This window comes from Eucalyptus grandis, chromosome 9 (genome assembly GCF_016545825.1).
Source record: "Eucalyptus grandis isolate ANBG69807.140 chromosome 9, ASM1654582v1, whole genome shotgun sequence".
In the NCBI taxonomy this organism is placed as follows: Eukaryota; Viridiplantae; Streptophyta; class Magnoliopsida; order Myrtales; family Myrtaceae; genus Eucalyptus; species Eucalyptus grandis.
The window spans coordinates 23,474,961-23,535,908 of record NC_052620.1 but is presented as its reverse complement, the minus strand read 5'-3'; the positions used below and the strand labels follow the sequence as shown (position 1 = coordinate 23,535,908).

Below are 60,948 nucleotides of genomic sequence, written 5' to 3'. Positions count from 1 at the left end.
GAGTGCAGGATCCACATTTGTTGAGAATATAATGTTAAATTTAGAAGAACTAATGGACTGGTGACCAGAGCAATCAAAAGAATGGGACAACACTCGTGCCATTGGCTCTGCTATTTTCCAAATAACCCCGAACACAAGGAATGAGGTGATCCATGAATAAACGATGCGAGAAGGCGACACTTCGTGGTCCAATTAAAATTCCACTTTCCGTCTCTGTATTCATCTGCAATGCTGAAACTAAGGTACTCGTGACAGAGAAGACATTTGTCCAATGAAAGCGGGTCGCATTGACGGATGCCAAGCGAAGGGTGGAACTCAACGAGTTTCCCTCCATCGTCCAAAACGGACGGGCGACTACGAGAATGGACGCGGCGGGTGTGTTGCTATAGCTTGGACGAAACAGGGGAAGAAGGAGGGTCCTGAACTCTTCTCTAGTGGCGAGATTCTCTGTTTATGCAAGGACGACGGGCTGTCTTGGATTCTTTACGTGGAAGTTTGCAAGCTTTGAAGACATGTTGGATCAGATTCTGATTCTCTGAAACCGTGAACATTATTTATAATTGTCGTCAATTAAATGTAATTATAATTCAACTTTTGACTAAGAGACCTATGACACTTGTTACATGGAAGCTGAATTTGTAATAGGCACAACATGTCTTGGGTGTCTCTTTGTTTGAACTTTAATTACTTAAAAAAACTTAATTTTTTTTATTACCTCGTCAAAATGTAAAATTTTATATAAAATATACATGAACTTTATGTGTCCAAATTTGTGGTTGTGAAAATTTCAAGAAAGTCGATTTTTTTTTTTTAAAGTCGAAATATGTGAATAGTGAGATTTAAAAGCAAGGCATTTAAGTAAAAATTAATCTAGATAGGCCCAAAATCAAAGAATGCTTCGGGCATAAATTGCATAAGGGAGATGAATTCGGACAGCTTGATTTTATATAGTGTAAATAGTACACTTCAACCTTGTATTAATGATAGATTTTGGCAATTCACTTTGTTTGACTTGAGCAGAAATTCAAGAAAGGAAATAGGTATTGGTGATTCCAAGACACGATGCCCTTTTCATGATCTAACCCACAGGGATTTAAACCTGGTGTTTATTGAGGAAATTAAAGAACTGATCGGGATTTACACACGAGCAACGACACAATAGCTCTCCAACGCCTTTCTGGCTACATAGTAGATGCTCGAAATGGACCCGACAACAGGAAAACAAACACAAACCAAACACAACAATCCGAAGAAACCAAACCACAAACGGCCGAACAGAGCCAAAGCCGCCTACTACGCCGTAGCGAACGTTAGGCAGGTGCGTATTTGGCCCCGATCTCCAGCAGACAATCGCAAAGCTCCTGCGGCTTCGAGAGCATAGCCATGTGATCGGCGCCGTCCAATTCCAGGACGTGGTGGGCCCCGCCGTTCGCGATCATCCACTGTTGGAACTCCAGGGGTATCCCCAGGTCTCGTCTGCATACGACGTAGACCCGCATCGTCGACCCGTAGCCTTCTCGGGTGAAGCTGCTTGCCGTGCTCAGGTCTTCTATGAACAATGACCCCGGCCGCGTCAAGATCTTGCCGAGCTCCAGATCCTTCAGTGGTTGGCATTTCCATGAAACGTCATGGGTTAATGGACTTTTGAACCGACATGATGTTGCTTTGGAATTCACGAGTGCTAAACATGTGCTAGAATTGATCATAGGCGTGATGGCCTGTTTGGGCTTTCTCGAGCTAACGAGATCCAAATCACAAACTAAACTTGATCAAGCAATTTCATTTTCTAAGCTCCAGCCCAACCACATAGGCCTAATCTCAGGTCAAACATTGCCCATTTAGGGTCTAACCACATCCTAATGACTATATTTTAGGTTACGTTTGTCATGATCAAGACATGTCTGACATTGTCCCAAACCTTGTCTCATCAACTATATGTTATTTCCCAGACTTGTCCCGAACTTATTACCAATTTTGACATAATATATTAAGCCCACCCCACAAAAGTAGCCACGTTCCCCTAAGGTACTGGCAACCGTCATAGTATTTTGTATTAAACAATATTATCATGTTAAATTTCTAATAAAGAACCTATTATTTGCAAACACAACTGTACATTCGAAACTTATGCATTCTAAATCTCCTATTTGATTTAGGGAGTGTGGGTAAAGATTGAAAGAATGTAAAATTGACAATCTTAAAAATCGAAGGTCTAATAATAATTAGACATGTGAAATGTTGGCTGTTTTTGAAAATCTTATATTATACTCAATTCAAATTTTAACATTCACAAATTTTTATAATTAAGTACCATCGAGAGTTTTAAGAAAGTTAGATCAATTTAAAAAATCCAAGAAAACCGTTACATTTCTTATAGAGTTAGTACTTATGTATATTTATTTAATCACTTAAGAAATATAAAGGAAATAAATGACGTTTTAATTGTTATATATGTTGAGTTCAGGTTTGTATTTCCCAATTATAAAATACCAAACCCATCACAGGCCCTATGGGATTTTTTAGCAATCGACTTATAAATCCGTCCAGCTTCACCAAATCTGCCATCCTCTTATTTCTCATTACATTGGGAGGAGAGGGCGAGTACCCTATACGCACATCCGTCTTTCTAGTTTGCAATCTCAAATGGATAAAAAGCCACAAAACAGCGACGTCAAACCAAAATAATTCTAAATCACCACAACGTATGATATGCCGGCTAAAGTAATACTAGGGTCATCGCTTGATTTACTTTTTAAAAAAAGGACATGAAAAAGCGGACTTTGCATTAGAACCATACGCTTTTTAATGTAATGTAACGACGTGCTTTTGGTGTAAATTGAGTTGAGTCATATCATATAAAGTCAGATGAGATGCGTTTTGTGGTTATGCCAATGGACGGAAGTGAATACGTACCTCGACAGGGGACAACTGGTAGAGCTTGGATGACAAGAAGTTGGGCCCGAAGAACATGGATGTTAAGGGTTTGTCAGGCTTTCCGATGGGTGCGAATTGGGTGTCTAACCATGCTCCCTTCGGAGCCCTTGCAGAATACTGGCATTACAAACAAGGACAAAGGCATTAAAATGAGCTCGTGCATGTAGGGTTTGTCCATGATCCACTATTGTACCGTACGACAACTAAGTTCCAAATCTAGATTATGCAAGGAGAATCTTAGTCATCGAAGATATGGAAAGTCAGGAAAAAAAAACAAAAACATTTCAATAGGTTACAGTAAACTAGGATTTTTTTAGTATGATAGTACGAAGGATAGTTGTACTATAAATCAAAATTCTCATACTATTTGTAAAGTGGTACGAACATACATCATACCCCCATAACATGAAACTTTCGTTGATACTGTACAGTATTCTCTTATATTGTATGTCAAAATTTTCATCTATCATCTTTTAATATCATTTGATGTCTTACCAAAACGTACAATATTTTCTTTCATTAAAGGCTAAATGCCGTTGGTCTTTCTTAGTATTACTAGATCTTTTACCAAATCATTGGATGTGTAAAAGCACTTCAAACTAAAACCATGATAGATTAAGGTTTCGTTCATTTTGTGAAAATGTAGTGTTTTTATAAATTGTTTTCTAGGAAATAATTTTCTAGGATAATAACAATATTTTATAGTGTTTAGCTAAAACTTGAAAATGAACTAGATATTTTCTGTCATTTAGTATATAAAATTTGGTTCGATTTTCTCTTGTGCACTCCCTTTAATAATTATTTTATTTTATTTTTTCTTTTCCTCATTCTTCTTCTTCGGTTGGTTGCTGCTGACAACAGCTAGCAATCAACCAAAGGCTCTCGAGCTCACTAGTTTTGAATAGGCTTGCTGATCTGGTGAGGCCCAAGGCTAGCAAGCATGAACCTCCTTGAGCCTCACGAGATTGACAAGCCAGGGGCTTGTGCTCGCCGATTTGGTGAGTGGCAAAATCAAGCTCACCGATCTCGGGAGTGATGAACTCAACCTCGCTTGACAGCGATTTGCCACTTGCCAAGAAAAAAGGAAAACAAAAAAAAAAAAAGAGAAAAAAGAAAAAAGAAAGAAAAGGAATTTAAAATTCAAAAATTTTTTTTTAGAGAAAGAAGTGGGGGCTAGAGGGAGTGTGAGATAAGAGAGAGAACAAGAAAAATATTTCCCTTAAAAAGCGAAAAGTATTTTTCTTTCTTTTAGAAGATTTTTTTTTTCCATTGATTGAAAATTTCCCGGTCGATTTATTTTCTGTGAAATGAATGTAGAAAAATTTGAAAAATATTTTTCTATAAGTTATTCAAACAGAATCTAATATTTTAAAATCGACAGTGTTTCACCAAAATATATAGTGTTCTATCATGCTTTAGGCCAACGATATTTTACCAACGCATACACACTCAAATGTACCTGAGGCCAAAACCTCGTGCATTATATTCTAGTATTACAGATTCTTGCCAGAATAATGTACTTAATGATTGTATCTGACGTTTTACCAAGGCATACGGCCTTTGATTGTACTTAGGGAATTTTCTCCGGTAAGGCCATATGACATTTTGTGGTATCGCAAGCCAAAGTCATAATAGGCCTTTGTTTTCTAAACGACGTTGTTAGGAAGATGAAGAACATTTTATTGTATAGCCAAAAATTGCAAATTTTTACGATACTTGCAACACAATTTGTCATAGTCAAGCTTAAAAGATTATATATGAGCAATAAAAGCCATACGGAGTTTTGTGATACTTTGGCTAAATGCGATTATTCTCGCGCACAATCATACGACAATATATCGTATTTGAGGTTAAAGTTCATCACATGTCAATATTACTACCATATGATAGCAAAGTGCGTGGCCATACAAAAGGGCAAATACATTGCACAAATTACTTTAGTTGTCTAAACTAATATGAAAAAAGCTGGACGAACAAAGTACGGTTGAAGTCCTAAATTTTTTTTTTTAATCAAAATTATATCAAGTCCTAAACTTTCTTTACATCCCCAAACGATTTTCTCCACCAGCCCTCACATATTCCTCTCCCTTTGCCTCCTAAACAGACTACAGACGGACGATAGTGCAAGTCAAATCAAACATGTGCAGGGAAGGGACTAGACGGAGGGCCGAAGGGGACTGGCCTCCCCCAAATCGGACAAAAGATATATGGCTTGCCGAGCGAATTGACAGATTATGAGTGGATTAATTATTCCAAACATTAATGTTATAAAGTCTCCAGAATAGACAAGAGAAAGGCCCCACTTCTACCAAAAGTAAGATAGACGACTTCGTTTTGAGGATAACGTGCTCAACGAAGATTACCTCTTCCAGCACGTACGACGGTCGATGCGCGGTGTCTGGCATGAAAGCCGCCAAGAATACAGTGACCGATATCTTCTTTGGGAACCTGTCGGCGGCAAGGGCCAAGTTCAAGCCACCCAAGCTGTGTCCGACGAGGATCACCCTCTCTTGCGCCCCAAGCGAGGCCAGGAGCTCCAACAGCGGCTCGGTGTACTCGCAGAACGTGTGGACGTCGTGTATGGACTTTGTGTTGGTGCCGGAGGCGGCGAGGTCTAGGGCTGTGACGTGGTGGCCAGCCGACTCAAGCCGGTGCTTGAGCTTGTACCAGCTCCACGCCCCGTGGCAGGCGCCGTGCACGAGAACGAAGTGGTGGCGTTTCATGCTTTTTGGCTCCCCCTGGCTTTGTTACTAAGTCATGTAGATTGTACTTATAAGCACGCTTGGATTAGATTTGGTTTGGCGATCATGCTTAGGAGGAGGAGGAAGAATTTACGTTGGGGCCCCCATAATTATTTCTTCATAGAAACTAAAGTAAATGCAGAATCTTCCTGTGTGGATCATATGTTGGAAGATTTTTCCTCCCTGCCCATTTTGTCGCTCTTGCAATATCTAATTTAGGCCCCGGTTGCAGTCGGACCATGTTTAGTATTCTAAGAAATATCTATATACGGGGTGAAAGTGTACAAGGTATCACCAAAAAAAAAAAAAAAAAGAAGAAAAAAATAACAACTTGGAAGATAATCTTTTAACGTTTACTTTGCTTGTGATAAATGCTGTGTTCGGATTATGGCGTCAGGCCATGCTTGCCATTTAGCAGGCACATGTGTATTAAGACATTCCAACTTTTCCTTTGGAGACAAGTATAGTAAGAGTGCCATAATTTTTATAAGATGCTCATTTGAGTATTGTAATTTCTTTTCTTCACTTACTTAAATGCCATATTGAAGTAAAATTGATCATTTAAGTGTTATTTCTGATGAATCACCTAAAATGGATTTTTTAATTGATTTTCTATCATACGTGGATTTTTAAAAATGTTTTTTTTTTTTTTAATTTTCTTGAATTCTTTATCTTTTTTCCTTTCCTTTTCTTTTTCCAGCGCCAACAAAGGTTACTGGGGAAAAGAAAAAGAAAAATGAATTGTAAACAGTGAAAAAATAATAAAAAATTAAAAAATTATTTATGTTAGCATTGCATGGTTGGTGAAGCCACGAAGGATGATGGACGATCAATGTCGATGTTGAATAGAGCTAAATCGCCAATGGCACCCTAATTGATCAATTTTTTAATTTTGTGGTGCTTGAATGAGCAAAAAAAGAAAGTTATATTAATTAATGAGCGTGGTACAATTATTATGGCCTTCTTAATGTTAAAGTCCCTTTCCTTGGAAGTCAATAAGTTAGGTCTTTGGATGTCGAGTTGTGCTAAATAAAGCAAAAAGAATCGAAGAAAAAACTATTGAAAAAACAAACGTAAATGCTCGATTCGGCCAAGTGTATAGGCCAAATAGGTCTCTGCTTTATACCCTTTCCGCAATCCTGACAAGATGTCATCATCAGGACATGAAAAACGTGGTTTCATGTCATTGGTCAGTTCCGTGCTGGTGGACGAAGCCGTGGAAGGGACGATTGATCGAATGTTGCTGTGGGGACGCATCGGTTGGCAAAGGCATCCTCTTAAGAGTTCAACCTCGGCCGAGGGGCGCGCGGAAGTTGGCTGTTCCGCATCGCTCTTCCACGAGTTGACTAAGGAATATTCAATTGAGTCCGCCAGCCCAATGGCACCGTCATGCCCAGCTTGCTTTTGGGACCACAGATCTTATATTATGCCGGATTGACTCATTTTGGTAGATTAGAATATAAAGATCCTATAATCAATTGCCAGAAATGGCCCTAACCACAAAAACTAAACCCATAAAAGAATAAGGAAAAAAATTATTGAAAATCTCCAAATATAATCATTGTGACACTAATTTTTTTTTTTTTTGGGTATCAAAAATCATAAATTGATACCTATGTGATATATTTACTCTTCATCAAAAATCTCAAATTACGCCAACTATGACGTTAAAATTTTTCTGTGATATCAGAAATCCTATAGTTGTACTTATGTGACATATTAATTTCCCATCCACATCAAAGTTCCATGTCGTTTATGGATGATCGAAGACAAACGGTTTTGATAAGGTATAATAAAATAAAAATAATATTATTTTGGCTAGAAAATCATCTAACAAAATTTTGACGAAGGATAAATATATCACACAAATATCATTTTGGAGTTTTCTATGTCATAAGAATAATTTCAGGATATATGTGTCGCAGTGGATATAATATGGGGTTTCTATATTACAAAAAAAATTATGATAAATACATCACAATAGATATAGTTTAGAGTTTTTTGTGACTTTTTCCCAAAAAGATAATAAAAAGAGAACCTTATCATTTAGCACAACACTAAAAACTTAAAAGGGTTAACAAAATTCCAAGTTAGGTTGTCTTCCTTGTGCTTCACATAAAACTATCTTCACAATCTCTCTTTAGCATGAAAAAATTGAAATACAAGACAATTTTTTTTTTTTAATTTTCCATCTTTAATTTTCTTTTTTTTTTGGGCCTGACATAATTGGCCCAAATTGAAGTAGAATTTTAAATTAATTTAAATTTACTAAGACGTGCTTACTGGATCAATGAAATAACACGTTCTTCATAAAATGTGCTTATTGGATTTCTTTTTGAGTGGGACTATTTCCACCCCTATTTTAATTAGGGTTGATACCACAAAAAACCTCAAACTAATATATTTGTGATAATTTTTTTTTCATATATTTATCCCAAACTAATTCTTTAACCACTAAAAACCCTAAGCTGATACATTTTTGACAATTTTACTATTTGTTGGTTTTTTTTTTATAAAAAAATTGGGTTAATATAATAAAAAGCCACAATCCGGTACACCTTTCAATTGTCAAGTGTGATCTAACTCAATAATATGACATTAAAATTTAACTAAAATCAATGGAGAGTAGATTTGCCACAGTTATACCAGTTTGAGATTTTTGGTAATAAAAAAATTAATTTTAGGTAAATTTGTCACATATGTTTCAATTTTTGATTTTTTGTGGTACTAATCCTTTTAATTAAGACATTTTTTTTTTCAATTGATTGATTGAAATAGCATTCCCTCTTTCTTCAAATTTTTTTTTAATCAATCTGACTATCAAAATTGATAATATTTTTATCATCTCTCTCAGAGGTTTCAAAAAGTAAATGACCCATTATACCAAACAAAATATTATCTTACCTTGCATCATGTTATCACTTTGTCTAGAGAAGGTTGTTAATTTTAATTTATGATATCATATTCTTAACCACAAAGGCTAAACGGAAGACTAGAAATTTATATTCATGATAAGTTGTAACACAATTAATTGCGTTTTTTTTTTTTATATCAAATAGTTTGAGTGAAAGTTTATTTCAAAGTTGAGAATTAAATTTCATTCTAATTATATAGTCAATCTTGATCAAAAACGGAAAAGAAACATTGATCAAAATATGGAAAAGGTTAATTTTTTGGAAGCATGATCAAAACATCGTTAACATTTAGATCATGTCTAAACAAAAAAATAAGCACAAAAAGGTAAAAAAGAGGAACTTATTACTGTACTACTTCTATCATGAAGAAAGTAATCAATATCGATAATAGATCCAATCTTATAGCAACGGCATCAAAATTTTAGAATACACTTAAAACTTTTCTTTGAAATATTTTAATGTGAGTCAAAAAGTGAAGAAGGTTTAACTAGATTGAAACGAGAGAAACATACATTGAAGAGAGGGATATTTTGGTTAATTAATTAATAAAAGGGAGTGACTTAGCCAAAATGAAGGTGGAAATAATGTATCTTTTCTTGTTTATGGATAAGTAGGGGCACGGGGACTAGCACAAACACCCTATGGTAATAGTCTATTTGAGTGGTAAATATCATCCATTATTGGAGAACATTTCTATGGAATTTCAATGATTTCATACCTATCCTAGGTATAATATCTACTATGATAAGTGTAGACTTTCATGGTGAAATTTATAAGACTATGACGATTACCACAATAGCTAAAGAGCTCAATGAAGACTAGCTAAAATGATGTAGATATCAACAAGAAGTGAACAAGTTAGACATGACAAGATGCTCATGAGAACTTGGAAGGACCATGGTGGATCTTTCATCAACATAGAGTCTTTGGAAGTTGATGTGCTCAAAAGTATCATTGGAAGTAGAATCGCAAGTCCTATGGTTTAACCATGGACAACACCAACTCACGGATGATAATGAGCATGTGTTACTATTGAGAAATAACGAACATTGAATCATGTTGATATTGAGTCATTGAAGATGCTAATTAATGTGTTCATCTAAAGCTAACTATTAGTCACGCCTTGAACTCCGAGACACGTGAACAAACCGTCATGGTCATGTAAATGCAACATTCCCAAGTAGTGTCGCCGACCCCATTTAAATTATTATGCGCATGCGGAACGTGCTAAGAAACCCCTGACAAAAACAAACGGGATAGGACAGCAGGAAAAATCAATTCAAAATCAAACAAGCATATTTTCATACATCATCATCATCAATTCAGGGTTTACATACACCAACAGGATCCAGAGACTATATGAACCAAAAATGGGTCAGAGTTTATGTGCATAAAAAATGGGTCAGTCTACATAACATGGATTGGTCCGCCAAAAAGAGGGACAGTCCTAAGACTACTAGTCGGCCCCGTTCGATGACCCACATCCTCAGGATCCGTCACCCAAGAGGCTGGGGGCGATGCGTTAATCACTCCACCGTCGGGAAGAACCGCCACGCCTTCACCCAAAATGGCGTTCATCACAGCCAACGGAATGTCCATGCTATCCAGTGGGCCAACCCTAACGCCATCGATTCCAAAACGAAACCAAGCCCTACACATATGAGGTACCCTAACATTCTCGGTCACCTGTACCCAAACAATGGACCTAACCAACTGATAGACCCAAGGACTTCCAGGGTCAGGAGCACTCTGCGTCGTCTGGTCAATCTCCGTCGACAGGCCACTCTTCTCAAGGGTACCGCCATATACGGCCCTGTAATATTTTCCCCAAACCGGGATGAGACTTTGTCTTAGCAAGTTCACCCCTCAAGTGGTCTAGTCACATAGCACAGAAGACTTACCTCGCCTTCTTGCCTTCCTGCAGGTTAGTACAATTCATATCACTCCAACATAAGTAATAATAAGAATGTAAACCGTCGGAACACAATCAATTTCACTCAATTTCGCAATCATAGCAAGCGTTCCAATTTATTATTCATCGCCACACAAGGGCATAGCCTACTCGCAATTCGGTGCTAAACCCGACATTTGAGATTTTCTAAATAAATCCATATTTTCCACAATCAAGACTCAATTTGCATTAACCACTCATCAAGACTCTAAATATACAAAGCCCAGCGATCGGCACGAAATTCGAGCAATTAGGATCAAAAATAATTTTTTGAGTTTTTTTAATAATAATATTTTAATAATTTCGGAATATAATATATATTATTAAATAATCCAATAATTTCAAAACATTTATTTAAATCATAAATAAATTCATTTAAGTCACATCAAGGCTTATATTAAAATAAACCTACATAACCTTTAAACTAAACATACTTTACCTTAATTAATCTCCTTAATCTAATCCACATCTAAATAAACTAACCTAACAACCAAATCTCAATCAACCTAAGCTAAACACACTTAAGGCATCATTAACCCGCTAATCAAGGTTTAGTGAGCTAAACTCACCGGAATCGCTTTCCGACGAGTCTCCGGCGAAAAGCACAACGACGCCGACGACAAATCTACATGGATCAACACCAAATGAGAACCAAAAGGCGGCCAAATCGAGCTTGGAAGGGCCGGACCTTGCTGGAATTCCAACCACTGACCGAGCTTGGAGGAGGCAGCACAGCGGCTGAATGGGCGGAGGAAAAGCGGAGGAGGACCGGCAGAAGCAACTAGGGCTTGGGACGGCGACTAGCGGCGACAAACGGCAGTGATGGAGGCTCCGGCGACAATGAGCAGCTGCTGGCGAGGAGGGATGACGACGCTGGAGGCTCGGCGGACGGAGGCGAGGCAGCTCGCATGTGGGACAACGTGCGGTCGAGCGCGGACGAGTAGCGACGGTGAGCTCCAGTGGCGAACGGCGAGCAGCGGCGATCAAGCGGGCGAAGGGGGGGTTCGGACGGCTGGCTGGTCGCACGCACAAGGCCTCTCTCTCTCCTCCAAATTCAAAAGGAAGAAGATGATGGGGACAAGGGGGAAGTAACATCCCACCTTTCCAAGAGCCCATCCCCACCATCCACTTGTCATCATCTTAGCCCATCTTGCCTCTCCCATGACATCACCTGTGATGTCACATCCACTAACTCCAACATTCCACAACTTTAGTCCAATAGGTTCAATTTCATTTTCCGTCGGGGCATAGAATCTTGTGAGGTAATTTCTTCAATTCCATTCAATTCTCTTCCAATTGAGTCCAAATTAAAGTCCATAAATTAATCCAATGATCCTAATAAGATTTGTGACACACCATGACTTTCAATTTCAAGATTCGATCTCAATTTTATGGTTAATTTCACTTTGGTACAATACTAGCGCGACCTGATCTACCGGGTAGCTTTTAGAAATTTCTATGTATTTGACCTGTGGTTGATTAATTCAAGCCACAATGTACATTTTTGACACATTGGCAACTCTCGGTTGTCAGGGTAATCTCAAGGTTTCAAACATGGGCACATAATACCCAATCGATAGAAAAGTCGGTCCAGTGTTGATCGACAAGAATTGTGCGATCCGGTGGAATCACCCACACCTGATCACATGTCTCTGTCAAGCCGACCTATCCCCGATCTCTAATTGATTTTTATTTGTGCCGCAATGACCCTTGCAGATTATCTCGGTCAAAAGGTCGCTTCCTGATCAAATTCTCGAGTCTGATGTATTAGAATTTCTTAATGGCTTCACCTGATAGACTAGTTTTCACATGAGTGGCCGACTCAAGGAAATTAACTATATGCGTGCCAATGAAATGCCAATCTCAATTTAATGAAATTAGAATTGGAAAATCGGGATGTCACAATTAGAGACAAAAATTATAGTCGTTAGTAGTAAGAGAGTCCATAGCAAGATAGTTGAAAACTATCAGAGAACAATTGATAGCTTTTTGTTCAAGCAATCAAAGTGACTAGTGATGTGACTCTCTCAACAGTCTCCATTTTAGGAAACCATGTTGATGACCGAGGAAAAATATTGCACGGGTGATCCTACCCTCAAACAACGGCTTTTAACTACTTGTAGTAGTTACTTGTGTCCTAAGACTTTCTCCAATGGGAAAATTGAAGATACCTATATAGAGGAGGATCAACAAAACTTAAGTATTAGGCCGAATAAAGAAAATTGATATTGTTTGTTGTTATTCTCTGCAAATCAAATTGTGTTATGTCCATATGAAATTTCCATTATAGTGTCCTTGTTGCTTTGTAATCTAGATAAGATCAAGTGTACAAGAGGAATAACAATATTTGAAACCAGATAGTAAGATCTATTGATTAATAGGATCTGTATTTATAGATTGTAACTTATCTTGGTGATTACTAGTGGATTTCAAATCGCACCGAGGTTGTTAGGTTGGAGAATGGATTTAGGCTTGGGGATAAAACCTAATTACTATAATTTGTCGTGTGCTATCTTTGAATAACACCAAGTGCACCTGGTATTATTTGGTTTTGTTAATTTCCAAGTGTTGATTGCTAATTTTTGTAAGATTTTTTCAAGTTTAGGAAAAAAAAAACCTATTCATTAGGGGTGAGCAACGGTCCAATTCCAACTCAAGAACAGCACCAAACTAGCTAGTTCTAGGTGGTTTCGGTTACAAAAATTTGGAATCGGCAATAATCGGACTGGTTCTTGATTCCAGGTGTGGAACCAAACTACACTTATGTTTTTGTAATAATCATTTTTTTCTTCTAAAGAATAAAGAGCAAAGGAATCTCCTTCTCTCAATTTTTTCTCTCAACTCAGTGGACACTCCCTCACAGTTGATTTTTCATTTTTCTCTTTGCATTCTTTCATCATTATTTAGATCTAGAACCAACAAGACCAATTTAAAGCTCATTTCTAAAACTGATGGGCTTGTGATCACTTCATAACTCCAGTCTACAACTGATGGGAATGAAGGGGCCGCTTTGAAGCTCATAGAACTGGACCTTTGGGGTCATAGCCGCTTCGAAGCTTAGATTTAGAACTGACAATGCCTGAGGGACGAGGATTTCCTCTACAAAGATTTTAGGGATGAAATCGAGACCTTAAATCACCAGGTTTCGGTCTCAACGCCCTCCAAATGGTCAAGCATGTTGGGTAGATAATTTGGGATGCACTTTGCCATGAGGGAGCTAAGTTTCAAGTTGGTTGAGTCGAGATTTGTCTTGAATCTATGCTGTGGTCTTCTTCGATGAGCCCCTCGATGGTAAGCACTTATCCATTTTTCTTCGTAGCACTGTGTCTAATCTTGAGTTTTAGGAAATTGAGCTTCTTAGTTTTGTTTTAGCTGCAATTGACGTATTGTGGAAGCTATTCCAATGCCTGAAATGCTTCACAAGGCTAACTTCTACTGCCTCCCACCCTTCGCCCTTCACAGGCCAACTATATAGCCTGGATCTTGGGTGGACCTAGGAATCAGTGATCTAGCACTTAAATTATTTGGCCTAACTCCAGGTTCCAAAATTTTGGAATAAAAAATCACTAGGTTGGTTCCCAATTCTAAGCTAGGAGTAGGACACTCAAGAATTGATCATCATTAACATTTTATTCCCTCTAAGTTGTATTGTTAGTCTTAGTATCCATTATAATGCAAAGTTTTTATTTTTATTCTTTTGATAACCGAGGACTCCACCACGAGCCCCATGTGCCCGGACAACACTGAAGGGCCGGGCCCCTATATCTCAGAGGAGACTAGCATAGGACCCCACCACCATTGCCTCCCACTTAAGACACTAGCACTTGGAGATTCAAACTTGCGACCTCGGCGATGAAGAGCAAGCTTTGAACTATCACAGCTGCCTACCGATAGGTTAGAATGCAAAGTTTCGAAGGTAAAAGGCAAAGTAATCGCAAGCTAAACAAAAGAAGAATGAAAACTCATTAGATTCCTTATAAAAAGTTGAGTTTTTTTCAATTAACAATTTTTTAAAGTTACAATGGATAAAGTGGGTCCCAACTTTGTTCAAACTCAATTGGGAGAGAAAAATAATTATTAAAATCACGTTGATATGTAATCGGTTGTTATTCGTTTATGGTTACTTTCTTTTTCTCTTTCTTCTTTTTGATCTTTGATTTTTTCTTTTTGGTACTAGTATGCGTTTCAGAGGTGATTCACTCCTGGGTGGACCAGTTCTCGACCAGCGACTCTTGATTTCGAAATTTTGGAATTGGGAATCCAATTGAATGGATCTGGAATCAAACTAGAATGGCTGATTCTAGTCTATCTCCTAGTTCTTAACAGTTGCCTTAAGAGGGGTGATGCGTGGGAGGCAGTGAAAGCCAGCCATACAAAACATTTCAAACATTGGAACACCGTTGATGTTTCTCTCACATCAATTGCTAGATAAATCAAATTGAGATGCTCAATTTCCCAATATGCAATATCACACAGTGTTGTCAAGAAAATGCACAAGTATTTACTATCGAAGGGCTCGTCCAAGAAGATTGTTGCAAAGGCTTGAGGGCTTGTCGAATAAGACCATAGGATGGGCCCTAAGATGAATCTTAACTCGGTCAACTTCGAATCTTTACTTGTTGGAGACGAAGTGCATCCCAAACAACTTGGCCCAGACAACCTGCTCAACATGCTCGACGAGTTGAATGGTGTCATAGATTGAGATACGGTGATTCAAGGTCTTGATTTTGTCATCAAAAGCTTCGAGGGGGAAATACTCATCCCTCAAGTGTTTTCAATTCTAGATATGAGCTTCAAAGTGGCCGCAACCCCATCAGTCCAATTCTAGATCTAAGCTTCAAAGCGGCCCTGTCGGTCCCATCTATTGTAGACTTGAGTTTTCAAGCGGACCCAACCCAGTCAATTCTAGATCGGAGCTTCGAACCAATCTAGTCGATTTGAGAATTGAATAATGAAAGAAGGGTGCAAAGAATTAAATTGAAAATATGGGAGTGATAGAGTTAGAATTGAGCTGGGAGCATAAACTAAGAGAGAGACTCTTTTACTTTTTATTCTTCAAGATGGAAAGGATTATAAAAAAACATATAGGCCCGCTCCAGACGGTTTAGTTCTACACCTGGAACTGGGCTGATTTTCATGGGAATTACCTAGAATTGATTGATTTAGTCTGATTCCTTAATTAGGATTGAACCGTTGATCGTCCCATTGCGTTTCATATAATATCATAGGCAAACAGTCACCACTCTCCTTTACAATCGGATAAGCAAGTTTTTTTTAATGAATAATTAAATAGTTAAAATATGTTTGTCACTTTTTTGAGCTTAATGGGTCTGTCCTTTCTCATTTCCCTGTTCTTTTTTAATCCTATCTTCTTCTTCTTTTGTCAAGGGACGGAAGCTGAAATATAATTAAACTAATAGACTATTCGCATGTGAACCTTTTATCAATTAAATGACAAGACCTTTTCTTTTTCTCATTTCTTAATCTTAAAAAAATGCGATGCCAAATAATAAGATGTTTGTTGAATGCTTGTGTATTATGATTTGGTCCACTCAATAGTCTTTTTCAGTGACCTTGCTACTTTCTAAATTAAATACGGACCGTAACATCTGTTTGGAAAGTAGATAAGACTCATATGTCACCCACCATTTTCAACGATTTAGATTCAATTTTGAATAAATATATTAAATTATTTAGCCATTTCTCATAATGGTAAGGATATGGACATCAACAATTTGGAAATTAAAAGTCAGACAATCTCTCTCCCTATTACACCTTGGTCGCAATGAACTCAGATAGAGACCGCACCTTGGTTCTTAAGTGGTTTGGCCTTAAGTGATTTTGTTGAAAGATATGCTTGTCCAATTGATACCTTAAAAAAATTTTGGGATTGTAATTGATTGCTATATCAATTTAGGATTATATTTTATACTTTAAGCAATATTCTTTCCTTTCATTATTCACCCTTTGTATTATATATTGGGTACTGTACATTGAGATTGTCATAAATGAAATACACAAAATACAATCTTCTCCCACATTCTTTTTCTCCATTTTTGTCATGATATCAAAGCTTCCTTTTCCTGGTAAAGCTTCTACACTTTCTTGGTTGCCTTTCGATTTTCCTTTGCTTTCTCGTTGTTGCCAAAAAGTCTAACTTGCAAAACAAGATTAACACTTCAGTGTAGGAATTGTTATTTGAATATTATCCAACCCTCAAATTTTACCAATACCTTTTACCTTCATCCCTTACCAATACCATTACGAAAGATCATTTATTTGCCTTTGAGAAACGAACTCTAGAGGAGTCGTCTCTATGAAGAACTTCACCAGAGTAGAACTGGCCTACTAGAGACGTCGTGAATCAGAAGCAAATTGTCCAGACCTAGCTAATCTAGTGGATTCCTTTTTAGGCCTTGCTGAATCAGGGACAGCCCATCATGGGCTAGCCCACTTTGAGCCAACTTAATCAAGCCAGTCTGTCTAATGGCTACTTGTCTAGGTACCATTCGGTCCATGGACTTATGGGTCGGCCCAAAATTTTCCATGGTCATAGAATCAAATCCACGAAGAGTAGATCTAGCCTAATGGGGGCCCACCAATCATAATTGGGGCAAACTAATCCACTCGGCTAGAAGAAGTCCATACTGGTCAAACATTCAAACTGAGTTAGAAGGGGAATCCCGACTCAATTCCCCAACCTAGCATTTTGCTGTTTTCAATCTCGGCCACTAATGGCCATTCAGAACCAGGCAACCCTCTTTACACTTCTAAAGTCGATGGGCCGAGCTTCGACTTATCACCACCAACTCACCAACTTGAAAAATTATTGGATGTGGTAACAAGAATTTCAATAGGCCCTCGTCATGTAGACAAGGACGGATCCCTCGACAAAACCGTCCCCATTGCAATCAACGAACACTCGGCTCGACTCTAGAAAAAATGTAACCAACTCGTCCGAATCTGGATAGAGAACTATATAGCCCTAGATGTGGCGGCTAGACTACCTCTGATGGAAGACTCGAGGTTATGTGGGAAAACATAAAAGAGATGTGGAAAATTGGATCAAGCAAAGCTATTCTCCATCACCAAGGCTATATCTAAATTAAAGCAAGGAAACATTTCATTATAAGGCGATTATAGAGGGAAAGGCTTTAGTGCTTTGGAATGAGTTGGAAGCTGCTAAAGAAAAGCTTAAGGGCCTGAACTCAACATTATAGCAGTATAAGGCGATTATAGAGGGAAAAGGTCACCCGCTTCCTCCTTATTTTGAAAGACACTTACCTCACTTTTCGGTCTTAGGTGCTGGCCATGGATTTGGTGCCCTCGCTTGGCTAGATCTACCAGCTAGCCATGTAGGAAGAGAGTCAGGGCCTCTCTTCATCGGAATACATCAAGGTGAGGGAGAGTGTTTTACTTGAGGCTTAGACCAACCCACAATAGAGGGCTCTGGCAAACAGGGCACAAAATGAAGGAAAGAGGCGAACTACCCTAAGGCAAACGAAAGAAGAAGGTAGCAACTTTAAGAACCTTAGGATCGATAGCCTAAATTTGGCATTATGATCAAACGGTCCATGTCTATCTTTTTCGGCTGGTGGATCAGACAGTCACCATGAGGCCACATCAGCCCCAATCTTTAAGTCTTCGAATGGGCTGAATTTGCTAGCCCATACATAAAAAGGTGGCTCAAGTTCTAAAGGAAAGGGTAAATTATTTGTGACTATTGCAGGAGTCCGCATCATATTGTTGACACCTGTTAGAAGTTGTAGGAGATGTTTGGTGATAAAGATAAAAAAAAAAAAAAAAAAAAAAGGAATTTGTAGTTGCTTATCAAGTCATTGACCAATGTGCTGTAATAATTCATCAGGCAATTACTCATGACCAATACCAACAGCTCATGAAGGCCTTGAAGAAATTGGATACCTTTGAAAAACTAGAATTTTTTCAAGTACTTCTTATTGTCTGATGAGCTCGATACCAAATGATGCATGGATAATTGATTCAGGAGTTAGTGACCCCATTATCTGCAACAAAGGTTTCTTTTCTCATGTTTATAAGTAATTATCTCATCCTATCACCATTTGCCTTCCAAATGGAAATGTTATGTGTGCTAGGAACAGTAAATCTTAACCCCTTCATTACGCTCCAAAATGTCCTTTATGTTCCAAATTTCCATTTCAATCTTATTTATGTTTCCAGAGTTTGTGAGGACAATCCTTGTTGTGTCATTTTCAACTTTGATAATTGTTTCTTTCAGGCCCTTTCAACTAGCAATCAACCAAAAAAAAAAAAAAACTAGCAAACTAATGGGCTTGGGTAGTACTTTGGAAGGGCTCTATTTTTAGACTAGTTTTCCACATAATTTTGATTTGTCTAGTACTTCCTTGAATAAACGATCATTGCATAATTTTGGGGTAAGTACACTATCAGTGCTAAAAGTTGTATACGACGCTCACTTTGGTGCCAACAAATTTGAAAAATGATCATTTTAGTGTTAACACAGATCAAATTAGCCGGAAATCTGACGTGGCACTTTTTTTATTAATTTTTGAAGCTAATGTGACTCGCCGGAGAGTATAGTCAGCATTTAAACAACAAAATGACGCCGTTTGGTGTCTTTCTCCCAATTCAAAACCCTAAATCCCCAAATTGAGAGAGAGAGAGAGGAGGCATGGCATGGGCTTCCCGTCGTCTTCTTCCCCAAAGAACAACACCAACCAATAGTGACACCAGAAGCGCACCAGCACAACACCAGTAGTTTTCCAGAAAAGAAACCACGCGCTCACCTCCACTCTCCCCCAATAGTTTTCCCCCATTTTCAATCACCTTATCGACCTTTCAAATCCCTAAATCTCAGTCCCACCACCACATTTTCCCAAGGAATATCGCTGGATGCAGAGGAAGCACGAGCTCGAAGAATCTCCAGAAGCACGAGCGATACGGTCAATGGTAGCCGCAAAGATCTAGAACACCATGGAGGTCATCAGCGAAGCCAGCTGCGACGACGGTGGCGGCCGTGGCCCCACCATCCCCTTCTTCACCCTCGCCGTCGACACCTCCCTCTCCTTCCCCGAAATGTCTCCTTGTGTCATGTGCGTCCCTCCCCTTCCCTTGTCGACTCTCGCATTCCTGTTGTCCATCGCGATTTTGTTTTTTGTTTTGTCTTGTTGTGGTGAGCAACTATGACGGAGACCAAGCGACGGTTGTCAAGGGACGGTGGTCTAAGCGACGGTGGCGAGCAACAGTGGCCGAGCGACGACGGCCAAGCAAGCTAGGTTGGTGTTGGGCAAAGATCAGATAAAAAACCATAATTTCAATCCCCAAATGAGTTGTGCGGTGTCGTTTTGTGAGACCATCCACTTAGGACGGCAAAGCGACGTCGTTTTCTTAAGGAGGACAGAAAACGACGTCGTTTAAAAGCCATTTCGATTTTTTTTTTTAAATATAAAAGTCACGTAATCATTTTGGCCAGAATCTCTCACTGGTGGCACCAAAGTGATCATTTTTTTTCCGATTGGCACTTAAGTGATCGGACGGAAACTTTTAGTACCAAAATGAGCGTTATACACAACTTTTGGCACCGATAATGTACTGTTGACACCTATTTAAATTTAATTTTTAGGAATAGAAGATAATCTTTGATTAGATGAATTTTTTTTTTTAAAAAAATTGAATTCAAAAACTCAACCGTGGGATTTTGGAGCCACTTTGTTGTTGAGAGGTTGAGCGAAAATCTCCACCGGCGAGAGGTTGAGCGAAAATCTCCACCGGCGAAACGAATTCGAGTTTTCACTTTATAGATAGTGGGCTTCTCTTCATCTTTCGGGGGTCTTCGTCTTTCGTCGAAAGAGAAAAATAGAAAAGTGAGGAGAGTTTCTCTTGGTAAAAAAGAAAGAAAAAAGTCTTCTGAGAGGAGAAAAGGGAGAGCAAGTGGGAAAGAAAAAAGAGGAAAGTGACGTGAGAGAGAGATGTGAGAGCAGAGAAAAAGAGGAAAGAAAAAGAATAGCAAAAAGAGGGAAAAGAAGAAAAAGTTTAATCGGCAGGGGGGATTGGACGTTTCGTTCATCCTTTTTCCCCCTGCACTCGCCGGAATTTGCTGCCCGCAGACCGACGGCTCCTCCTCACCGGTGCACCACCGGGTCCGCACCTGCGCCATCGCGTTCACCCAACCGCGCCACCGCACCCCTGTGCTGACGCCTCCGCCTGCTGCCTTCGACGACCGAAGCTCTGCACCGCCGGCCTTGCTCCTCCCCAGCCACCGGTTCCGCTTCTATTTCACTACCCCCGCTCAACCCAGCGCCCGACGTGCTACGCCGCCGGAGCCGAAGACCAGCAAACAACGTCCCCGCTCGCCTCACCCGCAACCCACGAGACTAGCGAAGCCGCGGCTGCCCCCGCTCGCTTCGGGCTCCCCGCCCGATCTCTTCGCCGCCCGCATTGCGCCTCTCCGAAGCTCCGAACCTATCCCGAGCCCCCTTGTGCCGAGCGACGCCCACAACAACACTCCACCGGTTTCTTCCGCACCTCAGCAGCTCGCGACCACCGCGCACCCCCTGCCCTAAGTGACGCCACTCCACATCACCGCCGGTCCGAGATCTTCTACTCCGCCGTGTTCACACCAGCCCTCCTCGCCGATCAAGCCGCCGGACTCCACGCCGTCACGAAGACCCGCCTTTGCTCCAACGCCTCTGCAGATCCCACGACGGCCCCTCTTCCGATCAGCACTTGCACCTGGAGTTTTCCGGCCCGCGACGCCCTTCGCCGATGGTTCGCGCCAACACCCGCGACGCCCCCCCATTGCCATCTTTCGCCCAACGCTTGACGTCCGGTTACCGCCGAACCTCGCCGAGCTCCGACGGACAGCCCTTGCTCCGAACCAGGACCCATCACCCTTGGTGAACTACCATTGCAGGCTACCACTTGTGCAGGCGCCATCCCTCGAGAAAGCCGTATCGGGAATAAGTAGAATTCTTGGGCTAAATTTAGTTCGAATATTCGAACTCATAGTTTTTTTTTTTATTTTATATATTCTAACTTGATTTGTTTTGATTTATTTTTATCATTAGGAAGTTTGTTATATTAAGTTATGATAATAAAAAATATTGACCCACGAGACGTCGGGTTAGATTTTTGATTATTTTGACTTTTTATGGCAAAATTCATGAATTACTTTGCATCATTGATTCATATTAAAATGCCATTGATTTACATGGATGGATTTTTATTTTGGCGTGTTATTATTATTTGCTCATCATATATCATGCATCATATTAGGTATTTAGGTCTATACACATTTCACATTTGAAGCAACGCATTTTTGTTTTTAAGATTCATGTAGAATTAGGATGATTTTCCTTTAATAAAACCAAAACACAAAAAGTATAAAAAAACAAAAAAAAAACAAAAAAATGTTATTTAGGTTATATAGATTTCATAATGTGTACACCACATGTTGTGCTTTAGTTAGTGGGTCATAGGTTAATGCTTTAATATTCTCGTCGTGTAATTTTTTTAATAAAAAAAAGCCAAGGATTAGTATTCCATTATTACCTTTTAATAAGAATTATTAAGTCATTTAAAAAAGAAAACACAAGAAGGTCATTTACTTGGTTAGTTAATAAATTAGTTTATAATTAATCCCATTTCATGTCATCATTATTTAGTGTAGGTTGCATATGTGCAATAAAAAAATCATAAAAAACATAAAAAGAGCATGCATATAGAATTATCATGTCATTCATCCCATATCATGAAACACATGCATATTTAAGATTATATAAATTAGATTGCATACATATAGTGATAGTTCAAGTTATGCTACATGAATTGCATCTCATATGTCATTAAAGTAAAACTCATGCATATCAAATTTAAATTAAGATTGCATACAATTAACATTTTTTTAAAAGAAAAAGAAAAATTAGGTGTCATATCATTTAGAAATCATGTTTAGGGCATGCATTTTTATTAGCATTTTTATTGAATGTTATTTTATTGATTATGCACTCGCATGACCACCATTTGCATGTTAGTAGTTTAGGTTAAAATTAATTAACATTGTCTGCTAAATATTTTTGAAATTAAAAATAAAAAGGTACCGAAATGGCGTTAGACTAATCTAGCGTAACCATATCCCCGGACCTACTGAATCTCTGGTTCGCAATAGTAAAGCATTCTCCCATACTTTACTTGGGTTTCTAACCAACCCTAATTGGTTAGCGGCGGCTCCAAATTGAGTATAATTGCATGTTTGAATAGATTAATTTCTTAACATCAAGTCGCGATTGGTAGGACTTGGGAGAGTCCGCGCCAAGTCTTCAGACTTAGTAATCCATTAGCCTCTTCTTTAGGTAATTCACCCTTCGAAAATTTAGGTCGCGACAAACACTCAATCAATTCATGCACAATCCAAAATAGTCTCACATGAATGTCACTCTTAAGGTTGTGAAGTATTTGAAGATATGCCTGGGAATGGGGATACTCATTTCTCGGAAGTGTAACATGGAGATGTTACCCTATTGCGACACGACCACTTGTCCTATGACTCGAAGGTCCATTACGGGTTCTACATTAGACTTGGAGAATCACTACTTTTGTGGAAAACAAAGAAGTAGTCAACTGTGTTGTTATCATAAGCTAAATATGAGTATCGAGCTATGGCCAAGACAGTTTGTGAAGTAATATGGATACGAGGTCTACTTCTGGACCTTGGGGTACAAGTCAAAGGTCCAACCTTACTATTTTGTGACAACAATCTAACATTTTGGTGGCAAATCCTATAGTAAATGAAAGAACAAAGCATATAGAAGTTGATTACCATTTCACCTATGACAAGGTTCAAGAAGGGATAATCGAGACAAGAGGAATTAGAATCACGAAGCAATCGGGGGATATCTTTACTAAGCCTCTATGCCAAAGACAACATGCATATCTTCTAAGCAAGCTAGGCATCTTGGACACATATAAGCTGCCAGCTTGAGGGGGAATGTTGGAAGATATGCTTGTCTGATTAATACCTTGAATCATTTCAAGATTGTAATTGATTACTGTATTAAGTTAGGATTAGATTTGATACTTTAGGCTGCGTTTGGTCGTCTGGATTTCTAAACAAGATATGACTAGATAGGATATGATAAGAAATCCATGGATTTCTTTATATCCTATCAACTATTTGGTGAACTATGGATTTAAAGTCGGATATCCTCATAATCTACCTATCTACTGTTTGGTAAACTACGAAGTTAAAGTCGTATATCCTCATATCCTATCCTATCTACTGTTTGGTGAACTACGAAGTAAATTCGGATATTCTCATATCCTATTTAATCTACCGTTTGGTGAATTACGGATTTAAAGTCGAATATTTTAAAAACCATAACAGTAGGCAAGTACAAATTTGCAGGTTTAATATTCACAAAATCATCCAAAAAAATATATCTTTTTCAAATTAACAGATTATCATTGAATTTCATGATTACGCATTGTAATAATCTTTTCCGTTCCTTTGAAATAATCTTTTGGTTACCCCCTTCAACATCTAACGTTTTTAGAATAACCTCAATTTCAATATGTTCCCTTTGAAACAAGAATTCTTTTTCTCTCTTACAAGTTTTTGTTTCCATTTTGTTACAGGTCTAATACCATATCAAACAAATGTCCAATTAGAACAAAGCATAAAGTCCGAAGTTCATTCTCTCTCTCTCTCTCTCTCTCTCTTCCAGCTGCCACAAGGATGCAATGATAGTTAATCACATTAACGAACGATCTCTGAACAATTCGCATTTATAAAGTACATTACATCTGTTGAGTATCAGCCAGCTACATTTTGACCAAAGTAAACTCATGTTCATGTCCATATAAAGTAGTAGATGCGAACTGTCTTGATTTAAGCCTCCTTTTAAGTTCGTGGCTAGGTTCTCTGCCAAAGAGAAAGAGAAACTATCTAGGAAAATAAAAGACAAAGATAAAGAATATTGTAGATAATGGTTTTCTTGGCAATCCACATAGAGATAAACTTTCAGGCCACATCCACCCTTTTCAGGTCATGGCTACAACTGAAAGCTCCAAAAAAAAGATAACATTAAAGCTTATAGCTAGCCCCAAAAAACCTATAAAAAGAAAAAGAAAAAGTAGGGAGAGAAAACATATCTCCTACAAACTCAGAAACAACTCAATATAACTAAAATCATAAACACCAAATATAAGACTCTAAGACATATGTCCAATTTGGAACAAAGCTTAAAGTGCTAATCCGATATGACTTCATTCACTACAATCCATCACTCCCAATCATCACTCATTCTCTTCTCTCATCTCTTGGAGAAGTAATTCCACAAACGCCTTCATGTCGTCTCCTTGAAATCCCAAAAATAGATAAATATTCTCACGATCCTTCACAATTTTCTACATAATTTTATTCTATCCATAGTACCTAAAGACATTTTAAGAAGCTCCTCATTGATTTTTCGTTTGTCATTATCCAAATCCTTACCATGTCCGATGCGGCTAGCAATCATCTTATTCTCTTGTTAGCTTTTTCCAAGAATGAGCCAAAAGTTCTTGCTATCTCAACTAAGCCAATAGCCCATTGTCACTTGATTTAGCCCTTTTATCTTCTTGAAGAATCAAAAACATTTTTTTTCTGAGAAGATGATAGTGGCGGTAAGTTTTGACTTACACCATTGGTTGCCATATTATCATGATTTTCACCTTTCTCATGATCTACAGTCGCATGAGCTTCTGAAGGGTCTTCACTGAGATTTCCCTTGGCACGGTCTTTTCCAAATATGGTTGCTAGTCGATCATATTGAGGGAACCACTTGCCTCTCAAAGAAGCAACTCTTGGATAGGTCTACAAAGAAAATATATTATTTTGTTAAAATGAAACAATTAATAAAGAAGAAAAATGAGAAGAAGTGACACAAACCTTGCAATATTTTTGCCAACTATCCTCAAAATGAATATCAACACAATGTTTTTCATGGTCCCACCCAAAGCCACTTTGATTCCTCAAGTCATAAATCTGATTATACAAGTTTTTCAAGTTTTTCATTTTCGATTCTATGTGAGGATTACCCTTGATGCAAGAACCAGGGAACTTTTCTTCAAACCACTTCTCTGACATAATCATGTAACCACTCTTGATGCCGTTATTGGCTTTCATTCCTCGTGCAACTAATTCTTCAAAACCATCTAGAAGTGCATTTTCTTTATCTATTGTCCATACATGTCAGTCTCTCTTTGTTCCCCTTCCTTGAGTTTGACTAAAATTGCTACCTTCCATTCCTAAACATCTCATTGCAATTTCAGAAAATTTAATGATGGAAGATAATGTGGTAGAGAAAATTTAATGATAGAAACAACAAAATACTTCAAATTTAAAAAGATAAAGTCATAATTGAAACATTATATAGAAAATATGTCTCAATAATGACAAACTAGCACCATATTACACATGTCTAATAGAAATGGAAAAACAAATAATCTTATAATGCACATCTTGCAACAATGGGAAACAAATAATTTTTTTAAATAATATAAAATCATACAACTCCTCCATGTCCTTGACTTGTATTCCACTCATTAAACATTTGTACTGCCAAATTTTGCATCCATGTTGTCCAATGATCCGACGGCTCAACAACATCAATTGTTTCCACATCTTCAATAGTGGTAGCAACTTCATCTAACTATGCCTCGATTGGATCAATAGCCATTTCTCTTCTTATCAAGTTGTGCAGAAGGCAACAAGCTATGATTATTCGACCTTGTGTTCTAATTGGATAAAAAGATGGACTCCTAAGAATAGCCCACCATAACTTAAGTAGACCGAAGCATCTTTCTATGACATTTCTAGCTTGAGAATGCTTCATGTTGAAGTACTCCTCGGGGGAATTTGGTGTACGATCTTTTGTCCACTCAGATAGATGGTATCGAGTACCTCTATAAGGAGCAAGAAAGCCCTCCCCATTTGTGTATCTAGCATCTACAAGATAATAATTACCTAATAACAAATGATAATTTTATTAATTGTCTTAGAACCTTTAAAACCTACAATATATAGAATGCAATATATTGATAAAGGCTCATCTTACCAACGGGGATCTTCAGATCATTGGGTTTAAATAAAGCATCTCAAAGCACTCTAGAATCCGCTATTGAGCCTTCCCATCCAGGTAAAACATAAACAAATCTCATGTCACATGAGCAAACTCCTAATACAGTGGACACAACCTCACCCTTTCTATTTTAGTACCTTGGTTTATCAACCTCTGGAACACGTACCTTTATATAAGTGCCAGCTAATGCTCCTAAGCAACCCTAGAAACATAAAATTAATAAAATAACATTCTCTTTAAAGTATTAAATTAGTCCATGAAATAGCATGACAAACATACCTTAGACCATTTCCATCTCTTGTTGGCACATTCCTCTGGAACTGGTTCAAGTGAGATAAGAATCACACTATGCATTCTTATCACCGCATTTAAAACTAAGTTAAAATATTTACTTATTGTCTCCCCAGACTTCATAAATCTGAACTTGATGACTCGATTTTTCACGTGATGGGCAAGTATATGTAGAAACATGGCCATTTGTTCTTCAATAGTTACAAGTCCATATTCTTTTAACCCACCAATTGTATGTGCCAACTCGCATAGTAGAGTAAATGTACGTCTATCCATCCTAAGTTGTTCCACGCAATTCAAGTCATTGCTCTTAATGAGGCGGTTAAGGTGATCTAAACGAGCTTGGATTCTAATAAATGTCCGATCCTTCAATATATGCTTGCAGTAGTGCCTTTCAGCAGCAGTGGACACTACTAGCATATACATCATAGACAAAAGTAACATTTCGAGACAAGTACAAATTAATAGGTTAGATAATAGAAAAATATATAAAATAATATCTTTTTTTAAATCAGCAAATTTCAAGGAGGTTCTCCTTCCTCCTTGCAGTAAGGAGAAAATCCTTAATCTTGTGGATTTGGTTCGGCTGTTTGTCAAAAATTTAGAAAGGACATATAAGTTCTAGGGGCATCGAAGATATCGAATATTTTGCACAAAAGCATAAAGGCCTTTATGAATCTACAGATTCAAAACTGCCAAGAAGAGAGCAGTTTTTGGCTATTCATCAAAGAACCATAAGGTATTATTCAACCAAATTTGTGACAACCAAAAGCAAGCAAGCAAACAATCAAGTTTTCTGAGGGAATGAGGAGCCACATCAAATACCGTAACACCCTTTCATCATGAGCACATGCCTATAAAACATTCGATGGTGCTGGACTCACTAAACAGGACCTATATGCAGGTTTAAACTTTAAAAAGCTAGGGGCGAGACACAATCTATAGCTGGGCATGTCTACATCTATATGTCACTACAGTAGACTACATAATAGCTTTGTCTCAATGAATCCCATCATGTGCTAATAGATAAAACAAAATTCGATGCGCCGGACTAACAGAAGTTGCATGCAAATTCAATCTCAAAACACCAAGGAAGAAGCATCAATCTATAACCAGGGCATGTCCGCACCCATACATCACAGCAGTAAATTGGGGCCTATATGCAGCTTTAAACATTATAAAAAAAATCTCTTTTTTACATCGCAGAGTAGGGATATAACAAAAAATCTCTCCACCATAGCACTTTGCCACAAACGTATAATAACAATTTTGGAAAATAAGCCCTTTGGATGGAAATAATGTAAAAACAATTATGCAAGGACAAGTCGTATTGTTGATCAGAGCTCCAACTAAAGACCATCCCTACCCCGCCCTATCGACGTGCCCACCTTGTGCAGCGCCAAATGCTAAAATAGATGAACTATTAAAATTTCACTTCCATGAACACGATCTCCAATCAACCAGCAAAAAAGCCAATAGAACTATGACCTACTTAAGCCGAAACATAGATGAAACAGGAAAACAATCCACAACAAACCTTACAGCTACTTTAGAAGTCAACGTTTGAGAGAGAGAGAGAAAGAGAGAGAGAGAGGCATGATTATTTACCTTCGCAAATTCGTCGCTTCAGAAAAATTTTGATGTGAACCGGAGAAGGCAGAGAGAGGCATGATTATTTACCTTTGCAAATTCGTCGCTTCCAAAAAATTTCGATGTGAACCGGAGAGCTATCAAGGAGAAGACTTCGACGTCGATACTTTGGGAACAAAGGAGTTGGAGTTGTCTGTGGGTGAATGGTGAAGAAAGAAAAAAGCGTAGGATTTTATGTTTTGGATAAAAGAAATCCTATCCAATCTTATCCCACCATTCCACTTGGATTTTTTAATCCGGGTTATATCCCCTCTATATCTGACTTTATCCTATCCTAAACATCTACCAAACACGGGATATGATAAAACATATCCTATCCTGGTTTTTATCTGGTCGACCAAATGTAACCTTTAGAGAATAATCTTTCCTTTCATTATGAAATACACAAAATACAATCTTCTTCCACATTCTTTTTCTCGTTTTCTGTCAAATTCTATTCTCAGCCTAAATTGAGAGCTGCTTGTGGTTCTAAAAGCTAAACCACCCCACCAATTCTAGATCTGAATAATGAAAGAAGTGTACAAAGAATTAAATTATAAATGAGAATGAGGGAGCCATAATTAAGCTGAGAGAAGAAATTGAGAGAGGGAGACTCCTTTACTCTTTATTCTTTAAGATGAAAATATTTATAAAACAATATATTGGTTCAGTTCAAGTGGTTCAAATAATTCTACTGTGCACCCGGAATGTGGTTCAGTTTTAGAGAAATCGATTGAAGCCCTAGAGTTCCATTCTTCAAAAGAGAATACACTGTTATCTCAATAATTCTACTGTGCACCCGGAATGTGGTTCAGTTTTAGAGAAATCGATTGAAGCTCTAGAGTTCCATTCTTCAAAAGAGAATACACTGTTATCTCAAGGGAAGGAAATGAACGTACTGTTTTATTCTATCTCTCGACATTCCTTTCCTCCATTTTCATATTTATCAGTAGTTATTTTCATTTAAAAAATAAATGTTACCTTCCTCTTATGGGCCCTTCCCTTATGGGTCGGGTTTGGCCCAATATGGGCAGATGGGCTTGACTTGGCCCATCAAATAAAAAACCCATCAGAACATTTAGCAAAATGAGCAAGGGCTGCTTGACACGAGAATGGGGAAAGTGATTCCCGTTTTTCAAAAAGGGAAAGTCTTTTTCCTTAATTTTACAAGACCTTTTTCTATGGGTGGAAATTATTTTCTTTGACCCATTTGTTTTTCTTGGGTCACATAGCAGAAAATCCGATGACCGATTTGTTTTTGTTGGGTCATATAGCAGAAAATCCGTCCAATCTTTCCTTGAAAAACATTTTAACATAAACAAATTGAGCCAAGTGTATTTGTTACACTTAGAATGAATTTTAGAAACATTTTCTTAAGAATTGTTGTTTATATCCCTTACAAAAATAAATAAACAAAAATATTTTCATCATCCACTATAATGAAATTATTTTTAGCAATGATCATTTTTATGAAAATATATTCCAAATCATTTATTTTCCACGTAACAAATAGAATCTTAAGGGTGCATTTGTTTCATTGAATACTTCATGATAAAGGAAAATATTTTCACGAAAATCATTTTAAAGGGAAATGGTTATCTTTCATTTATTTGGTGGCTTAGAAAAAGTGGTTTCATTATTGCCAAAAGAGAAGTTCTTCTCTCCTAATTTAATTTTTTTTTCTTTTTTAGTCAATGGAAAATGTTATCTATAAATCAATATTTTTCCATCATCCAAACACCGAAAATTCGGAAATTAAATTTCTGAGAATAGTTTTCTTTCAAACTAATGTACCCAATGATCACTTGTATTATTCTAAATAAATAGTCTATGGAAATTTTTTTAATTATCAGTAATAATTTATGTTTAAATGTTTTTGTAATGATGAAAATCTCCTACAAATTATTCATTTGTCGTAAAATAAACAGAGCCTAACCTTATTCCGCTTCCTCGCTCTTCAAGCAAAGTAGTCCCCAGACCAAGGGTTGATGATATTCTTCTTTTTTAAGAGCAGAACTTGAAACGGGCTTTGAGGACTCTATGTCCACTGCCTTATCCATCAATTTATTATGAATGTGGAGGTCGTAAGAAGTACCCTATCGAAGCATCTTCCTTGAAAAAGCCGTCGGCATCGCCAAGTGACAAAAGCCGCTGGAATCCTCATATTATGTCCAAAAGGGTGACCCTGCACTTGCAAGATGGATCGAAGGAGGAAGCCGCCGAGACGAGACTGAAATCCCTTCTCCCTCTATCACTGAAAAGCCTCTCTTCGCCTGTCGAGTGGCCACTTGCTGAACTCGCCTTCATTGCCTGAAGATGTACGTCCCCAGTAAAATATTTCACATACTTTCTCCCTCTTTCTGTGTGTGTGTATATATATATATATATATATAAATACTTATTTTTACATGAACTTGCATTGCAGGATTTGGAGAAGCATCACCTGAAAGGAAAGCGGCGAATCATCTGCACAAGAAGATATTCATTTACATTTAGGATCGACAATGCTTACAGTCTGAGGTTCAGAAGATCTGACCCTGCTGTTGCTTCATTTTCATTTGCTACAGTTCGAGGCACGGAAATTTTGACTGATGCTCGATACTCGGGCGAAAGATACCTTTTTATCGATTCACGCCTAATTTATTGATGGATTAACAATGTTGTCAAAGTCAATTCAAGGGTTGTAGCGTGTAGGCAGGTTTCTCTACGCTTGACCTTGGTGCAGAAATTGCACGGATAAGCGGTTGCTTGCATTTATCCGAGTTCATGTTTTTAAGGCAGTTATAAGCTTTCAAGAGCTTTAAACAAACTGCTGAATTTATATTTTCTCTGTTAAGTAAATTTGCAAGGGAATGAACCATGAACAAAAATCTGTTGGAAAGTTTTGAACTTTTTTTATTTAATGAAAAATAAATGATTTGAAAAATATTTTTCTAGAAATGATTATTCATATAGCTTAAATTAATTGGTTATTGAATTCTTTTTCATTATCAACAATAATTTATTTGTAAACGTTTTCTTAATAATGAAAAATTTTCTTGCTTATTTATTTTAATAAATAATATAAATGATATTTTTAGCAAAATATCTTGTAAATTGTACTTTTTTGTTTTTGGTCAAACAAAGGAAGCCTCAATGACACAAAACAGTATGCTGACACAAATGAATATTGACAGTGCGCTGCACCGTTGCTGTTGAACTCGAGCAAAATTCAAGAAGTAGAACCATAAAAAGTCTCACGGACCACAATAAATAGGGATTGATGATTACAAGACACGATGTCCTTTTATCATCTAACCCACAATTAGTAAAACCTTGTGCTACTTGAGGAAATATAAAAGAAAATCAACATTAGGTAGATAATAATTTTTTTTTCTCCCAGGTAGATAATAAATTTACGTATATCCTTTTTGGACGTAAAAGTAGTGTAAAAAAAAGTTTCCACCTAAGCCTATATAGCCTCCGTCCATGATCATGAAAATGTTCGCACATTTTCCTTTTCCTTTTGTCCACTACTCTATGCAGACAGTTCACGTAATGAATTGACTGCTGAGCTATGATGCACGAACACGTTTTAAGAGCTTTCATGTCGCGTCGGACACCCCAACACGTGTTCGACAAGTTCGGACACACGGTCGACACATGTCAAAAAATCTGACATTCTTTGACTTGCGTGTCTAGAAATTGTGAGAAGCATGGTAGTTTTGAGGGGTAAAGAAAATTGTTAAAGAAGGCAATGGAAGGTGGATGCAAGGGCAAAGGGAGTAGAGGTGAGGTTGTCGAGGCGACGGCGTGGCCACGACTGCAAGGAGGAGGGCTGCGACTGCAATGCACGATGGAGGACTGTAGGTTGCGGCTGCAGTTGCAGCTGCAGCTACAAAGGAGGGAGGGCCGCAGGTGCAGTAGCAAGCGATTGCGACGAGGTGACTGAAAGAGAGCAGAGATTAAGATGAAGAGAATCAAATGAGGGAGAAAATATTGAGTGGTCTGAGACAGTCACGTCAGCGTGGTCTGGAGCACTCACTCAGCGCCACATGTGAGAAGAGGGAGACAAAGAAGAAAAAGAGGAGAGAGATCATAAGAGAGATGGGACAAGAGCAGGTCCTTTGGTTCCCTTTCCTCACACGTAGCGCCGTGTGAGTTTGGGACCACGCTCGTGGTCCTGGAGCACTCACTCAGCGCCACATGTGAGAAGAGGGAGACAAAGAAGAAAAAGAGGAGAGAGATCATAAGAGAGATGGGACAAGAGCAGGTCCTTTGGTTCCCTTTCCTCACACGTAGCGCCGTGTGAGTTTGGGACCACGCTGGTGGTCTCGAACGACCCAATATTTTCTCCAAGTGAGGAGGAGGAAGAGGAGGCCACGGAGGAGGGTTTTAATTTTTAAAAAGAAGAGTAGATGAAAATAAAATTAAAATGGGGATTCTGGTGCGGAGGGATGGCTAAGAAAATGATTTTAATTTTTAATGGAAATCACGGCCTTGATGGATTGATGGGGAAAGAAATGTGGGGAGAAACCGTGGGCGGAAAGTGGAGGGGGTTTGGTGGTGTGGTGGTATGGCGGTTTTTGTGTGTGGGGGAGGGGGTTTTGGAGGGATGGTGGTTTTTGTGAGGTTGGGGATGGCGGTTTTTGTAATTTGGGGGGGGGGGGAGGGCGGGCACTTCTTTTTGTTAGAAAAAGTAATTTCAAAAAATTAAAATACTGAATATTAAATAATAATAATAAATTTAATCGTTATAGAATATAATAATTTTATATAAATAAATTGATTCTAATTTTTTGTTAGTTGTTTTCATTAATAATTTTTATTAAAATTACAAACATGTTTTCAAATATAAGTACGCATTAACTATAGATATATCTTTCGAATTTCCTATAAATAAATTTATTAATATTATTAGTGTAAATTTATTATAAACTCTTTATTATTTATTTATTTATAAATTTGAATCAAATTAATTAAAAATAAAATATTTATTTAATATATAACGTGCCTTAATATGTCGAAATTATTTATTTTTGAAAAATAATGTATCAATGTATCATGTCATGTCACGTATCGGTGCTAGTTAGCCGCTGAGTATGATTGAGGCTAAAAACCTAGACTTGGAACTGAAAATGTGATGTTTGCACATTTTCCTTTTCCTTTCGTCCACTACTCTGCAGCAGTTTACGTAACGATTTGACTGCTGAGTACGCGTTGAGGCTAAAAAACCTAGACAACCCATGCGTTGAGTGATTCTAACCCAAAAAAAGAAAAAAAGGACCGTTCACATTCTAACCCAAAAAAAGATAAAAAAAAGGACAGTTCACATTCTAACCCAAAAAAAGAAAAAAAGGACAGTTCACGTGACGAATTGACTGCTGAGTGCGACGCTGGGGCTAAAAAAACGACAATTCATTCGTCGGCATTGAATTGGTTGGGTCGGACTGTTGCTGGATTTGGATTACACCGACGCGACAACTGAAAAGGAATTACAAACCAAACTCAAGAATCCGACAAATGAAATTGCAAACCATCGAGAAGAACCAAAGCCCCCTAATGCCGTGGCAAATGTTAGGCACGTTCGTATTTGGCCCCAATCTCCAACAGACAATCACAGATCTCCTGCGGCTTCGAGAGCATGGCCATGTGATCCGCCCCGTCCACCTCCACGACGTGGTGCGCCCCGCCGCTTGCGATCATCCACCTTTGGAACTCTGCGGGTATTCCCAGATCTTGTTTGCACACCACATAGACCCGGGTCGTGGACCCGTACCCTTCGCGGGTGAAGTTGCTTGACGTGGTCAGGTCTTCCAAGAACAACGAACCCGGCCTCACCAAGATCTTACCAAGCTCCAGATCCTTCGAAAATGTGACATTTCCATGAAAAAATGCTAACAATGTTCTAAGCACAAATTATACCAGCTTATCAAGCAATTTCCTTTTTATGCTTTGGCCCACCCACGTAGGTGTAGGTGTAGTTGGGCACAAAATATCGCGTTAGGTCGTGGGAAGATCCAACCAAGCCTGGCCATCAATCAAGTTTACATGTGATGTATTGGTGTTTTCTACAAACATACGATGTTCTTCATTTCAGACTATATAATGTAAAAGGACCACATAGGCTGAAATCTTCTTCACATAGGAATGTAAATTTTGGGCTTTCTGATAGATTTATGAGATGGGCCTGAGTTGGCCCATCCGCTCAAATTGGGCCCAAAGGGCCCGGCCCACGGGAATAGGGCCCGTGGAGGGGGAGAGGTATAAAAGGGAGGAGAGAGAGAGAGAGAAGACAACGTTTGACAATTCAACGTACGTCTTCTCCCGCGCGTTCTCTCTTCCTCCAAAAGGAACAGTAAGTTCAAGGCACTGTTTTCTCTCCTTCAAGTCATCATCAGATCGAACGGGGCCGCAATTTCTTCCTCTTCTTCGCATTGGTGTTTAATCTCGTGGCTAACAAGGTACGCTCGAATCCGTGGTGTCTTTACGACGGTGATGCGTGTTTTCCTTCGTCTTCCGTATTGATTTAGGGTTCGATTCGGTGTCGAATCCGGTTTTTGGGGATCGCAATTCACAACATTGGTATCGTGAGCCCGTTTCACGTTTTTCCCAATCAATTCGATGTTTTTGATTGATTTTTCGCGAAATCCCTTCGCCGTACGGACGGGCGACAAATCCCGACACCCGAGCGCTCTTCGGCCATTTTTACATGTTTTCGTATGTCAAAATCAAAATCTGATGGCACAGGGAGAAAGGGGGCGTCGAGACGAGTCCGGCGGTATGTCGAGCGCCGCCGCGCGACGCCGCACGCGCCCACACGCGCGGCCGGAAGGCGATGCGCGTGGGCGCGACGCGCCCGGGAGGCGCTGGTTGCCCCAGCGCGTGGGCAGGCACACGCGCCGGTGGCGAACCGGGCGGCGCGCCGCCGGCGACGAACCGCACACGCCAGCCCACCGACCGACGCGTGCCGACGCATGACGTCACCCAACGGCCAAGAATCGCCGGGCCGACGTCATAGATGACGCGCCGATGACGTCGGGCCGGCGGCGACTCCGACCCGCGACCCGACCCGACCCGACCTGGCCGACGAAGGCACGCGCCCGGACGTGTTCTCGACGCCCGCGTGACGTCATTCCCCGCACGCGCGAGGCACGTGTGGTCGGTCCGTGCGAGCGGTCCGACCAGCCCGTCCGGTCCGACCGGTTCGACCGTTGCGACCGGTCCGACCGGTCCGACCCGCTCGACCGTTGACCCGTTGACCGACGACCGTTGACCGTTGACTGGACCGTTGACCGTTGACCGTCCGTTGACTTTGACCGTTGACCCGAAAAAAAAAAAAAAAAAAAAAAGGGAATTTGTTTCTTTTTCAATTATGCCTGTGGGGTTGTAGGTAATCCATTTTTTATTCTGCATTTGTTGCATGAATCATGGAAATTTATGTATTTTCCATTTTGTTTATTATGGATTATAAGTGATCCATTTTAGTTCCGCATTTGTCGTAAACTATGATGCGTAATGCACGGATACCGCAACCCGAGAACGGACGAAGGAAGAGCTAGACTGAAAAGGCTGATAAAAGAGTTAGCTGATTTTCGGTGGCTTGATGGTGATTTAGTATCACATATGGTCAAGGTCAAATCAATGATGATAATGAAATCATCAATAATGGTTATCTTATGCCGGATTTTGAGAAGGTGCTTTGCTTTGAACACTCTTCCACCTGAATGGCAAGCAGTGTTAGATCGGCTATGGGAGGTCAACGTGGTCCCGGGTTATAGAAGGCTGGTGGAAGCTTTTGTAAGAGAGTAGATTATAGATTGAGTTGGCCAAAACTTCAACCCTTAGATTGTGCTCTACGTGGCGCAGAGTGAATGCGCCTTGGTGGCGACATGAAAACTCTCCAAAAGTTTTTCCATGGTTGGCAAATGTACCTTCAGTTTTCTCAGATGTTTTGACTGATAGATTAGAAGGGACATTCCCTAATTATTTCTTAGATTAATTATGAGATGTTTTATGGATGTAAATATCTCTTTCCAAGTTGATATTTTTCTTTGTATATATTGCTCAAAGTAATGTATAGTTGTATTATGTGAAAGCACCGTTATTATATTGAATGTTAGATAATATTTGCTTTCTTCTATCATTGTTATTGTAAGTAGTTAGTCAGGTAGTTATAGAAGTTTTTGTAACTTCATAGAATTGATTTTGCATATGACAATCATATTAATGATAGTTTTAAGTTAGGATTTTTGGAGGATGATTGGAAACGTAGTGACCTTTTGATTCTGAAGTCTTACTTAAAATTATTCATTAATATGATGGGTCTATATAAATAGGGATGCATAAATGATAGGCATTAATTATTCGTGCATGTATGTCCGATGTGTCAGACGATGATTTCAGCAACTAAGAACGTGATTGCCGATATGAACGGCAACTATTGTGAAATATTGAATATGGAGATTCAATATGTGCTGGAAAAGCAAGAAGTACTAGAAGCTCTTGACCATATTATGGAAGATCTTGAGGGTGTCATGCACCACCTTGAGCTAACAGAGGACCGCCTAACGGCATTTGAGCTGAGAATAGATATTTGCAATGCTGGTTCTAGCTCATAAAGGGTTTTGAGCTCTAAGCGCAAGCGTATTGATTCGTTCAATATGTGGGAATGCAAAGGATCAAGTCCTTATTGTAAGAAATCAAGAATTAACCAACAAGAGAGAGGAAAGCGTCCTCAAGTGAATAAAATGTCAAGGGTGTGATGTTACAATTGTGACAAGAGAGGTCACTATGCTCGCGACCGTCGTGAGCCAAAGAAGCTATACACCTCTTGTACATTTGAGAACTTTGCTTATGTGTCAAGTTCTGCATTATAGGCTGAATCCAATCCTTTGTGGAATGTAGATTCATGAGCGACAGATCATGTAGCAAAGGATAGAGGATCTTTGTGGAATTCCGACGAATACCAACTGGAACTTAAGTGTATCTATGTAGGAAATAACTCCAGAGATGAAGTTAAAGGAATTGGCACCGGCCAATTGAATATGCGTGGTGGACGCACCTTATTCCTACACGATGTTCTATATGCTCCTGAGATTCGTCGAAATTTAAATGTCTGTTTTGATGTTGGTTAAGCTTGGTTTTAGAATGAACTTCCATAATAAAGGTGTAGATTTGTATTTAGGTACAAACTACTATGGTTGTGGTCACTTTCTAAATGGTTTTATTGTACTAAATGTTGACTGTGATGATGTCAATACGTTATTCCCTTGTTTCACGTCTTCTATTTTATATGATAATGATGTGAATATAGTGGCATGCTAGACTTGGTCATATGGGCCAACAACATATGAAAAGACTAGCCAAAAATGGCTTATTGGGCAACATTGAAAAAAGCGATTTGCCCATATGTAAGCATTGCCTAGAAGGGAAAATGACAAGGAGACCATTTGGAAAAGATAAAAGAGCTGAATTTCCTCGGCATTTAATCCATTTGGACATCTGTGGTTCAATAAATGTGAGAGGAAGGCAAGGGGCTGTTTGTTTCATCACTTTTATGGATGATTCTACTTGATTCGGATGTGTCTATTTGATTTCTCATAAATCTGAAGCATGTTGTTTCAAAAGGTTCATGAACCTGATTGAAAATCAATTAGACAAGAAAATAAAAGTATTTAGATCCGATCAAGGTTGAGAATATTTATCTGATAAGTTCAGAAAATTATGTGATGAAAAGGAATAGAAAGATAGTTGTCTATTCCGTATACTCCTCAACAAAATGGTGTTGCAGAGAGAAGAAACAGAACCTTACTGGAATGGTTAGGTCCATGAAGGCGCATGCTAACTTACCCATCACTTTTTGGAGTGATGTGCTGTTAACCGCTGCCTAAATACTTAACCGGGTGCCTTCCAAATCAGTTAGTTTCACTCCATATGAGTTATGGATATGTAGAAAACCGGACTTAAGTTTACTTAAGCCATGGGGTTATGCTGTCTATACTCATATGTCCTCTCACAAGTTTGGGAAATTGAGTCCCATATAAAAGTAGAGTATTTTAATGAGATACCCCGAACACTCAAAAGGGTATGTGTTCGTAAGTGAGCAGGAAAGTGGGAGAATAACTGAATTTGAATCACGTGATGTCACATTCTTAGTGGATGAATTTCCTAAGAAGGGCGAAATAGGGAAGATTACTTCCTATTTGAAACCTTGGATTAAGATTATGATATTAATGGAGTTCATCCAAGTGGGAGTAATATAAGATGTGATGAATTGAATTCAACACATTCTCAATTGCAACCACCGATGTGACGACATTATCATTACCTAATCCAAGTGGGAGCATAATGGGGAATGATGTGCTAAGTGTACAATCTCCCATACGGTGAACAAGTCACTAAAGTATTCCCCGTCGATGTTTTGACATTGAAAGGGAAACTTCTATGGTTGCTCCACAAGATGAGGATGAGCCAAGAAATATTAATGAAGCTCTAAATTGCCCTAGTAAGGAGAAATGGATTTATGCAATGAAAGAGGAAAATGGAGTCAATGTAATCAAACCAAGTCTGGGAATTGGTTGATCTGCCAAAAGGACGCAGAGCTATTGGGAACAAATGGGTTCTCAAAATAAAGCAAAAGGTTGATGGCTCAATAGAAAGGCATAAGGCTCGCCTTGTGGCGAAGGGGTATAATCAACAGGAAGGAATTGATTATGAAGATACGTTTTCTCCTGTATTGAGATTTACCTTGATTCGCATAATTCTGGCAATAGTGTTTGGTATGGATCTTGAGTTACGTCAAATGGATGTAAAGACTGCTTTCCTCAATGGAGACTTAGAGGATGAAATATATATGGAACAACCTGTTGGTTTCATAGTGAAAGGCCAAGAAGAAAAGGTATGTCGACTTTGGGGTCGATATATGGCCTTAAACAAATAAGCCAAGACAATGATATATACGTTTTCATAATGCCATAATGGCATATGACTTTACAATGATAGATGAGGATCATTGTGTATATATCAAAAGGTCCAAGGATCAATTTGTGATCATATCATTATATGTTGATGATATACTAATTGCCGAAGCAATATGGAGCTAGTCAATACCGTCAAAAGTTGGTTGTCTTCCAAATTTTGAATTGAATGATATGGGACTCGTAAACCCATTGACGCTCCTATTGCAAAAGGTGAAGGATTGAGCCATAGACTCGTGTCCAAGGACTCCACAAGAGAAGGAACAAATGAAACATGTTCCTTATGCTAGTGCCGTTAGAAGCTTGTTGTACGCTATGATGTGTACAAGACCTGACGTATGTTTTGTAGTTGGAATGGTGAGTAGTTACCAATCCAATCCAGGTCAAGCACATTAATAAGCCGTTAAGAGAATACTGAGGTATCTAAAGGGGACTGCTGATTATACGCCGAGTTATTATGGAAAAGGATCTGCGACTCTAAGGCTATTCTGGTGTTGATTGGGGAGGAGATTTAAATGAAAGGAAATCTACCTCTAGGTTTGTTTACTTACCGAATAATGGCACCGTGTGTTAGAGCAGTAAGAAACAAAAGTATATAGCCTTGTCCACGATGGAATTGAATTGTGGCATTATCAAAGAGCAAGATAAGAAGATGTTTGGCTTAAGGGATTTTTTTGGATCATTTAGGTGTTATTGGAAGTGCTGCAGATTCATTGTTGGTTAACTGTGATAGCCAAGCAGCAAAAGTGTACACCAAAGATCCAAAATATCATGGCAAGACCGAACATATAGATACCAAGTAGAATCTTGTCAAGGATATGGTTGCACGAAAAGATGTGAACTTAGAGTACATACTACGCATGGAATGGTAGCAAATCCTATGACAAAGCCAATACCTAGAGATGTGTTTTGTGGCCATGTGAAATCTCTAGGATTGCGTAGAGGATGATGTACTGAATATTGTAATTTCCCAAGAGTTCACATTTGATGAATTTGTGTTTTCATCATTAATGCCTATGAATCTTTGTTTGATCTTTTATGCATCTTAATGCTCAGTGCATTACTTTAAGTTAGAAGAAGTATGTCGGACAGATGAGATTAGCCCACTCACACGGTAATTGCCTCTATTTACCGTGTGATAAATAGAGATGAGACTGTTTTTAAGCTTATTATCCAGGTGATAATTGAGAGCTCAAGCTTAAAACACGTATGTCGCCTTAACTGGATGTTAAGATGAGGACATAATACTTACTATGTCCGAGAGTAAAATACTCCACATATTTTACTTTATCTCTATGATGCCGATGTGAGTTCCGATGAATTTAGTGAATGAGTAGATACGTGAACTCAAGTTAGACATTGGGTATGTCTAAACTATCATCTGTACGGTATTGAAAGGTGTAGACATACGCTCCATGGGAAAGGAGTTAATACCGTAATACGTATTTCATACTACGTATGCATGAGACGACCAATAAGAGTGGCAAAAGTTTGATCTCAACTTTTTATGTCGTGTGAGACTCTTTGAGGAAGAGAGTTCCTCAACTTCTTAGTCCCCTCATGACTCTTACTTATTCTCAAGATTTCTATTTAGTGTTTGCTATCTTAGGATGTTGCCAATGATCATGAGTTTGATTCGATCTAATGGGGCATTTCTAGAAAAGCAAGCTGGACTGAAATTGAGAGTTTGAAGGAAAGAGGAAGATCGATTTTGGAGAATCACATTGTAGTTTTGTATTCACCGGTTAACCAATTATGACTGTCTTTGTGATAATGATAATTGTGAATACAATAAATATATCATTGTTTAAAAGAGATCAAGAGAGATAAAATGTGATCGATCGATCTAGGGTACGCATACTAAATCTACTCAGAAGTGATGCCCATTATGAGCCGCTATGTATTCCTAATGATGTATGGCAACGAGCTCAAAGTATGCTGGTCGCACGGATTATTCACCGGGGTATGAATGTTGAAGAGAGGTAAAGAGGATTATGTTCGACCCACCATGTTAAGAGAAAGTCTATGATGGATTTTTCTCAAATGAGGCTAAGTAGGGGTTGTCCGCCCATGTTGGTTTTGTACCACCATGTGCGAGTGGGAGATGATAGATTTATGAGATGGGCCCGAGTTGGCCCATCCGCTCAAATTGGGCCCAAAGGCCCGGCCCACGGGAATAGGGCCCGTGGAGGGGAGAGGTATAAAAGGGAGGAGAGAGAGAGAGAAAGACAACGTTTGACAATTCAACGTACGTCTTCTCCCGCGCGTTCTCTCTTCCTCCAAAAGGAACAAAAGTAAGTTCAAGGCACTTTGTTTTCTCCTTCAAGTCATCATCGATCGAACGGGGCCAGAATTTCTTCCTCTTCTTCGGCATTGGTGTTTAATCTCAGCTAACAAGGTACGCTCGAATCCGTGGTGTGCTTTACGATCGGTGATGCGTGTTTTTCCCGGGCTTCGTCTTCCACATTGATTTAGGGGTTCGATTCGGTGTCGAATCCGGTTTTTGGGGATCAGTAATTCCCAACACTTTCTTTTTGGGTGTTCGGTTTTTTCCACTTCTACTGTGGTCATGTTTGTAATAGAGACAGAAGTAGGATGGGTATGGAATAGTTAATATTGAACCCGTCTCATTAACTTAACGTTTTTTTTATCAAACCCGTTCCAAGCTTATTAAGGGTTTTGATATAGTATCCTAAACACACCTCACTAAGGTAGTTACGTTCTTGTAAGGTATTGGCAACTCGCAACAACACTTTATAAAAATCATATTGTTAAATATCTTCACAACTTATGAATTGTAAATCTTCAATTAGGATTCTATAAGGACCATATGGACAATTGAAAGAATGTAGAATTGACAATCATAAAAATCTAAGGTTATAATATTACTAAAGAGTTATGTGTGAAATGGTGGTTATCATTCTAATAGTCTTAGTATTCTCGAATTTATCGTGAAGCAACCCGATCCCCCTTTTATAGCCTGGAAATGGATGAGGGAGCTTGAGGGTTTTATCAGAGTAAGGGCAACTTAAAAAGTGCAAGAAAACCGTTATGAATTCTAACGAAGATAATAATTATGTGTATTTACTAAATCACCTAAGATATATAAAGGAAACAAATGACCTTTTAATCGTTACACGTATCAAGTATGGGCATTGGATTTCCCAACCACAAAATTCTTAACCAATCTCAAGTCCTATAGGACGAGTTCATACCTAATTTCTAATCTCAAATGGATAAAACTCACAAAATGACGAGATCATATCAAAAAGAATATTAGACTGTAATGAAATGATCCGGCTAGGTTCATCCATTGCTACCCTCAAGAAAAGGACACGAAAAAGTGGTATTTACGGTAGTCATTTGCTATTCAAGGTAATGTCATCTCAAGCTTTTGGAGTAAATTGAGTTGAAGTCAAACCATTTAAAGCGTGAGGAGATTTGCTTCGTTGATGCCAATGGACGGAAGTGAAAACGTACCTCAAGAGGAGACAACTGGTAGAGCTTGGATGACAAGAAGTCGGGGCCGAAGAACATGGACGTCAAGGGTTTGTCAGGCTTTCCGATGGGCGTGAAAGAAGTGTCTAACCATGCTCCCTCCAGAGCCCTCGCGCAGTACTTCCATCGCAAGGGACAAAATTCATTAAAAATGAGCTCATGCATGTAGGGTTAGAGACATATATGAGTTGATTATTTAGATGAATTCCAACTGAAACAGAGTAAAATCTCCAAAATCGAAAGGGCAAAGGTCCACTTTAACCAAAAGCAAGAAAGACGACTTCATTTTGAGAATCTAACGCGCGTTCAGCAGAGATTTACCTCTTCCAGCACGTATGACGGCCTATGTGCGGTGTCTGGCATGAAAGCCGCCAGGAAAACAGCTACCGATATCTTGTCTGGGAACCTGTCGGCAGCGAGAGCCAAGTTCAAGCCGCCCAAGCTGTGGCCGACGAGGATTGCCCTCTCGTGCGCCCCGAGTGAGGCCAGGAGCTCCAGCAGTGGCTCGGTGTACTCGCGGAACGTGAGGACATCGTGTATGGACTTTGTGTTGGTGCCAGAGGCAGCGAGGTCGAGCGCTGTGACGCGGTGGCCGGCTGACTCGAGCCGATGCTTGAGCTTGTACCAGCTCCACGCGCCGTGGCAGGCGCCATGTACGAGTACGAAATGGTAGTTTTTCATGCTTTCGGCTCCCCACAGCAAGACCACTGGGTTTGCTTTGTTAGTGTCTTCTGTGATTGTATTTAAATGATGATTGGTGCTTAGGAGGAGAAGGATGAATTGACATTGATGCCAATAAAAATTCTGATGAAAATTAATATAAATGCAGAACCTTCCTTGATCGATCATACTGTGGAAAATTGTCCTACCTGCTTTTCCTTTTGTCGCTCTTGAAAATTTATTGCTGGACTCCGGTGGCATTGAGACGTGTTTTGACTGTTCTCGCGAACTTCCATTTCAACGTTGAAAGTTCACAAAGGTATTATTCTAAAAAGTGAAAGCAGCAACTGAAGTTTAACACGCTAACGTTTATTTTGGGAGTGTGATAGATTTATTGTTCAAATTTCAGTATCTTTCACCTAGCGTATTTTTAAAGGTCACGCTTGCCATAGCCACTGCGTGTAGACAAAGAGATTTATATTTTTCAAGGAAGATGAATTAGTCAGATCAAAAAGAAAAGTTTCTGCTGAGACGTACGTGAGTGTAGAACTATTAATATGTATCATAATTGGTTCATAACTTATAAATCATTAACATAAACTTTTGAGTAAATGTGTCAAAGTAAATAAGTTGCCGGATTAAGACTTGAGTTCTCTCTTTGAAGTTTCCCGGCTAAAGATATCGGACTTTTATTGTGCATCCTAATAAATTATTATGGATCTTTACAGATGTGGTCAAGACATCAAAGATACTTGAACAAATGGGAAGGAGACGTAAAATTGAGCTCTCATGTGAGAGATAGCAATACACGTGTGAATTGTGTTATAAAAGTCCAATATTGAAAAATTGATATGAAATAGAACAGTTAATATATATTCTAATTTACTCATAACTTATTAACTTAAACTTTTTAATAAATTTTTTAGTAAAGATATATCTAATTAAATATATTGATAGGCTTAAACTTAAAGCTCACTTTTGATAATTTTCTCAGTTGAAGATATAATACTTTTGTTGCTAATCCCCATAGTTTTGATATTAGGTCATATTAAATGAAACAAAAGAAAACTACATAGAAGGGTATTCTTGGAAAACAAATATAAATGCCAACTTATCCAGATATGTACTTCACAAAATAGACATCTTTTCTCTTATCTTTGCGCTACCTTCTAAAATTTCATCAGTGCAACAGGAGAAAAACAAATTGAGATATAACCTATGTAGACCGACACGCGACACGACACAAACAAGTTCGACACGACACAACACGTCATTTCTAAAAATAAAAATTTCGACACGTTGCATGACACGTTGTATATTAAATACATATTTTTATTTTTAATTAATTTGATTCAAATTCATAAATAAATAATTAATTAAAAAAGAGCCTATAATAAATTTATACTAATAATATTAACAAATCAATTCATTTGAAATTCGAAAGATATATTCATAATTAATGCGAAACATTTCTTTAATTTTAACAAAAGTTATCGATGAAACTAAAAATTAATAAGAATTTAAAATCAATTTATTTAAATAAATCTATGATTTTCTACAATAACCAAAATTTATCATTACTCAAAATTTAATATTTTTATTTTTCGAAATCATTTTTTAATTATTTATTTAATTTTCCGATTAAAAAAATCCCCAAAATCAACCCCTTCTTTCGTTGGTCCTTTTCCCTGCACTCCCACGTTTAATTCACTTTTTTTCCCTCCCCACTTGACAGTGACATGCGAGCTGTCACTTCCCCATCCTAACAGCAGCGACTGGTGAGTTGTTACGTTGCGATACGTTGTATATTAAATACATATTTTTATTTTTAATTAATTTGATTCAAATTCTAAATAAATAATTAATTAAAAAAGAGCCTATAATAAATTTATACTAATAATATTAACAAATCAATTTATTTGAAATTTAAAGATATATTCATAATTAATGCGAAACATTTTTTAATTTTAACAAAAGTTATCGATGAAACTAAAAATTAATAAGAAATTAGAATCAATTTATTTAAATAAATCTATGATTTTCTACAACAACCAAAATTTATCATTACTCAAAATTTAATATTTTTATTTTTCGAAATCATTTTTTAATTATTTATTTAATTTTCCGATTGAAAAAATCTCCAAAATCAACCCATTCTTTCGTTGGTCCTTTTCCCTTCATCCCACGTTGATTTTACTTTTTTCCCTCCCCACTTGACAGTGACATGTGAGCTGTCACTTCCCCCATCCTGACAGTGACAGGTGAGTTGTCACTCCCCTCCCCCATCCTCTCTCTCACGCCATCAGAACTCTAGCGAGCCGCGACCCTTTTCCTATCCTCCTTGCCGCGCCGCACGACCCCCTTCCCTCCTCTCCTCTTCCTCTCGTCGCCGATCCATTGCAACAGTGACGGCCCTCACCTCTCTCTGGTCATCTCTCGCCGTCGCGGTGGTCCGTTCGTGGCTTCGTCTTGCCGGCAGGAGTTTGCCTTCTCTCTTCTTTCTCTCTGTTTGGCTCTTTCTCTAGTGTCTCTCGCCGTCATGGTGATCCGTTCGTGGCTTGGTCTCGCCGGCGCTCACGGCCTCTGCTCCCTCGCCCTCCCTCGCCTTCACCCTCCTTCCAGACATGCGTCGACACGCGTGTCAATAAAAGTTAACCACGCGTTGACCGCGTGTCCGACACGTGTCGGAGCGTGTCGGACGTCGACACGCTTGGACACGTGTCGGACACGACAAGGAAGCATGGACAAGCTTCATAGGATATAACGAAGCAATCTTTTTCACGATTCTTTGGAAAAGAAAAAGAAAAACAAAAGAGGATAGCCCCAATATCTACTCCATGTCTTCTTGGCCAAGTTACATCTTCGCCTACTCATATACATTGCATCGAACCGTCCCATTTTGGCCCAAGCCATCATGCAATGTATCGTGGAGAGAACATGCGCGCTACTTTTTTCAACTGTCCTTGTCCTTACTGCGATTTTCCTGCCTTTGAAATTATCGAAAACGAAAAACAGCCGCCGTGGAGAAAGAAAAGGTTGAACCGTTTCAAAAGGGATAATTACTCGGACAAAGGAATTCAAGTGGCGGCAGTTGAGGAAGATGAAAGTCAAAGTCAAATAGTTTGAATTCATAGGATTTGTTGAGTACTACGAATACTATTTTTAAATGCAATTGTTAATTTTATAATGTTTTATAATTGTTGCCGAAATCGGTCCTTATATCCCCATTTGCAATTCCTAGGGAAAAATCTCAAAAATTTCTAAACCTATTATATTGATACTAATTCAATTATAATTTTTTCAATTGGGCCAATTTAATTCTAAATCTTTTCACATTGGTATTAATTGAATCCATCCGATCAATTTATGCCAAAAATTATTGACATGGATACTAGTCATTTTACGTGGCACGTTTGGCATTGATGTGAATATTTTTATTTAATAGTTAATTAATGTACGATGGTCTTACTTACTGCATAGAATTACCAAAGTAGCAGTAATGTGGCAGATTTTAATGGTTTGAAATGTGAATTGAACCAACGTACTTCATACTTTGTTTCTCAACAGTAATTATTAGCAATGTCGTCAAAGCATTGACAACGCTCATGGGGCCTGGAGAGCATGGCCATGTGATCGGCTTCTCCAATCAGCTTCACCGCCTGGGAAGGATTTTGATCGACCATCCGTCTCCGAAACTCGACTTGCATGGTTTTGTCCTCTCCACACAGAACCAAAACTCGATCCACTGACCCATATCTCTCCTCATCGCTAAGTCCTCCATGAACAACCTCGCTGGTCTTCAGTATACGTCGTCTGTGCTTCCTTGTTGCCTATTATTATGAGAAGAGTAGTTATGTGCGAGTCTCACCTCTGCCAAACAGTTTTGGTGCAGCTTCTCGGCCATGTAATCGTCCTTCTGCCCACCGTCATACTTTTTACTATATGACGGCTCCAGATTGCTTTTTCTAAAGAAATAATTTAAAGAAAAGCGTATGAGGGACTTCTATCGCCGGGACTGCAGAAGACGGATGAACATGGATTTTGTCATAGATATTATTATCTCAAAGTCAGAGAACTAATCACAAAGCTCCTCATAATAGGTACTTTTCAAATCGTATGCAATCTTTTTTTTTTTTTTTTTTTTTTAATAAATAAACTCAAGCCATGAGGAGATGGCATTAAAGTGCAAATTGGATACGTGACCCTGAAATCTTTTGAAGCTCCTTCACATTGTTGGAATATAATATGCGGAAACAACGTATCTTATAATTTACGTCAACGCGAAATCACCAGAGAAATAAATGAAAAATAATAAGGATATTAGAAATTTACGTGATTCGGTCCGAGATATCGGTACCTACGTCCACACTGAGAGAGCGGTAATAAATAATCCATTATAATCGGAGAATCGAGTTCTGACCGGCCAAAAACGCTCAAGTGTTTCCACACCTGATTTAACCTCAAATTCAAAGTGTTTATAAATAAACAACTGACTTTAATATAAATTCATGACACAAAATTACCGTACATTCAAACTCAAACGAAACGCTCTACGTATGTAAATCTTCGCATTCCTTTGGAAAGCTTCGTGTGGCTTGCGTGGACGTGCGACTCCTTTCTGTTCTGCCTACGTGGGGCTTCAGCAGCAACTCACCGAAGGAAAGAAACCCTACATAATATTTGTGTTTTATACGTGTGCCCAGGTCAAAGTTTGACCTGGGCCCACCTACGCTTGGCTTTTACGTGCAGAGAACTTCGGCGGCTTCTCACAGGAGAAAAGAAGACTGCAAAAGAAATTCTGTTTTTATCCGTGTGTGTGCCCAAGTCAAAGTTTGACCTCAGCCCACACACAATTTGTCTCCACGCGTGGATTTCATCTTTCACGCCAAAGGTGCAGAAGGACTTCACTTTCACGTTTCGGATTCCGCTGCAAAGAAGAAACTTTGCTTCTATTTATTTTATATTTACTCTTTTATAAATTTTCAAGAGTTCAGCGAATCGCATTTTTGTAAATGCTCAAACTCAAGTCATAATTTAACACACATATAAATCAATTTAAACTTGTGTAAAGAATAAATAGATTAAAGTCATTAACTTCATTACGATACCATGTTAAGCAATTAATTTTTCCTAATTAATTAAGCCACTTATAGAACAACGCAAAAAATATTCGACATCTTAGGGCCATTGCACCTCTTGCAAGAGAAGCATAGGCAGGGTTTTTGGCCTAGGCATGTATGCTGCCACATAAATCTCACCCGATTCTAATGGGCCAAACCTCGCCAACCTCAAGTGAGGCTCCACATCACTAGATTTGGTGAGATCAAGCTTGCCCTTGGCCAAAGAAGATGGAAGAAGGAAGAAGAAAGGAAAAAATAGTAAAGAAAAAAAGAAAAAAAAAAGAAAAACAATAATAGAAAAATAATTATAATTTCGATTTTTTAAATATTTGTATAAGGCAAAAGAGGAAGAGAGAGTGTGTGCGTGAGCCTAGTGGGTTGGAAATAGATTTAAGACTCATTTTGATAGACCTACTCGTCGTGCAGCAAGTTTTTTAATTTTCGTTAGATGCATGAAACCCAATTATAGGCCATCAAGAGGTATTGCCGAATCAGCCAGAAGAGTCTTGTGTGAGATGCCATGTTCGATTTAACTCATCATTCTTGTGAATTCGCTCCCCATAAGTTCTTTTAACTCATGTAAACTCTCATGGTTCTAAAAGCATTATTCTCCACAACTTGAATGAAAAAACGTTAGCCCACCGAAAACTTTCATGGATAACATAAAAGGAATTGCAACAGGGAAGCTCAGCATAGACTAGATCAATGCTAATTTTAAAGAATTTTCACTAACATTTTTTTACACATATGTCCCGTCACCTTTTATATATATATATTTAAAAACCACGTGACCTTTAATAAAAAAAATGCCATGTAGATTTTTCCCAGTGTAATTGTCCCATTCACTTTTGGCAGAAAAAATTAGCATGTTTACGAATCTACTTAATGGTTTGCGAGTCCTTTAACTTGAGAAAATGACAAGATTCTGATAAAAAATTGAGCTAAGAAAGGCAAAATTAATCACATTTGAGAGTTTAGGAGATACAATCGGGGGTGTTCAGTTCACAGGATCAGCACAGTAAAGAGTGATGTGGCAAATTGTTAATGGTGCGATGTGCGAATTGATCCAGCTCAGTTCGTACTCCGTGCCTCACTAGCAATTCTTAGCAATGTCCTCGAAGCATTGACGAAGCTAGTGAGGCTTGGAGAGCATGGCCATTTGATCGGCTTCTTCAATCAACTTCACCGCCGTGGAAGGACTCCGATCGATCATCCTTCTCTGAAAGTCAACGTCCACGGCCTTGTCATCTTCACACACCATGAAAACTCTTTCCACTGACCCAAATCTCTCTACCGTGATGAAGGATTCGTTCGCCAGATCCTCCATGAATATCCTCGTGGGTTTGCGTAACATCTTTTCTAATTCCAGGTCCTGTATTATATGTGATTCCACAATATGCAACATGTTTACTGTTTTTTTTTTTTTTTTCCATTATGAGGAGGGGTTTGCCTATTGAATAAGACCGATTACACATCCCAAATCTCAACGAGTCAAAGGTCTCATATCCATTTCCTTCTGCAGACCATTTTGTGACTAATCAATATTAGATTTGATCGAATATATCCCTCAGGCTTGTCCACGGAAGTGTGTCTTTATAAGACAAAAGGAAATGATCCGGATAAGGACCTTTACTGTTAAAGAGTAAATGGACCTGGTCCGGTTATCTCAAATTGACTAAATTGCCTCTACACTTCATAAAAACTAGGACAAATAAGAGCAAAATCATAGAATCCGATAGAATTTTCTTCAAGCAGAGAATAGGCATTAACCTTAAGAGATTTATTGATTTATGAAATGTTTTGAATACAATCGATTTTCATTTGAGCTGCTCCTCCCCTAAAAGTAACCTGAGGGTTTCACATCTACCACTCTATGGGTGTAGCCTAATGAAATGCCCATGGATGATCCAATTTGCACGAAATTAGTCATAATAAAGGTTGGGAATCCCATTTTAATATAATAATGAAAAATGCAAACACAACGTCCTTAGCCCACTGGTCAATGGTAGATAAACTAATCACAAGTGTCACAAGAATGAGATGAGTGGAAGAGCTGCTTTCAGTTAAGATAACTTTCATGAAACCATTTCTTTCTCGATGCTTTGAATAGTCAAGAAGAAAACTAGAACATAATATATAGGTAGTGTTTGCTTGTTAGGCAGCTGCAATTATCGATGCTGTAGACCGAGAATTCATCCTCTCCCAAGAGCCTGAACACGCTATTGAACCTCTCGGTAAGGTCAAATGGCATTCCGCTACTGACCTCCCAGTCTTTCTCCTTATGTCCCGCTAGTTATAATAAAAGACTCCCTTCTATTCTTTTGTGAGCCAGTAACAAAGTGCTTGGTATTGTCCCAGCATGTGGTGTGGTGTTCTAGAAATAGAAGAATGCTGGCCTGAGAGAAGGCGGCCTCTCTTGGCAAAGATGGCGCAATTTCAATGCTTTCTTTTTTATTTCGGGCTTATTTCTTTAGGGTCCCAGAATGCTAAAAGGTGGGGGACCAGAACTAAATGTCTCTTACTACCCATTCGAGCATGAAGAAAGCCCTTAAATTGGCAATGAGCCGGTGATGGAAGCAATAAATATGAGCGATTGATAGATGCATCCATATTGTCCTAACACTTGTGCCGGCCGGTAAACAACTATATAGCTGAATTCGAAAAGTTTATGATGCTAAGACAATTATGATGTTCCAAACTCTTATGCAAAAGAAGGCTCCTCGGTGGAGAATTTCAGATGCCATTGCCAGCAGAGCCTTTGATTTTCACGGGCAAATTATAATATCGTAACCTTCACGTGTATAAGGCCAACCTATGCTTTTTATGACGGATTGTGCCACACTTATTCGGGTTTCGTAGTGGTTTTGCCGTAGGAATCCATGACATACTGTTATATTCTGAGCTTCAAAACGTATGCTCAACTGCTGTTGTCTCTTTCTCTTAGTTTTTCACTCAATCAAGTTCAGGACACCTTCTCCAGATATGATAATCGGAATTCACTGAAAATTGTCCAAAATGTCCTAAAACTCTTGTACAATGACCAATTCAATCATAAACTTTTTAATTTGGCAAATTTAGTTTTGAAACTTTTGATGATTTTTCAATTTACCCATTTCAGCTAATTTTGGCAAGAAATTGTTGACATTGATGCTAGCTATTCTATGTGGCATGAATAGATAATATTTGCAATTTTTTTTTTATATTCTGAATTTATTTATAATTTTTTATCTCTTCTTTCTTTTTGTTTTTCCCTCATGATGGGTTGGAGAGGTTCACTGGCCATCACCGAGGCTTTGGCAACCCTCATCTACCATTTCGGAAAGATGAATAGTTAAAAAAAAAAAAAAACAATTGAAAAAATTTAGAAAAATTGCAAAAGTTATCAACATCAACATTGATTGTGTCAGTCCCAATTATGCCATGTAAGATAGCTGGCATACACATTAGTAATTTTCAATCAAAATTGGCTAAAATGACTATATGAAAAAATTATCAAAAAAATTTTGTATAATTTTTTATTTTATTTTATTGGTACCTTCTCCATGTGAGATATCCACAGCAACTATATTCTTTTACTATTAACTGCGGGGTACGCTTAGGAATGCCATACAAAGCAGCTTTGAGACCTAAGGGCCAATGCAAGTCCCTTACCGCTTAACCTTTTCATCACTATGCTTGCATTTTAGAGAATATATTCATTTTGCCATTTAGAACTTATCAACTAAATAGATTTTCTCATCTGCCCTCACATGTTTGCACTGACCCTTTCCCGCGCGCGCTTTACAGAGAGAGAGAGAGAGAGAGAGAGAGAGAGAGAGAGGTGGCCATGTCGATATAGCCACCTAGTCTCTCAAAGACAGGGTCGAGCGACCATAGGCTAGCTACCCGCTGAGGTTGTTGGCAGCAACCTATGCAAGACAAATCTCGCTTGGAGGTTACACACTACTTTGGCGGTGCCTTGCTCGGGCCACCCTAGGCAAGACCGATCTTACTAAGGGTCATGCGATCCCTGTGTTACCTCGCCAGGGTTGCATGGCCTCATGCCAATACTTGGTATTGTTGCGTGACCCAAAATTTGACGTGACACAACTCAATTTCTAGGGTTGGAAGAACATGGCAACACTTTGCCTGGACCGGGCAACCTCAGCAGCAAGCAGCTTTGGTCACGTTTACAAGCAAATATAAAGTTCTATTTGTAGGCAACGGCATAAGTATAAGAAAAAATTTCCCTAAATGTAAAGAGAAAAAGGGCTTGAAAGCGGAAATAGAAACTAGAAGTGGGTGAAAGAGAGAGTAGCATCCATTCTCCCTTATGTGTGGTCAACAAAGTGTCAACCTACCCATTTTAATGCATAGATATATGACATTGATTACAACATAAGAAGCCAAAATAATGAAGCAATCCAATTATATTGGGAACATCCATGTTTTAGTAAGGAAGTTTTCAGATATCAAAAGAACTATATTGATATTTTTAATGTTGAAACTTCCTTAATTAGTCATGGTTAACAAGTGCCTTTGAAAATCTCATTAACATGCAAATCTTATTAATAGTCATAGTAGGACACATCTATTTGAAAAGAATAGGTACAACTGCAAATTGTATGACAAAATACACGTATGTCGTCATTGAAAAAAATGATGAGAGTATATGTTTATCTTTGAGATATAATTAGAAAGAAATCACTGCACACTATCAATTATTTCTCCCCTTCCAACACAAACAACTACGCTTGTTTGCTTCCCTTTTTCCTAATCCTTTTCCCCACACTTATAGTCACCCCATAGTAACTGAAAGCTGATGTGACATCTTAAAATTCTCAACCTATTTTCTACTGAATTAATTGGGCATTTTGTTGACTCGTTTATAGGGCTATTTTCAGAGCCGATCATTCTTGAGATAACTAGATTGTCTGGGTAAGTAATTAAGAAATTTTAGGGCAATAAACTTGAGAATTCGATCAGGAATCGGTTTCTCGACCGTGCTCATCTTTAGAGGTCATTGCGGCACAGTTAATAATCGATTTAAGATCAGAGATAGGTCTGGTCAACTGAGATGTGTGGCCGATCGTGGATGACTCCACTAAATTGGAAAATTCTTGTCGACCGACACTAATATGATTTTACTGTCGTTTTGGTACCTTGTGTCCGTATTTGAATCCTCGAGATTTTCATGACAATCGAGAGCTACCATTGAGTCGAATGGCTTCATAGTGGTTCGAAGAAAATCGACCACGGGTCATTTACCTTAAAAATTATGAAAACCACTAAATAACCTAGGTCACGCTAAAAACGCGCCAAATGAAAATTAACCGCTGATTCAAGTCCGATTTCAGAAATTGAAGGTTCTGTTATGTCACAATAAATTTTAGGATCCACAACTCACTTTTTTTTCGACACCAGACACTTTATGGGAAAAAATCGTCACCGGGTCATTTTTGTACAGAAAATGTTGAAGATGATCTTTGGTTACAAAATTGAGAAGTATGATGGATTCTGGGATGAGGAAAATTATCAATTGAGGCATTCAGAGGTCAAGTGATTTTTGTTGAGGTCATTCGAGATTAATTCAAGAGAGAATTTGAGTTCATTTAAGCCAATTCCCCTCCCCAAATTCGTGTACCCCCACCTAGCCACAACATTTGGACCATTTTGGCTTCTAGAAGAGTGCATGAGTGATCTATTGTAAGCCAAGGAAACTATACATGGCTAAGAATGGTTTTTGGGAGATATTTTGTAAAATATCATGCCAAAGGCCCCCACCCCTTCCTCATCCTCTCCATCTTGTTGCCGTGAGCTGCTTCTCTTCCCTTCCCTAGGGGAGTCAAGACCCGAACCGAAAACTGAACCGAACTGCGAACCGAACTGAACCGAACCGAAAAATTTGATTTTTTCGGTTCAGTTCCCGGTTTTCATAAAAAACCGAAAAAATTTTATCGGTTCGGTTTTTATCAGTTAACCGAACCAAAAACCGAACCACAAAGGCACGAACCGATAAAATCGATCTAATTCGGTTCTCTCCCGACTCCCGTCTCTCAGTCCTCTCGTGTCTCTTGGTTTTTATCGGTTCCCGTCTGAGTTCTCTCAACGGCGACGGTGACGGTGATGGTGACTGCGACGATGACGGCGGCAGGGACGACGGCGGCGGCAGGGACGACGATGGCGATCGATTGAGGGACAAAGCCCCTTTCTTCTGCAAGTCTCTCCTTCGTCCCTCTTCCTTCGCGACGGCAACGGCAATAGAGCATGTCCTACGCGCGCTCTCGCTCCGGACGAGGGCCGCCATCTTCACTTTGCCGGCTATACACCTCCGAGGTTCGCGACTCATCCTCTTGTTCGACGCTTCCAGCTCTTCGATTTGCCTCACCGACTTGGCAATCTCGGCGTTCTTGAGCGAGATCAAGCCCTCCGGCACCGGGACGAGGAACGCTATCTCTGGGACGACCTCGTGCTCAAGGAGCTCGAGCTTGACGTGCGATGGCGGCTTCGGCGATTTTTGGAAGCCCACCGCCATCTTCACTTTGCCGGCTACCATCGGAGGGAGATTCTGGAGCTTGGGTTTCCGGATGACGGTTGTAATTACTTGGGGCATTTGAGGGAGATTAGGAATGCGGGCGGGGTTCCGCTTTCTATCGAATCCTAAGGCTAGGCTTGATCCGGTCCCAAAGATGTCAAGGTGGGTCTCTTGGGTCTCTTGAATTCGTGGTTTTCTCTCTTAATGTCTGCAAATCTTAGTGTTCCGCTTTCTACGTAATCCGAGGTTGGGATTACGGGGTATGGAAGAAAGGGGTGAGTTTGCGTTTGAGGTTAGTGTAAATGTGCAGCATTTGAGATGTGAGTGTTCTTCTGTATTAGACTCGGGTTAATTTGAGGTTGGGATTACAGGGTGTGAAAGAAAGGGGTGAATTTTTGTTTGAGGTTAGTGTAAAGGTGCAGTATTTGAGGTGCGAGTGTTCTGCTGGACTAGATTCAGTTTAATCTGAGGCCACTTCTAATCCTCTCTCCACCCTCTCCCTCTATCTGTCTCTCTCTCATGGGTAGTTCGAAAACAGAATTATAAGCTAGTAGTCACAGAGCATGATTTAATTGATTCTAAATGGAGCACTAGTAGCTAATGGCCTCTCAACTAGTCAATTGCATTGCAAGTTCGCTACCTGCAGTACAAGGTTGTATTTCTAATCGAGGAAGAACTTAATGCTAAAACCGACTCTTTCAGCCTAGTGTATTTCAATCTATTAGGGACTTTATTTTAGGAGATCTTACTAGGGTAGCTACAGGTCCCTGCTTATTCTGTAATTTAGAGATCATGGTGTTGTTTATATCCTTTTGAGATCCTTTTACATGTTCAATCTATTAGGTGCTCTGTGGTGTTTGAGCAATGCATTGCTGGGTGAGAGGCAATGTCCACCAAGAGTTTAGATTACTAATTTCCTTGCTCCTTTTGCCACTCATATTCCCTATAGAAATATGCTGAAATAGCTCGAACAATTTCAAATGTTCGTCGACTATGCCCAGCATTAACTACATACAAAACTTTTGTAGTAAACTGACCTAGTGCAAGAAGCTTTTAGTTTAGTTGTTGTCGATGGTGTCGTTCATGAGTATAGTCCAGTCTTTGTTTGGTTTCTTTCATGGTGAATATGAACTGATATGGGTTATATTTTTTTGCAGTGGACCTTCCATCCTTCTATTTTGAAGACCAAAAAAATCTACATTGTTCTTGTTTGGTGCAGGGTCTTAGCTTTTCTTGTTGTAAGTGCTGTTTTCATTTAAATTGTCTCATATACAGCAGCGTGCGCATTTTTTGGATTGGAAGAGTGATCGGGATATCTAATAGGAAAGATCAAGCTGTTAGTTCTTATTGCATTGCTAGTCTTAAACCTTATTTTTATTTTTCGTCATGGGAGTCGACTTTTAAACCCTCATTGCTATATATTGCAACATCTCAGCATCCTGATCTGGCATATTATGAAGTTAACTGATGCTGACTGAATGAACAAGATTGGAATGTTCGATGTATATTGCAATATCTCAAAGATCGAAATACGGGGAAAGGAGAAGGGGACGATTCTCGGTGATTGGTTTGAGTTAAAATGTTTTGGTTCGATCATCTTTTGAGAAACTAGGAAGCACACTTTAAGAAAGCAACAAAAACAGATAGAAAAATGGATGCTGTTAACCATTTCTAGTAGCATTGCGACATTGTATCATTGAAGAACTTCACAATAACAAAGCAGCAATGTACCAACATTATCATTGTAACATTTTTCGAAGGGGCTTTTTTTGGGGTCAAGATTCTCTGGAGCATCAGATAAAGGGATTAATCTAATAATTTTTTAAGGAGCATATATAGAAGGTAAGCCGTCCGCCCGTCCGAACCGAAATTTCTGAAAGCTTAAAAAAAAAAAAAAAAAAACCGAAAACCGAAAACCGAAAGCTAAAAACCGAAAACCGAACCGAACCGAAAATTTTTAAACGGTTCGGTTCGGTTCGGTTCGGTTTTCAAAAAAACTGAATCGAACCGAACCTTTGACACCCCTATCCTTCCCATCTTTTTCTTCGTGCGAACCCTCCAACAGCAACTGAAGAAGACCAAGCTGCTTCCTTCGAAAAGTTTCCTTCGTCCGCCAGCTGCACCGAAGACCAATCCACCGAGATTTTGGTCAATCTCAGCAAGATTGTTGACCGCGTGCAGCTCCACTGCTTCGTGTCTAGTCCAGCAGCGTTGAAGACTTACCGAAGCTGCCCCATGCGAAGCCACAATCCACCGAGCCTCCAGTCCATGTGCCGGTTTCCACTTCCCCATCTTCGACCAGCAAATCCATCGAGAAACCAGTCTACGGGATTTTCAATCCAGCGAAATCTTCAGCAGGATTAATCTCGATCGTTGACTGCCAGTGCACTGCCACCGATTCAGCCGAGGAAGAAACCCACGTCTTCGTCCGCGGAATCCACTGAGCTTCCTCACGCTGCCAACACACCGGTCAACTCCAGCAATTTGCCCCTTTGATTTGTTGACCGAACAGCATCCAACAAAACCCCCAGCTGCCAGCTTGCCATCGTTTCCCTCAGCTCCACTCCACACGTCCGCCAGCGAAGCTTGAAGACCAGCAACGCTTGAAGATCAACGGCACAGCTTCTTCGACGCTGCTTTTCCCTCCATCGTCCACGCCAGCACGCCCCCATCTTGGTCAAATCCCCACCGAACGAAGCCTTCGTTGACCAGCGTTCGCGTTGTCTCCCATCTTTGCTCGTGGATCGACACGCATCATCAGCCCAGCGGAATTCGGTGCAAGTCAGGCCTAATTGAAGCCGTCAGTTCAGAAGCCCACGGTTGGGCCCGCAAATTCACGAGCCCAACGGTCCAAAGCTGTAGCCCACCGAACAGCCCGCTTCCAGTTGCAGTTTGTTCAGCCCATTTGGGCCGCAAGTCAGCCCAGTCCAGTCCAAGTAAATTAATTGGTCAAGCCCAATTCCAGCAAATCAATTGCAGCCCAGCCCATAGCTTGAAGCCCATCTTCGCAGCAGGCCCAATCCAACTTGGGTCTGGCCCAAAAGTAAGAACAAATCTCAGTTGGGCTGAGATTTGTTGGGCCTAAGCTTAAGGCCCGGTCCAAGCCCGCCGGTGTTGTCGAAAGCCCGCGACACCGTTGCGGTGATTCGGTCTTTGCTTTTACCAAGTGAGTTTTACTCACTAATACTTTCTTAGTTTGCTAATTATATTTAGGGTTGGTTAGATTTAATTAAATGTAATTAGGTGGTTAGATTAGTTTAAATCAATTAAATTAGAGATTTAATGATGCATGTTAGGTGGTTAGAAATAGACATTAACAAGTAAGCATACCATGTTATTTATGGAACAAGTCTCGGTAATTTTTCGGGCTCGTCGTGGCATCCAATTCGGCATTACGGGCCTAAATTGGATTTTTTTAATTATTTATTTAATTTTCGAAATTCATTATTTAATTATTTATTTTTCCGGAAATTCAACCGAGATAGCCGGTGACCGGAATTTTGTGCTGATCGTCGTGGTGCTGTCTGTTTATTTATTTGAACTTTATTTAGTGCTAAAGTAATTTATGAGTAATTTTAAGATTCATTCCTAAATTAGATCTTAAAAAGGTCGGGTGGGACCGCAAAGTCACTAGATCTTGAAAGGGTCGGGTGGGACCATAAAGCCACTAGATCTGGAAAGGGTTGGGTGGGACCGTAAAGCTATTAAAATTTAAGAAAGTTGCTTTGTGTGGGATGAATGACCTAGAAATGGTCCGACGGAAATGTAATCGACTAGGTCAATTTGACCGATGCTTCGATCGGTGATGTGATTGTTTGCGTACCTATTGAACTGTATTAATATGCAGATGGAATCTGATGCCAAGGTAAGTCCTCTGACTCGTGCTGTGTTTAAGCAGTCGAGTAGTGTTACTAATCGAGTCTTAGGGGATAGAACTCGCTGAGACGTGGTCTCATTGGTTATTGAATAACCATTTCAGGACCCTGAGGAGAAGCCAAGGAGGAGGAACTTAAGAAGGAGAGCGCTGATGTAAAACCTGAGAAGGAGAAAGATTTTTGAAGTAGAAGATGATCCAGAGAGGGATCTTGAGTACAACCCGGATGTGGATTGAGATCCCATCCCTTTTGTAAACCCTGTCTTAGTGTAGATAGGTGTGAGACAAGTATGCTGTGAATAGTATTGTAAATATACCAGGAGTTGTGCTGTTAATAAATGTGTGGTTGTGAATTTCAATATGAAAAATATGGCATGCTTTTTTATCCCATTGTTTTATTATTTGGGGATTTATAATTGCTTCGCTGCGTAATAAAAAGAAAGGGTTGGTAATACTTAGTCATGGGATATCGCACCTTAAAAATCGACAAAGTAGAAGGATGGGTGCGTCCCTGAGGATCGGGGCGTGACAGCTGAACATACCAAGTCCACAAAATTCAAAGCGAGACCAAAAAGTTACCAAAAAAGAAAACTAAATTAGTACGTCAACAAATAAAAAGAAAAAGTTAAAAACTAAAGTTCTGGTTTGATTTGCTTTAGTAACCACCTTTTCCACATGGAAAAGCGGGATATGGGGAGTTGGAATCCACACCTTCTCAAGGGGGCTTGGTGTGAAAATAAAGTTTCAGGTGTCAGTTTTGAACTTAAATCCCACAAAAAAAGTAGGACAAAAGTATAGAGTGAGTTGAAAGTTAGAGGATGATTGACAAATAAAAAAAAATTCTAGTTTGGGTAGACAATGATGGTGATCTAGAAGTAGCCACCGGAAGGTTTCCTACATTTGTCAGGAAAAGATTATAGTTAGCATATGTCCACAAAATTAGAATTTTGAAGTGAATTACTCTCTCAAGAGTCGATACTTGGTTGTGTTCTCAAAGTTGGCATTTGAGTAATTAGAATTGGGGAAGTAGCATAAACAGCGATGTCTATAGTGGCCGTCTTCTTAGGCTGGTTCTGCCTATCAACACCGACGTGGACGTTGGTGGTATCGACTGTTTCATGTTTGTCGACATTGATCGCATGACCTGCTTCATGCTTGTCGATGGTAAACGCCGAAATGTCGATAGTTTCTTGGTCATCCACTGGAACAAGAATGCGCTGTACATCATTGATGTGAGCAAGATCCTCAATAATTTCAGGGTCAGGCAAGTTCTGCGCAACATCAACATCGGCAATGACATCAGCGCTTGGACGTGGTGAAGAATTTTTTTTTATTGGGGGGAAGCTTTCCTCATGCCTCCAGCGATACAAATCCTTGATGATGGCTTCGTTGCAGCTCTAACGGGAGTGAACCTCGTCCATTTGGTTGCCGCCGTGAAAAGGACGATTTTAAAACTATGAAAAGAAAAGGGAATGATGCCAAGGCATTGAATTTACCTAATTTCTTTTTCTTTGACTCTTTTGGAGGCAGCACGAGAGATAGTTGAACTTATATGTCAGGCATCACTTGAGCTTCCTGAGCAACAGAAGCGATAATTGCTTCCCGGGTGGTTTTAAAAGAAAATGAGTTATTTCACTTTCACCTTCTTAAAAATTGAACCGATGTCCTCACTGAAATAATGGATATTGTCGGGGGAAAACCGGGCAATGATTCAACAAGAATTAAACCCAATCTAGGATCAAATT

At 39.1% G+C, this 60,948-nt stretch overlaps 3 protein-coding genes across 3 annotated transcripts; 1 reads left to right on the top strand and 2 right to left on the bottom strand.

The window, feature by feature from the left end:
* Nucleotides 1-1,074: 1,074 nt before the first annotated feature.
* Nucleotides 1,075-5,695, bottom strand: LOC104418620 (salicylic acid-binding protein 2). The gene is made up of 3 exons (XM_010030005.3): nucleotides 5,298-5,695; nucleotides 2,914-3,051; nucleotides 1,075-1,598 (listed from the first exon to the last, which is right to left on the bottom strand). Exons 1-3 carry the CDS (start codon nucleotides 5,655-5,657, stop codon nucleotides 1,311-1,313), a joined length of 786 nt encoding a protein of 261 aa, XP_010028307.2. The 5' UTR covers nucleotides 5,658-5,695; the 3' UTR covers nucleotides 1,075-1,310.
* Nucleotides 5,696-19,514: 13,819 nt separating this feature from the next.
* On the top strand, nucleotides 19,515-21,103 carry LOC120288463 (WAS/WASL-interacting protein family member 1-like). The gene is made up of 2 exons (XM_039302450.1): nucleotides 19,515-19,628; nucleotides 20,648-21,103. Exons 1-2 carry the CDS (start codon nucleotides 19,515-19,517, stop codon nucleotides 21,101-21,103), a joined length of 570 nt encoding a protein of 189 aa, XP_039158384.1.
* A 12,858-nt stretch (nucleotides 21,104-33,961) lies between these two features.
* Nucleotides 33,962-43,974, bottom strand: LOC104418619 (salicylic acid-binding protein 2). Its single transcript, XM_039301608.1, has 4 exons — nucleotides 43,905-43,974; nucleotides 43,357-43,766; nucleotides 43,018-43,155; nucleotides 33,962-34,423 (listed from the first exon to the last, which is right to left on the bottom strand). Exons 1-4 carry the CDS (start codon nucleotides 43,954-43,956, stop codon nucleotides 34,136-34,138), a joined length of 888 nt encoding a protein of 295 aa, XP_039157542.1. The 5' UTR covers nucleotides 43,957-43,974; the 3' UTR covers nucleotides 33,962-34,135.
* Between the last annotated feature and the right edge of the window lie 16,974 nt (nucleotides 43,975-60,948).

Bases quoted from the DNA above. Each gene is read 5' to 3' on its own strand.
- LOC104418620 (XM_010030005.3), bottom strand. From the start codon at position 5,657: ATGAAACGCCACCACTTCGTTCTCGTGCACGGCGCCTGCCACGGGGCG. The intron at 3,052-5,297 runs GTAATCTTCGTT...TTGTAATGCCAG, and splicing joins CGTCGTACGTGCTGGAAGAG to TATTCTGCAAGGGCTCCGAA. The intron at 1,599-2,913 runs GTACGTATTCAC...CAACCACTGAAG, and splicing joins ACCAGTTGTCCCCTGTCGAG to GATCTGGAGCTCGGCAAGAT.
- LOC120288463 (XM_039302450.1), top strand. From the start codon at position 19,515: ATGGAGGTCATCAGCGAAGCCAGCTGCGACGACGGTGGCGGCCGTGGC. The intron at 19,629-20,647 runs GTCATGTGCGTC...TGCTGCCCGCAG, and splicing joins TCCCCGAAATGTCTCCTTGT to ACCGACGGCTCCTCCTCACC.
- LOC104418619 (XM_039301608.1), bottom strand. From the start codon at position 43,956: ATGCCACCGGAGTCCAGCAATAAATTTTCAAGAGCGACAAAAGGAAAA. The intron at 43,767-43,904 runs GTAGGACAATTT...ATACAATCACAG, and splicing joins AGCGACAAAAGGAAAAGCAG to AAGACACTAACAAAGCAAAC. The intron at 34,424-43,017 runs GTACGTTTTCAC...ACATTTTCGAAG, and splicing joins ACCAGTTGTCTCCTCTTGAG to GATCTGGAGCTTGGTAAGAT.